Consider the following 70,981-nt stretch of genomic DNA (forward strand, 5'->3'; position numbering starts at 1 on the left):
GAGACACCACTACTGGCAAAAACGATAAAATCTTGGTTTGTTCAAATAATATCATGTTGTATATCATCTAATGTTTAATTTAATGCAGAATGCTATGAAACAGTTAAAATATCTGTATTCTATTAAATGAAGTGACCAGAAAAGTAAACCACAACTGCCTTATGTAACAAAAAGTGGATTTCATTAACTTAAAACTCACCAATGAAATTGATTGTTCCTAGAGCCAATGAGGTGTTATGATACAGCAGAGAACCAATAAGGTGTTAGTAGGAGTTAGCTCTCATTTCCATGTGTCAGAGCTAATAACTCTTATTCAGTTACGCAAGTACCACCAAGTTGGCTACTGGTTTTTTTTGGTTGGTTACTGATTTGTTGAGTGACCTGTATTGTTATAGATTAAAATTAAGTTAATGGGGGTTACACCAACCCTAGTGACTCCATTTAGATTGTGCATATGATATTGTAATTTATTCTGTATGGTCTGGTACGGGAGGAGGTCCATCACAGGGTTGATGCAATGAGCTCTTGTACCAGGTGATGCAAACCCTAGTGAGGCATCTGCTGGATAGTGTAGATGTTCATAGCACAGGGATCTTTAAAATTATGAAATAATATCTCATAACTATTTTACACACATTATCTCAGCAAATTCATATGTCAGCACTGTAAGGTTGACCAGTACTGTTCCAATATTGCAGGTGGGTGGTTGGATGTCACTTATAGATGGTCCAATAAAGCACCAAAAGTCAACCATTTAAATGCAAAACTAAGAAGTCTTGCTTCCACTGATATCAGAAAACAGACAAAAGGTTTACCTTACATTTCCTTTTTATGGTATTGTCCAAAGTGTGCTAGCTATGTAATCAATTATATGTTTTTATCTTCTTTGGGGCTAAGAGGAACATGCTGAAATCAGGATAACTGGAGCATGAAGGGGGAGAGGAAGGAAATATATATCTTGGTAATTATTTTGCTATTCCTCCTATAACTGTCAAACCTAACCTCTGCTGATCAACGTTATCCACTGTCTTTTTAATTACTTCACATACGAATTCTCTCTCCAAATAGTCCAGGCAATATTCATTTGAAATAATCAAAATCGCATTTTCATCTGGCAGCAGCACCATGTTCTTCATGAAGTGCTTATTCTATATAAAAAATACAGTACACTCACCCAGAGAGCCAGAAACACAACAAATAGCAACCTATCCACTAAGCTCAGTTCACAGGGCACTGTCTTCCTCCCTCAGTCTAGCATAGAGTCAGCATTGTCCTCTTAGGGCACTGGGTAGATCAGGGTAAGTATGCAGCATGGAAGTCAGGAGTCCACTTTCTGGGGGATTCTCCCCCCCCACCCCGCTTAACAATTGATCAGCATTGTAATAGCCAATTTATTTATTCTCCTATCAAGGCACTCAAAGGGGTTACAATCATTTTAAAACAATTGAACAATCCCCCCATGGATGAGCACCCAGTTAAACCCCAAATCAAATCATGTCTGAGAATCTGCATTTATCATCAAAAGCTAACCTAATAAAGTCTTAAGGCCTCTCTGAGACATCTTCAAAGAGGGAACATTTCATAACTCCAAGAGAAGGGAGTTCCACTGTCAAAGTGCCACCACTGAAAAAGCCCTATTCCTTGCCACCCAACCTCCTCACCTCTGCCACTGGAAGCAATGCTAAATGAACCCCCTCTTTCTCAGTGGGGCTCGTATGGATTATACAGAAGATTTCAGAGGACAGGAAGATCTCAGAGAATGGGATGGATATGGAAGAAGGCTGTCCCTCAAGTAGCCTGATACCAAGCCATAGAGGTTCTTAAGAGTCAAAACACCTTGAATAGTGCCCAGAAACAAATCACAGCCAGTGCAGCCACTGGAGCGGCAGTCCAGCTAAATTGAACTGACAAGCTCTCACAATCACACAGGTAGGAGTATTCTGCACTAGCTGCATTTCCAAACAGTCTTCAAAGACAGCCCCACATAGAGCAGTACCTCCAAGCCCCAACTCAGCCAACTGACCCAGAAGGGCACCATGGTTAATGGTGTCAAAAGCTGACAAGAGGTCAAGCAGGACTAACAGGGATACACTCCCCCAGTCAGTCTGTGGCACAGTTCATCAACCAAGGCCATCTCAGTGTCAAACCCCTGCCTAAAGCCACATTGAAATGGATCTAGTAATTAGCTTACTTCAGGACCTGGGATACCACCTACTCAATCATCTTGTCCAAAAATAGGATATTTGAGATTATTTTGCTGGCAGATAATAAGATCTGCCAGTGGTACTTGCAGGGTATTTCAGGTACCTCCACACCCAAACTTTATTTTTAATATTCACAGTAGGGCAAGTTGGCAGGAGGAGGAATAATGGAGAGTTAGTGCAGAAGAGAATATGCAACTTAAGTCAATTTATTTTCTTTCCCTCCTTCTCTATACCCAAATTGTCACAACATATCTTTATTCACCCAAATTGTTACTACATGTCTTCAGCTGTTTAGCCACAAAAGACACAAATACTCATTTGCAATTCACCCAGCAGATCAGCTCAATAATGAACTAGCCAAAATGTCATGGACACAAATATAGATTCCCATTATATTTTTCAGTGGGTCACAGTGTGACACAGGATATTAAGCACACTTGCAAAGACCTTATTGAACACAATGGGACCGCCAAGAAAAATTCATAAGTCTGGACTTCAAATTTTACAAGGAAAATCTGAGCCTCTAAGCTTTGTACACAAATATATTTACATGTTGCTGAGAAGCATATTGCATATTCATGAGGGAGTCATGCATTAGACCAGACATTCTAAGCAGGAGACTGTTTTATGTAACTGCTCCATACTGATGCAATTTATTAACACTGCAGTAGTTTTTCATGGTGCAGGTTATCCAGATTAAGCATCCGCAGATCTGGTTCAACAATCCCCTGGACCTGGTGTTGAGCCAGACTCTACTCTACCTCAGCCCTCTGAAAGGGGACTGGAGCTGTGGTCCGGTTCCCTCCAAAGGGCCTTCTGAAGCCCAGAGGGGCAGCGTGTGCCTGCTGTCGCTCCAGGCTTCAGAATAGTCCAGAGAGGTGAAAAAACGCTACTTCTGGTTTCCCATGGGAAACCAAAAGTGACACTTTTATTCCAGATAGGGCGTTCTGGGGCCTAGGGAAGCTTTCCATGGGCTTCCCCTGGTCTTAGAATGCCTTAAAAGGTGAAAAAGTCTTTCCCTTGGAAAATGGGAAATGGTGATTTTATTGCCTCTCCAGGCTATTCTGAAGCCTGGAGAGGCAGTGGGCAGATGCGCACTGCCTCTCTGGACTTAAGAAAGCCCTCCAGAGGGGATCAGAGTACAGCTCCAGTCCCCTCCAGAGGGGTCAATGGGGCAAATTTTGGGGATTTCAAGTATCCACAAAATCTGGTATCAGCGGGGATCTGAGAATGGCTCCCCCGTGGATACAGGGGCCCCAACTAGGGGAGGGCACCAGGATGAGGTCTCTTGTTATCTGGTGTGCTCCCTGGGGCATTTGGTGGGCCGCTGTGAGATACAGGTAGCTGGACTAGATGGGCCTATGGCCTGATCCAGTGGGGCTGTTCTTATGTTCTTAACTGTTATATACCAGAAGAGTCAAACAAAAGGCACACAGGTCAGATATAGTCCACAGAAGGTCTTTATCTGGCCAATGTGATAACTGGGCTATTCCAGCACCACCATCAGCTTCTCTCAGCTGCTGAGCTGTGAAGCAACACCAATGAAAGGATGGCTTGTGTGATAATTGAGCTCTCCTATCTTGAAAATATTATCAATATTTGCAAATGTTGTTTTCTGTCATTTGTAGTTAATAAGTACTTATTTCTGGCCACCACCTGCTTAATGTCATCACTTCCAGCCTTTAGCAGGCATCATGAATGCTATTTGGCCTGCTATATGAAATGAGTTTCACACCCCTGGTATATACTATAAAGATATCACTGTGGGAGATATGCATAACCATGTTACATAACCGTGGGCAGGAACTCTGGTCTAGAGGGTAGAGCCTCCGTTAGCCTGAAGATAACATCAGAAGGTTGCCAGTTCAAGGACACTGGCAGCTCCCTGAAGGGCTGAGAATGGCAAGACCTTGAAGCAGCTGACAAGCCGAGTGATTCCACCTGCTCTTGGTGTGAGCAAGAAGCGTCTTGGCTGCCCTCCATGTGACAGATGGAGCTGCTTGTCAGCCTGCCTGGGAGAACTGGAGGCCAGAAGTGAGACCAAACCAGGAAGATCCATTCTAAATGTTGTTGGTTCTTGAAAGAGAGAACCTCTATGATTGTAAAAATCCCCTGGAGGGGTTTAGAAATGCCTGCCTATGTAAACCGCCTTGAATAAAGTCAGAGGAGTAATCAGATGACCAGAAAGGTGGTATATAAATACCGAGTTATTATTATTATTACTCATAGGGAGGCTACAGTGAATATTTTAGGGACTAACATCCTGTTTCCAACAGAAGTTTCCCCCTTCCACCCTGCCTTGCTTCCTGCCCCCAAAGGCTGGCCGCCTGGCAAAGTACTCACTAGGAAATGACTATTTGATAGCCCCCTGCTATCAAGGGATCATCCTTCTACATAACCTGCAGATCCAACCCCTCAGGTTCTGTTGGCTGTTTTTCCATTAGTGCAATCCTAAGATTGCGCTGAGCCAGTGATGGCCCCCTAACCCCGCTCCTAACCCAGGCAACCTTACACAGGCTGCTTGGATCTGTACCTGCTAAATAGCTGGCACAGTTCCGAGTAGCCCCATAGGACAGGCTAGGGTGTTACACAGTGTCAGGGGAAAAATATTACCCCAAGGTGATCTCCAGCACAGATTAAGAGTTCAGGTCATGCAGCCTGGCTGTTCCAGCACAGGTTAGGAGTGGGCTGCAAGTGTGATGAAATTGTTCTTAGAAGCACTCAGCATGCAGTCACAAACTGGAAAAAGTGTTGTGTATGTAAAGCAAAGACCAAATCTGAATTTAACACATTTCAAAAAAGACTTTATTGAAATTCTTGTGAAATGCATGTCCATATCTGCCCAGTCCACAGGTTCACACATTCGATCCCTGTTGCGTATATGCAACATTGGACAGAAATGGCTTAAATGGGAGTCTGACTCAATATTTTTATAGCAGTCATGGAGTCTTATTGGCATCGAAAAAAGTAAAATATACAGCTAAGAGATATTGCAAAATTAATGGATTTCTTTTCTCAAAGTAACCAATCAAATTTTTTTTCTAGTTTTAGATTTAAAACACAATGAAATATCAGAAGTACATTACAGGGGGAAAATAAGGTGTGGTTCGGTGATATGGAAACATTTTACATATACAGTCTAAAGAAAAGGAAATAACAGGTACCAGCAATATTCTGTTTTTCCATGGGCTTTGCAAAAATGACATAGTTCGCATAGAAGTAATCCCATAAGACTTGCATAAAAAGCACAAGAAAGGGTTTTTGCTTCTAAAAAAAAATCTACCCAAATTTGTTTTCCTCCATCATTTAAAAACAATTGCAAAAAGTTACACTTTGTGTTCTGGTGAATTTTCAAGAAGTGTCTTTGGCACCCGTAACATTAAAGATGCTCTGACAGCTGGAAACTGGTTGCATAACTCTGGTTCTAAGCTGCTACTTGGATTTCCTGCAACAAATGAAATATCACTGTCTGATACAGTAGATGCATGTTCATTGGCTGTTCCCTGCAGCTGCAGAATGCCATTCAGAGTCTCATCCACATCCTCCCTAGTAGTGGTAACACTGCAGTCCTCGTCAATATTGTCCATCTTATCAGTTCTGTCATAACTGCTGTCCTTGTCTATATTTTCTGTCTTATCAGTTCTGTCATTACTGCAGTCATCATCAATATTTTCTGTTTCATCTATTTTGTCATAACTACAGTCCCTGGATTCTATGGGGGATGAAGGCGATTCAGTTTCTCTTTCGTTTTGCTGAACTGTGGAATGCCAAGAAATGTTACTATCACACTCAGTGTTGTTCTGGGTTTCAATGTCTTTATCGCTATCACTGTCAATTGTAATTACAACAGGAGAGGAAAACGGAGAGTAGCCAATATGGCTTTTATGCAATTTCTTCTCTGTTTTCCTTTTCTTTTTATGGCATCTTGATGAGTTTGTGGTTTTTCCTTCATAAATAATCTCCACACTTGGGCTCCTTGATCTTTTCTTTCTTTTTTTGTGTGGGATCTCTGCTTCTGGTTGTCTCTCTAAAAAGCTGGTTGTCTTTTTGTTTGAGTCCATACATTTCGGCAAAGATTTTTGAAGCGTCCACTCTTTCTTTGTAGAAGAGGTTTCTTCATTTCCTCTGTGCACACTCTCCAAATGACGAGTCTTATACTTCCTTTTCCCACTAGGCTTTTCAGATCGCATTCTATCAGACCCTCTAGGAGGAGACCTAGATCTGCTGCTGGACCAGCTTCTTGATCTGTGTCTTTCATCATAATAACACCTGTTGTCACTATGACCTCTTTGATTTCGACTATTTGTCCGTTCAGAAAAGGTCTCTATTCCATAGTCTGGTCTAGTGGATTGCCTTGAATAGCGAGCTCTGGTCTGAGTCCACCTCCTGTACGATGATTCATAACTACCTCGGGCTGTATTCCTACTGTAAATAGTGTATTCCCATCTGTACTTGCTTTGGTAATCGTCCCTTGAGTAATAGTCACTGTGTTTGCTCTCTGATCTCCTTCTGCTATAGTCATTGCTGCGGGATCTTGATCTGCTCGGATCTCTAGACACAACACTCTCACTGCTTAGAGGCAGATCTTGGCCTTTTCTAGACAGGCTCTTGTCTCTGGTTCTTGATCTCTTTTTGTTCCGTTTGTGCTTATGTCTGCTGCCATCTCTTTTCTTTTTTTGTATTTCCATGCTATGATGCTTTCTCTTACTTTTTAGGCCATGGCGCTCTCTGCTGTGAGAATGGTGGGCATAAGGATCAGATTTTCTTTTTCTGGATACTCTATAGTCATAATCATCCCCTCTTTTTGCGGGCGAACTCTGTAACAAAGTCTGGTTATCGTATTCCTGTGTTCTAGCTTTTTTTCTTTCACTTCTCTTGGATTTTATCTTATTTGAGAGTAGCTCGTTGGTCTTAAAACTGGATACATCATCCCTTGATCCTACAGAGAATGGGGAGGAGTATCCACTAAGATCAGTATCACTACAACTAAGACACTGGATGGGCTGTACTTTCTTGACATCTTCAGTTGTTCCCCCTTCAACTGATTCCTCAGAGTCTGAAGACAGCTGAACAAGTTCAGGTGTTCTCTCTGCTAGTGGTTTCACATAGCCAACAATAACACAGTTGTCAGAGGAATCACCACTGTCACCATTTGTCTCCACACTACCCTGTAACTGCCTTTGTAACCCAGCTAAGACTGTATTTGCAGAAGTCTCTTCATCAGAGCTTTCTGAAGAGTCCAAAGCAGCAGAAACAGGAGCATGAACCTGGTCTGAGCTGGAGTAAGATGGGCCTGGTGTTTCATCATCCCAAAGCGCTTGACCAATCCCAGTTGAGAAGGCATTGTGTTCTGATTCCGCCTCATCTGGAGAGATTGTAATAATGGAGGACTCAGAGCGACTTCCTTCCTCATATGATGGAGCAGGACAATCATAGTTTGCATGCTGGTCATATGCCTCTAAGTTAAAAGGACATCTGGCAAAGCTAATAAACTCGTGTAAAAAGTGTTCTGTGCGATGAAGTAAGAAAGGTTTTAAATCTTCGGAAAATGCCTGGCTCTCCAGATCATATCTAGTCACATTACTCATGATGATATGCTGTACAATATTGACAAGTGACCCATGAGCACCAAACAAAACTGTAAGCTCACGCTTAAGCCATGGAACTAGTCTGTGAAGGCAGGCAGGATTCCGGCGAAAAAATTCAGCCGATATGTCTCTATAACGCCCTCCATCTTCAATGCTTCGAACACGGCTACCAGAGCGATACAGAGCTCTTCGGAAGTTAATGATCTCCTGTTCTTGAATCTGTCGCATAGATCTGCCCTCCAAGCTAGCCTGTCGCCTTGACGCAAGACGTCTAATCATTTGGTGCATTTCAGCGTCTCTATGCCTTGCTGGTTGACTTGACAACCCCTCGAACAGTATTCCATTATCTGGAGGAGACACAGTTCTTCTAGAGGATGAAGTTCTTCGGGGACAAGTAGATGTGCGACTTTCCCTCGTTAATGTAGTCCGGTAGCGGAATCGCCTCCCACCAGGATTCGCAAAAGATTCCGTTTCTGACGATCTAATGTTGTACACCTGGAAGTCATCTTTAGACCTCATGCTGTGCCGTATTGAATGAAATGGCTGTTTGCAGAGTGGGCATTCTGCTTTGTTTTTGGACCATTCCTGCACGCACCGGAAGCAGAATCTATGACCACAACGATCCAAGGATGCCACATTTTCAAACCTGTCCAAACAAATTGGACATTTAGAATCGGGAGACGCATCCACAGGCAGGGTCTGATGAGACCTGTTTCGGGGCGATAAGCTGTCCGCTGTGAAGTCATCTGGTGATGCCATATTCTGTAAAGACAGAGAACATTAATGTACATGTGACTTAACACCTGCTGATCAAGACTAGTGCTAAGCTAGCTCTTCTGTAGAGTATCAGCTGATTCATTGGGAGAAATGAGCACATTTTTAACTGACTGAGGGCCAAATCCTATCCAACTTTCCAGTACTGATGCAGCTGTGCCAACAGAGCGTGTGCTGCATTGGGGGGGGCAATCACAGAGGTCTCCTCAAGGTAAGGGAACGTTTGCTCTTACCTTGGGGCTGCACTGCCAAATTGGATAGGATTGGATCCTCTAGTTGCATACTCCATTCTGAACTCCATTATTCCTCCTCCTGCCTTCCCCCCTCCCAATCACTGTAAATGTAGACAATTGCAGGATATTCTTTTAAGATATACAACTGTTAAAATGTCAGTTCTAAGGAGGGCTGCCTTGGTAATCAGTCCCACTGAAATAACAGAAAAGCAGTATATAAATACTGTTAATAACTTCTGAACAACAATGTTAAGCTCTCAGGTCTCAGGACTGAACATGATAGCAATTGTTATATAAACTTACTTGGGAGTAAGTCCTCTTGAGTGCTTGCATAAACATAAAACAAAACTGCAAGTGGTCTTTCAGATTTCAATCAGGCAAACAAAAATCTGTAGCTTTATTATCCTATAGGGCATTTGCAGTTGGTCTCTTATTTTGCAGAGTAAATTCACATACATATATGTGGACTACTACTAGCAAATGTAATGTATTTCTTCCTTTTAAATACCTAGGAAATTATCTTCCCTACTGTAGCAATCCAGTGTAACTTGAATGCTACGTGCAATGTAGCTGTGGAAAGGGTATGAAACCTACCAGAATGAAAACCAGTTAAATTCTTGCCCATTACTACATTTACTTTATTTCACTAACCCAGAGTCAAAGTGCTTTGCTTTGAATTCATGAGTGTGTTACATGAGTGTATGCTATATTCACCTGAACATTTATGTACAGTGTATCCCTACTTGTTAGAACTCAGGATGTTTTTCTTACTCCCAAGTATGGGAGGCAGCTTCTTAGACTTCCAACTTTCATCCAAGTGTACCAGCATTTAATGCTCAAGTCAGATACAAGTCAGGTCTAAGAAGCAGTCCCAAGGAAGTGAGAAGCAAGGAACTCCTGAGCACCAAGAAAAACAAATCTGGGGTTCAGAAAATATGAAGGATGCAAGTGCCTTAAGTTTAGTCAGTCTTTTTTCAGATGCAGTGGTTCCCAAACTTTTTTTGACTGGAGACTCCTTTGATTTAATGCGCCATTAGTTGCAGCTCCCCATTAGGGCTACAGTCTTATACACTGTACAGGGAGACAGGTTTTTCACAAGGATTTCATGGCTCCCCAGGGAGCCACAGCTCAGAGTTTGGGAACCACTGGCAAGACATCTGGGGACTGAAATCAGGTCTGAGAAGACATATCATGAAGCATACATCCTCTGATGTTGATTTCTCATCCAAATTCCCCCATATACTGCAAAGAGAACAAGGTAAATACAACCCCCCCATACTATATGGGCCAGGTCTAGTATTAAACAAGCAAATTCATATGTTGGAGGGTTTCCAATTAGATATCCCACATTTCCTCATGTGTCTCCAGTTTGTTGTCTCCAACAGCAAACTGATGGCTACCTGTCCCCCATTAACAGAGCAGAAAGAAAGCATAAAACTTCAGAAACAGCTGAAAGCTGTAAGTGACAAAAGCAAGAGGATATGAAACCACTGGCAAAAGGGAAGAGACCCCAACCCCATTTTATTGCTCAAATTGGGAAGGCAAACAAACTGTCCTCCCCACTACCATTTTCCTACCCTCAATGAAGTTGAGACCACAGATGCCCTCGCAGACCTGTCGCCATTATTATCACCATCCACAGCTCAGATCAACCCCCAATGTTAAAGTAGGGTATGTGTTGATACAAATAATGATTTGGTCATCCTTTGGCTTTTGAACTGTAGTCTTAAGTGAACCAGCACAGTGACCTACAATTGTCACACCTAATGCAGATGGACTTTTGGCTCGATTCAACAAGACAGCCTTAGCAATCATGTCTTTGAGTCTGTGCAAAGTGTCATTCTGCTCACCACAACCAAATCTTTCCATCAGCAATTTTCAACCAGCTTGCCACAGCACATTGTGGTATGTCAAGAAGGTGTGGGAATGCCATTGATGAATAGGGCCATTGGTAGGTGCAAGTCCCCCACCAGCAGCATGATGCGTCTTGTCAATTGTCTGATGGTGGGCCTTGACAATTTTAGCACTGTATCAGTGTGCCACCAAATGAAAAAGGTTGAAAAGATTTAGATCTAAAGCTTGTTGCTTTCAAGGCAGGGAGGAGGTGGTAAGCAATACCTGTTCCAAGCCAGAGGGCATGGTTTTGAGAGAGATTTGAGCCCAAAATCTTTTCTTTGTAGGAACCTGCTCACTCCATATCATATTTTTCAAACACAGGGCGCATCTGTTTCATAAGAACGTAAGAGCCCTGCTGGACCAGGCCAAAGGCCTGTCTAGTCCAGATTCCTGTACCTCACAGTGGCCCACCAGATGTGCCAGAGAACACACAAGTCAACAAGAGACCTGCATCCTGGTGCCCTCCCTTGCATCTGGCCTTCTGAGGTAGCCTACTTCTAAAACCAGGAGGCTGCACATGCCAATCACGGCTTGTAACCTGTGATGGACTTTTCCTCCAGAAATTTGTCCAGTCCCCTTTTAAAGGCATCCAGGCCAGATGCCATCACCACATCCTGTGGCAAGGAGTGCCACAGACTAATCACACACTGGGTAAAGAAATATTTCCTTTTGTCTGTCCTAACTCCCCCTACACCCAATTTGAGTGATTGTCCCCTGGTTCTGGTGTTGTGTGAGAGGGAAAAGAACACACACACACCCCTTCAAAACACATATTTGGGTGTGTGCCTGTGTTGAAAGGGAAAAGAAAGTCCCACACACACAAAACACAAGAGTGTGTGTTGTGTTTTATGTGTGAGGGAAAGTTCTTTTCCCCCTCAAACAACACACACACGTTTTGTGTGGAGAGAAAGTTCTTTTCTCTTTTCCACACATGTGTGTGTTGTGTGAAAGGGAACAGAATTTCCCACACACACACACACACACACACACAACACGAGTGTATTGTGTGAGAAGGACAAGAACTTGCCCCACATACAAAACACGTGTGTGTTGTGTATGGGGGAAGTTCTTTTCCCTCTCACACAACATACACACATTTTTGTGTGTGAGGGGGAAGTTCTTCCCCCCCCTCTCTCTCACACACACACATGTGTGTGTGTTGTGTGAAAGGAATCAGAATTTCCCCTACACACAAGACATATGTGTGTTGTGCGAGAGGGAAAAGAACTTGCCCCACATACAAAACAGGTGTGCTGTGTATGGGGGAAGTTCTCCTTCTCACACAACACACACGCTCTGTGTGGAGGGGAAGTTCTTTTCCCTCTGACACGTGTGTGTGTGTTGTGCGAAAGGAAATAAACACGTGTGTGTGCCAGCGGCACCGGGCCAGCCCAGCCCAGCCCACACACCAGGATGCTGGAGCAGAGGAGGGCTGCGAAGAGCGAACGGAGGAGCAGGTGGACAAAGAGGACGAGGAGCCAGGCGCAGGCAGTGCGCGAACAGGGCCTCGCGCCCCCTCCCCGAGCAGCGCCCGCGGCAGACTGCAGGTGCGAGGGCGGGACCTGTCGCGACGGCTGCCAGGGGACGAATGCCCGGCAGCGTGCCACGGACGTTGCTCCGGCGCGCGCGCGCATACACGAAGACCAACGGCTCACCTGCTTCGAACGCTGGCGCCGGCGACCACTGGCGCCGGCCGCCCGGCTGCGCAGCTCCCGCGGGTCACACATCTGGCACCGCCACAGCCCGGGCGAGCTCAGGAACAACCTCGGCAGCAGCTCCGCCGCCCTGCCCCGGCACAACCGGATGTGCCGCTGACGGCCGCGAAGGGCTTTCCGGATTAAGAGACCACCCCTCGGCCGGAGAAATGAATAAACAAAAGGCGGGCCGCCATTGGTCAGGGCACCTCCTCCGCCCCCTGACGTCATAGGGGGCGGTACTTGGTGACGTTGCTCTGGAAAGGGACTGTCTTGCCCCTCCCCTTGCTGCCTCCGTCAGGGTGGAGGTTGCAATCCTATCCCCGCTTTCCTGGCAGTAAGCCCCCATTGACTCTAATGGGACTTACTTCTTAGTAGACATGCATAAGAGTGGGGTCTAAATCTGCCTGCCTGCTGCTTATGCAGGGTAACCAGATGCAATGGAGGACAATGAACTCCTGCTGAGTTCATTGGGGCTCGCTCTTAAAAAAAAAAAAAAAGGCTGCGTTGTATCACAATGACGGGGTCCCTCTGGGACACAGTACCATGTACTCCACTTCTGAGTAAGCATGCACAGGATGAGATTAAAAGCCAGTTCTGCTCAACGTTGCATATATGCAACAGGGATCAAATGTGCACACCTGTGGGCTGGGCAGAAATAAAGGCCTGTCACTGAATGGGATAGGTGGGGGGGGTGGCTAGTTCCCTTAACAAAAATGGCGACCGCCTCCACGTTCCCGGGTTTCCCTTCATGCCTAACGCGTGTGCATCACTTCCGTAAGTGTTGTGGTGCGCCCTGCTCCTTGCACCCCCTAGAGAGAGACATCGCAGAAGAGCGAAGAATGGCAGCAGTGAGCACGCAGACGCTGGAGTGGATCTACTCCCTGGTAAGGCGCTGCTGCTGCTTTCTCAGGCTGCGGTCCTATGCTGGACACACTTTCCCTGGGAGTAAACATTGAAATCCAATCTTTCAATGGATCAGTTATCAACTGAGCAATTACTTGCCCTCTTTTGTTGCTACAATCTGCAAATGTGAGAAATCTTTCTTGAATCTCATACTGCATTTCTTTTAAAAGTACATATCTCAAAGGAAATGTTATTTGTTCAGTATGGGAGGAATCTGGTGTGGAATCTACTATTACTGCAAAGTACTTTGCAGATTGCCTCTCAAGCAAAATGTGTTGTTTCACAAGATTTGAGCATTCTGCAATAAACTCATTTTGTGAGTCAGGGGACAGATAATGAACTTGAAGCCACTCACCCCTTTTCTGTGACTCCTCCACACGTAGTACATGTTCCTGAACTATGGGGTCCCACCTGGAGAGCAGTTCAATGAGTCCTAAAAAGTTTCCATTGTCTGGATCACCAATTTGTTGGGATGAACCAGTAAATGGTAGACCACGTTCTCCCAACACGAGTACATCTATTATACGCTTTAAGAGGTTATACCATTTTGCAGCTTCTGTTTTGATTGATGCTTTAAGATTATGTCAGCTCCTGTCCCAGACAGCAGGCGCCTTTCCAGTTTTCGCCAAGCCAGGTATTCTCTGTGGCTATTGCCTTTTTCATGTTTTGGGATCCTGTAGGAAAGTTTCCGCCACTTTCCATTCAGACCCCAGCCTTCAGCAGATACCAGTGCAGACGTCTGTGCAGCAGAAGTGCTAGTCTTGACTGTCTTGTGCCAAAATAATCTACATGGGAAGCAATATAAAGCTTGTTTCTGCTGACTCCAAACAAGCCAGTCGCTTGAATGTACTTCTTCATTAGTGCTTTGATATTTCAGTATGCTTTCTGGGAAAACTGTATTGCAGGTATCTTTTGGGAATGTTTTGGGCATAGGGATGTGACCATTCATAACATACTTTTCTATTTCCTTTTGAGGTGGAAACTCAGTTGTGATATATCCAGTGTCAAGGCCTACATTGTGATCATTCCTCTCCTTCCAAATTCACTTTCACATGCATCTGCATGTCTACTTCTTTCTGTTTTTCATTTTTTGCATCTGCCTGTTTATCAAAACTCTGTGCAGAAGCACCCAAATCAATTTGGGGATAAGGCTTTCAACATCTTTTCTGTTCCAATTCTACAGGTGAGCTCAATGGAGAACTCTGTGAATGCGAAGCTGCACCTAACCCAAACCAAAATAGTGTTTGTTGACCCCTTCTATGAGTTTCATCTCGTTCTTTTTTGTCTTTTCTTTTCTGGGCTCCTGATTACATTCTGGGCTCTTAGAATACATTTTAGAGGCAGACCAGACTGAAGAGAAGAAAAGCCACCCAAAAATTTTTTGGACATTGAAAATGTTGAGGGAATGTTTAGGATGCCAGCAGGCCACAAGAACAGATCTCAGCCCCTCTCTTACAGCTCAGAGCACAGGTCTGCCTCATGTACTAGTGCCCAAGTCCAGTAGATGGCGCTGCTGCTTTGCCTTGTGGGAGTTGGAGGCCAGTTCGTAGCAGTTCATGGAGCTTGCTCCTGTGCAGGCATTGGCTGCAATGAACTTGCCTCTGAGTTCCAGGAGGCAAAGCAGCAGCAGTGAAACCTGCGAGCCACAGCTAAGCTCTGAGGGAAGGGGGCAGGCCCAGTAGGCTGTAGCCTGCTGCTTTGCCTTCTGGGAGTCCAGTTGGTCAGAGCTAGTGTCAGTGTCCTGTCTCCCGTGCAGCAGTCTGCTGAGCTCTCAGGAGACTGTATCGCTCCAGCCCCCCTCCTCTAGCTCCCTGGCTCCCTTTCAGACCCTGGGCCCAGGCACAAATTACCCCTTTACCCCCCTCTCCTAGGCCCTGTGTACAGGTATAAAAACAATCATTTTATGCAATCTTCTTTCAACAGATGCTTCTCACCATTGTATTGCTTTCATGGGGATATGTAATTTATGCAACACGAATAGCAGCCCAGTGGCAGCTGCAGAAGTACTACCCCACAGGAACACAGAAGTTCTGAGACACTGAAGCAGGAAGCCTTTCCACAGCCACACAGTAATGTTGAGGGCATTCAAGATGGTTCCAACAACACCAGTAATATCAATCCTGAACTGTCAGAAGCATGGATTGAGACAAAAATAGAATACCTAAAAGGATGTGATAATCTCAGTCCTGTTAGTGGAAAGGATCTCCTCTCTAACTCTTAACACCCATCTTCACACTGGCTGAAGAACTATCTTCAAGAGAAGCCCCATTCACTTCTGAGGATTATGCTGGTGCAATCCAGAGGACGGCATCCAAAAAGAACCACAATTGACAAAATTTAGTTTTCTACATATAACCTTGTGGCTTGACAGTGTCAAGGTGGAGAGATCATCTAAGCATTTTAAACATGAAATGGATTATATAGTGTGATAATTTTACTATTTAACTGATTTAATTTTACTAACGTTTTTAGGTGAATTCATTACAAGAAAGTTGTGCTAATACATGAAGCATTTCATAGTACAGAAACAGGAGTGTTTGAGAGACTAAATATAAAACTTATGAAAGGGTTTACATTTTACAGAGTATCAGCAAAAGTTGTTTGCGTATTTGTAATCTTTATAGATGGCCAGTTTGATTAGTGTTCATACCATATTGTTACAGAACTCAATAGGAAAGGGGATACTCAAGTTTCTAAAGAATTTAAAGAAAAGTGATTTGCACAAACATTTTATCTCCTTGATTCTGTACAACTGCTTACAACAGTTAGTGAGTGTAGTTCATTCAGTTATGTTTCTACACACAGCTTGAACTCCAACCTAACAAGTTTAATTTTTTAAACTTGCCAATTTGAGTTCCTTAAATCTTAATGTGAACTTAATCCACTTTGTGAACTTTTTTGTTGAAAAGGGGTATATAAATATTAATAGTCTACCATCTGCACTTAGAGAATTCATGGCACAGTACTTCCCCCCCCCCATTCACTCTTCTGGATGGAGTACATGATTAAGGCATATTGACTTTCCAAATCAGTTATTACACACACTACAGTATCAGTAAATACTTGCTACTTAGCAATTCATACAACTATTCACAGTGAGTTAGAGGGTATATTCATTCTAGTCTGAACAGACAGTCTGGGAAGGCTGCAGCAATACAAGTTCAGTTTAAAAAACACACACAACAGTACTCTTTCAGTCATTTTTATTGTTCAATTAAGTTATATTCAGAATGACATAATATATTTTACAGTATGCAAAATAGATGCCTGTAGCCTTGAGTCGCTGAATCTCTTAATGATGACTACTTGGTATTTCTATTGGGGGAATTACTTCACCTGTCTCCAGAATTGTATCACCCTAAGACATTAAAAAAAATAAAATTATAGAAACCATTGTTACAATGCAGTTATTTCAGACACCAATTAAATACACCTTTGTTTCCAACATGGAAGAATTCAAACCCAACTGTTATACTACTGCTACAAAAACACTTATGTACAAAATATTTTCCTATGTGTTAGAAATTTCAGCTATATTACAAAAGCACCAACTTCTCACACTAGATTTACTTATGGTCCAATCCTATCCCCCTCCCCCACCAGCGCAACTTGGGTTGCACCAGCAGAGACAGCTTTAGGGCACTCACAAAGCAGACTCCACTGATGCACACTGCAGAACCACCAACAGGGAGGTTGGAGTGGCCTCCCGTGCACTGATGCACCTAAAGACATGTGCCAGAGCAGGTAAGTCCACACAGGAAGTTGGAGGGAAATGGGAAGAGGGTTGAACAGGGTAGGGGTGGTCAGAACAGGGCAGTGACAAGGTGAGGAGAAGGGTGATCAGGCCCGGGAGGCGGGATCAGCAGCAGTGGTGCACACCAAATGCCAACCCCTTCCCAGGCCTAATCCACCTTCTGGGTCAACGCAAATGTGAGCTGGTGCAGGTCCAAGTTGACCCAGAGAGGCTGCTGGGGCTTGCCCCAGGCAAGGAGACAAATATCCCTTTACCCCAATGCTTCCCAATCTTTGGCTCCCATGATGCTCCCCTGTACTGCTAATGCAGCACATGGCTCCTGGAAGTGACTGATAATGATGCCATCACTAGTTCCTTCTGCGTTCAGAGAGTGGTTTGGACAAACTAAAACTGTAGTGTTCCATGTGCTCTCACTGCCAGCCAGTCGGCCAATGGCCCATGATGCCCCAGGAAGTGCCTTGTGATGCCCTGGGGCGTTGCAACACACAGTTTGGGAAGTCCTGTCTTACCTCGAGGAGACCCCCACCAGCCCAAATCCCCCATGGGATACAGCAGATACTACGCTGGCACTGCTACATCATTCGGGGATTTGGTTAGGATTAGGCTGCCTGATACGTCAAACTTCAAGGCCTTCTTGAAACAGAGGGGTACAAATACACAACAAACCCCGAATTTATAACTGGAATGTAACTCACTTTAAGAGAATGGCTGCTGTCCATCATGTGTGTATGTATTCAAGTCTCAATGAAATAAAAAACACCTTTTTTCAAAGGCACACCACTTAGGGAAAGCACTTGATTTAATATGTGCTACAGGGCTTCAATTTCATCTTGTCCTATATACAGTCTTCTCAATTGATTCTTCATAAATTGTAAATTCTATTTTATGAACTTCTGCCTTTCAGGATGTTGTGACCAGACAGCTAACAGGGTTAAGCTGTCACAAAACTGAAATAAGTTATCAGAAAAAATAAAACACTGACTTACTGGAAAAATCTTGCGCTTTGACTCAACAATACCATATGGCTGTGCCTGTTAATGAAAATAGTAAACATAAGAATTCTTAAGAAAGTAAAAGCTGTATTTACTATAGCTTATGCTTTTGCAATTGAGTGACTCCATTACCTTCTAGTCTGGATCTAGAGGTTGTCACAAGAAAATGTACGCATGCTTTACAGTGTCAAACTTATTATGCTATAATTCACACATATACTGCATATGGTGTACACAGGACCAGTTGCTCGACCCAGTTAATTAGTTAATCAATTAGACTAAGTGCTCAAAATATTCCCCACTGGCGTCTAAACACCACTGACCAAGGGATCTGCAGACATCCACCAACATATCTGTTGGGATGATTCCACATTCTCTTCAACTGCTTCACTTAGGTGTTTGAGTACTGTAGGTTTTCTACAGTTATGTATGACTTGGAGCTGTGTGTACATTTTTCTGAGACACCCTGTATTTCATTGCACCTGAACTTACTGTCTTCTCTCCAAGATTATTAAAGTCCTCCATATCTAAAAGGGTACTCCAAACAAAAATGTTTCATGTCCATAAAGCGGCAGTGTTCTGGTGCTTCTGCAAAGTATCTGTATCATTTACTTACATAATACTGTTGTGATGAATCCCCTACATTTTTTCTTGTCTCCCCCCATGTCTTTTTTTTTTTTTTTTGTATTTTAGGGCAGTTTTTAACTCCTCAGCCGTTCCTATGCCGTTCAGCTGCCAGGATATACTTTGCAAGCAGCCATTGTTCTTTATGTAAAATTATATTACGACACAGAGAGAGAACACATGGGGATGTGTATTGGGCTCATCTTCCCATCTGAGATGGCTAGCTCCCTGCTGAGATTAGTATACACTTAGCAATTGGATAATTGTCTATCCTGGACCAATGGGTTCTGACAGCTGTTTTATCAGAATAACCATGTATGTGAACAATTAGTAAATTAGAAAGTACAATTTCTCAATAGCAAGAACCAAAAAAGTAAACAATCTGTCCCCAATACAGAAGTCTGCATGTACAACAGCAGCTGTATGCACATCCACCCACTAAAGATACAGTTGCTATGGTCAAGTCTGACAGTACTATAAATCTACTGATGGTGTGGGAAAGTATTTGGTCCCCTGCCTACCAAAGCCAGCTATTAAAACTGTCAGAGTTCACCACTGTGACCATTTGTTTGGGAAGTTTACAGATAAAACCAGCATGGTTCATTGCAAGTCTGTCCCTGGCTACTGGATACAAAGTGTTTCATTTGCACACTTTTTAAAGATGCAGCCTCTAATCCAGCAAGCAGATATAAATGCAGAACTTCATATAATCCCCAGCAGGAAGGCAAAGTTCACCTCAAAAGCTGCAATGACACAAAAGGCCTTGTGGATACTTACTGATGCACAGCTTGTGACTGTCTACTAGATCTGACCAGTCAACACGCATAATCGCCTCTGTTTTACATTTCCCCAAATGGGAGGGTACTTTTGATTTCTTAGAAATCAGTCTTTTCTGCCAAACTTGGTGTGGTTGGTCTGTGGAACTTCTTTCCACAGGATGTGGTGATGGTGTCTGGCCTGGACGCCTTTAAAGGGGATTGGACCAATTTCTGGAGGAAAAATCCATCACGGGTTACAAGCCATGATGTGTATGTGCAACCTCCTGATTTTAGAAATGGGCTACGTCAGAATGCCAGATGCAAGGGAGGGCACCAGGATGCAGGTCTCTTGTTATCTGGTGTGCTCCCTGGGGCATTTGGTGGTCCACTGTGAGATACAGAAAGCTGGACTAGATGGACCTATGGCCTGATCCAGTGGGGCTCTTCTTATGATGTTAAACTGTTGGGAGGGGGAAATGGGGCAATAATCTCATGGGTAAGGAGTATCGGGACAAGCCAGTTTCCCACAATAAAAAAGCTGCCCATTCCTATTCTGTAAACCAACTTAAAGGTCTCTGGGGAGCAGCAGGTAGAAGATGTGAAAAGAAAATATAGTATATGCAAAGGCATATTGCCAGAAATGCCGCAAACATACATACCATCAGATGATATTTGACGTAGTAATGGGAAATCCAAAAAGGAATAAGTAGTCGAACTACAACAAATACTCCAGCATTATAGGTTTTGAATACCTATAAAAAAAGGAATGATTTTTTTAATGATTACCCTAAAAACTAGACAGAAAATGTAAAATTTTCTTATGCACACATCAGCTTGTAGTTTTACAATAATTATTTTATATGCAATTAGTAGGGGTTTCCTTGATCTGAATTCAACATTAGAACTACTTCCCCCCCCCCCAAAAAAATTAGTTAAACCCAAAAATAGCTTCCTTTTCAGACCCTGCAACACTGGAACACCATGAAATACATGTAAAAAAGAACTGTAAAGCAGTTTTGGTCACTGAAAAATAATAGTTTGATTTGCTCTCCAAATATAATAATCTCAGGTTGTATTCACACTACATCACCACTTGAATGCCCCATGTGAATAATAGGTGTGCACTGGAATATATCCCTTAATGCTCTGCAATGTATAGAGATTCCATGGCAGATGCTACTAGGTTCTTCAGCAAACAAATCACTGTGATGCAGATCCCAAGAAGGACAGAAAGTTTATAACTCTGTGTACTGGGGAAAAAATTGAGTTAGTTACTTTACAGTGGAAATTGCATAAAAGAATAAGACCACATGCTTCTCCTTGTTCATACCACAAGCTTCTCCTTGCTCTTCTAAACAAAAATAAATCTGAGAAATGTTTTTAAATTCTTTACAAGGAGTAACTCTGAAAGTTGTAAGAGTATGAAAGGATATGCATTTTCATTCACAGTTATGTATCTTGGTAATGGAACTGTGTTAATAACCATACACAATGATGTTCTTGTTTCAATACATTATGATAAAAGATTTTGGTTCCAGTGCATACCAATGCAAACTGGCTGACTTCTTTAAGGGAGGCTTTGAGGACACAGCTTTGGAATACCTGCATCAAACATTTGTGAGAGAACCGTCTCTAAAAATTCAAAACCAGTACACTCAACACACAACCATGTTTAGACTAAAGTTCTGCACAACAGGCCCAGCTTTTCCCATGCAGTGATAAGAAATTTCCACCTGTCATGTACTGCCCTGACAGAACAAACAGTGGCAACTCTTACCAGAGTTTGTCATACTGATGCTGCTTAACAGATATAAAGCAACTTTAAATTTACACAGCCATCTGCCACCTTCATTCCTATGTATCTCCAATGATCAAGGCAAAGAGAGGCACAGAAAAAAGTAACTTGGTCAAAGGCACATCATAAGACCATAAGAAGCACCCTGCTGGATCAGGCCCAGGGCCCAACTAGTCCAGCATCCTGTATCTCACAGCGGCCCACCAAATGCCCCAGGGAGCACACAAGAGAACAAGAGACCTGCATCCCGATGCCCTCCCTTGCACCTGGCCTTCTGAGGCAGCCTACTTCGAAACCAGGAGATTGCACATACCTATCATGTCTTGTCACCCATGATGAACTTTTCCTCCAGAACTTTGTCCAATCCCCCTTTAAAGGCATCTAGGCCAGATGCCATCACCACATCCTGTGGCAAGGAGTTCCACAGGCCAATCACACACTGGGTAAAAAAATACTTGCTTTTGTCTGTCCCAACCCTCCCAACATTCAATTTTGGTGGATGTCCCCTGGTTCTGGTGTTTTGTGAGAGGCGTTGTGTGTGTGTAACCTCCCACGCAGCTCGTTGTAATGTTGTGTGAAAGGTGGTTCGTGTGCACACGTGTGTGTGTGTGTGTGTGTATGTAGCCTGTTATGGTATTGTGTGAGAGGTTGTGTGTGTGTGCTTGTGGGTAACCTCCATTGCAGCTTGTTGTGCGGTGTGCAAAAGGCGCTGTGTGTGTGAGACCTCCCCTGCAGTCCCTGTTGTGCAGAGCGTGAGAGGCATTGTGTGTGACCTCTCTTGCAGCCCGTTGCGGTGTTGTGTGTGTGAGACCTCCCCTGCAGCCCCTGCTGTGCGGAGTGTGCGAGAGGCTCTGTTGGTGAGTGTGTGTGTGCCTGTGTGCAAGGCCAGCCTTCACCACCACCCCCGCCCCGCCCCGGGCTGAGGGGCCACCGAGGAGGCCCAGGCCCTTACCTGCCTCCTCCAGAGTCCCCCCGGCTGCAGGAAGCGCTCCCAGAAGCCCTCGACCAGCCCGGGCTTGCGCGGGGGCAGGACCGGCTCGCGCGGGCTCAGCTCCTGGTCCTTGAGCCAGCGGCGCCGGAGCTCGCGCAGCTGCTGCAACCGCAGCTTCTCGTCCGGGGTGTAGCCCAGCACTGCACGCGGCACCCCGCGCCCCACCTCCGACCCCGGAGCCATCGCCGCGGCCGTCCGCTCGCCTCGCCCCTCCCCCCCGACGGAAGCACGACCTTGCCCGGCAGGGAGGACAGCCGCCGGGAGGCCGGACGTGACGCCACCCCGGCGCCTGGGAGGCCGGAGCGCATAGAGCGAAAGACTAGAGTGGCAGGTGAAACAAAGATGGCGCCGTCGTGGGTTCAAAGAGGACAGTCCCCATTGGATGCCATTGGTTTCTCCACCGGCGCTTTTGACTTCCTTTAGGCCACAATCCTCTCCACACTTACCTGGGAGTGAGCCCCACTGACTGGAATGGGACTTAGGATGGGGCTCTGAGGCTGCAACCCTGTCCACACTGACCTGGGAGTAGTCCCACTGACTAGAATGGAGTTGGGACTGACAAAAGAAAAGTGTGTGATTGGCCTGCGGAACTCCTTGCCACCGGAAAGCGGGGCAGGAGGGGGTTGGAACAGCTCACCAGATCCAGAACTCTTTGTTGGACCTTCTGGCCCAACATGGAGTCTCTCAAGTCAGCGCCAGCAAAACAGCCAGCGCAGACTTGAGAAGCCTCATTGCAGGACTTGGAGCCCTCCCCCAAGGAGACCTCCAGCTGCAGCCCCGCTGCTCCAGTGGGGCAGCTTGGGACTGGGCTGTGAGTGCGGCCTTTGAGGGAATCCAAGCTTCGCAGAACAAGTCCTTTTATGTTCATTAATATGGGTTTGTTCATCATTTATTCTTTTTATTTTAATCTTAGAATCACTGCATTTTAAATATCAAAGAGTAAAAGAAGTCCCAACAGATGGACACAATTAAAACATTATTACGTCTCACAGGCTATGCCAACACATGCTCATGAGTTCGTTCGGATGCAACTCTAGAATGTACTGGTACATCCCTGCCTGATACCACTGGCTAGTTGGCGGGGAGGGGGGGAGTTGTGCAGTGGGGGACATCCTGCAGTTGGGTGTCACTCACAGATGCCTCCTCAAAGTAAGGGAAGGTTCGTTCCCTTACCTTGGAGATGCATTGCCCTTATGTCAGTGCTGGAAAGTGCTGAAAAGCACTGACATAAGGGGTGAGGATTCCACCCTTAGTTAACTATAGAATTAACAGGTTTTTCATTTTTTGAAGTGAATACACAGTAGTTAAATTTTTACAAAATAATGTACAATTTGAAGTATTTTTAACTGAAGTTTCTTGAATGCAGCCTTATTAGATTACAGCTAACTTAATACCGCCTTCCAACATGAAAAGATCCCCCACCTCTGTCCTACACACTTCAGACTGGGTAGAAATTTTTATTTGGCAATCACTAACTTTTTTTTCTCTCTTTAAAAACAGGGGATTGGACCAGATCCAAAATATCCATGTGACTAATATCATGACTCAATATCATGACTTTGTGCTGCTCTAATTGGAACTATACCTCTTTGTCTATTACATGGACACACAGAGGAATTCTTCACACAATCAAAATCTTTAATATTGACAGAATGGTGAATCTTCCCTTCCTCTCCCCCTGCCCCCAGGAAAAATCAGCGCAAGCTGAGCATGATGGGTGTTGGTATTCCTTCTTGCTTTTATTCATCATGGAAGATATTCATCCCTTGCCTTCTTCCACAGAGCTCAGCTGTTTGACCATCTTCCCATGCACTCTGACTCGATAAATGCAGGTGAAGTTTGGGTTGCCCCAGTTGCTCTTCACATGGAACTTTATAAACAGATAGGGTTCCAAACCTTCATTCTGAAATATAAAGAGGAAAAAATTAAATAAGTAAACATTTCTCCATAAGTATCATTTCTCCATGTTCAGTAGCACTTGGTCTTCTAACTGTTTGGTTTCCCAAACTGTGGGTCGCGAGCCACTAGGTAAATTTCAGGTGGGTCCCCAATTCATTTCAGTGTGTCTTTTATTTTTAATATATTAGACTTGATGATACCATGGTATATGACTGCATTTGGGAAATGTTACAGCTCTGTACTTTTAAAAGGCTGCTACATATATGCTTTTAACAATGATACTCAATGGGGCTTACTCCCAGGTAAGTGTGAATAGGACTGCAACCAATAGGATGCTTGGGTAATTTTTTTTAAAACAGATCAGCGACTGCTTGGAAGTGTTAGGAGGAATCTTCTTTACTTTAAAATTTTTACTTAGAGTGCAATCCTAACCAGCTTCTCAGTACTGAGGTAAGGGCAATACAGCTCCAAGGTAAGGGAACAAACATTCCCTTACCTTGAGGAGGCCTCCATGACTGCCACTCAACTGCAAGGGTGCAGCACATGCCCAATTGGCACAGCTATGCCAGTGCTGGAAATTTGGTTAGGATTTGGGCCTTAAATGATTTGATTGATGGGATGTTAAAGATTTTCCTGCTTGATGACATAACTTCCAGTCATGACATCACTTCCAGGTTAATGACATCACTTCTGATGGATCCTGACAGCTTGTCATTCTAAAAAGTGGGTCCCAGTGCTAAAAAGCTTGCGAACCACTGTTCTATCAGACTGAAAACAATTCACTATCCTATATGAGTATGCTGTAGCCTAATGGACCCCATATAGCAGTGATTTTCACACTGTGTTACGCGGAATAATATTGGGGCATCTTGGAAACTTATCAGGGTTTCTTAATAGAAAAGGTCAGTGAGGGTGGATAAGCTTCCCTGGAAGACAATTGTCCTGCCACTTTCAATGTCCTGTAATGTAGACAACCAATGGAGCACTGGATGTGCACTGGAGCACTATGGCCATGTTACAAACTTTTTCACCCTTTCTTCCCTTCTGTCCTTCGTCTTTTGCTCCTATCCTCAGCAACACCAGAAATGTATTTAGATTCTCGCACACAGTTGTACTCTAATCAACCTATAAGGTTCTGTGAACTTAGGGTACTAATCTGACACTGACATTCAAAGAGAACAGAACTTCTCTGAACCCTTATAAACCTACATGCAAAGAACTATCATTAAAGGAAAGGAGAAGGTTTTCCTTGGCTTTCTACTGTCTGAGTTCTTCTGACAAAGGGAGTAGGGACCCTTGGTGCCCTCACCCCTACAAACACAGTGAAATCAGTGAAAGTACTTTACTAAAGGGCACCCAACTTACCCTTGGTTGGGGAGGGAAGCAGGGTCCATCAACATAGAAAGCCTTATCTTTCAGAAAACCACTGTGTTATAGGGATTTACTAAGCCTATTTCAGCAGATATTTCCAGCTTCCCACATGCCGAAATTGCACGCTGCATCTCCACAGAAGAGGCAATACAATTTTCACAATGCAAATTCAAATCATGTTCACTCATCTTATCCAGGTGTATAAAGCAGTCAAAATCACAAGCTCTGTAAGGGCCCAATCCTACCCAATTTTCCAGTACTGATACAGCAGCAATGCAGGTAAGGAAACAGATGTTTCCTCAAGGAGGCCTCTGTGACTGCACCCCCACCGCAGTTTGCAGCACTCTCCCCATTGACACGGCTGCATTGGTACTAGAAAGTTGGATAGCTACTACAAGTTGGAATAGCAATCTGCCCCAACACCTCCACCCCCACTCATAGAGGCTGGCACCTCTTTTGGGACAGGCATCACAGCTATCCCACTGACTTCATTCTTATGGTACCTTTAATGGGAATGTCTGAATAGCTTCTTTCTCGGTATCATACATGAATGTTCCCAACAGAATTTCTTTTTTGTTGTCATCATTTATCCCCTAAAATTGAAGAGGAGAATACCAGAAATCAGTCACAGCATGTGTCACAAAATTCAGGCTGGAATTGCACCCAAGGGCCTAAGTAAGCTTAAGAAGCAGTTCTCTGCCCAGAAAGCAAAAGAGATCACAGCCAATGCACAAAGCCAAGGGGACTGAAATAAGGCTGTAGGGGAGTAGCAAAGATGGATAGTGTAGTGGTTATCTACACAGGCGCTGAGCTTAGCCTTGGTAACATGGCAACCGGTAGGCAGGCAAACCTGCTGCCCCCCCCCCACTGGCACACCAGAGTGGGCCAGTTGCTGAGTCTTCACCCAGAGCCTGTAAACAAAGGATGTTATGAAGAAGCGCATATCTTAGGAATGTGTATTGCGGTCAAGCCAGAGCCAGCAGGTTTCTTAGCAGTGCAGATTTCAGCAACCTTCAGTAATTTTCCCTAGTGTCATCATGTGTTTTGAGAATGAATAAAAGTCTGAGGAAGCTAGCCGGGAGGACGGACATCTCACTCAATCTCATACCGTCCTACTTCCGGCTTAGCTCTCCCTGCATCAACCTTCTGAATGTCTGCTGTGTCTCTCATTGCTCTTACTCCTTGCTGCTCTAGTTCTAACTTTCAAACCCTCAGAGTGCTTCTGCTTTTAGCATTCTTCCTCAGGCACCAAGGTTCTAAACCCTGGGTGCTTCCCAAGTAGCATTGCGCTGCAACAGATAGAGATGCTGGAATTGAGATGCTGGCAAACAGAACATCCTGGCAAGCAAACTTACAAGGATACCTAGGCAGAGCCTAGAGACTCACATACACAAGGTAAGAATCTGGCCGACTGACTCGGGTCCGGCTGGAAGGAACTGTGTATAACCAGGCATCAGAACCAATCAGCCTCCTGGGGATGAAGTAAGGAGCCATGAGACCTGGGAGGACAATACCATCCCTTCTTCTTCCTGTCTGCAAGTTTAAGTGGCTTACCACGAAAGGAAAATAATGTATAATGGAGGCTTCTAATTCTAATCTTAGAGGATCTGTAGGCAAGTCCCATTAACCAGTGGACTATCAGGAGAAGTATCCTATACATCTGGTCTAAGGGGATGATAAGTCTTGGTTCCCTAGATCAGTGGTTCTGAAACTGTGTGTCATGACACCCTTGGGTGTTAAGAGGCACTCACTGGGGCATCACAGGATGCCCACTGCCTGGCAGCTAGGACACGACATGACCCTGCCCACACTGACCCTCTTACTGCTGTTTGTGGGGTTGCTTCCAGTCGCCGAACCTGGAGGCAAGTGACAGTGACAGCATCACATGACACATTTCGCATCATCACCACTCACTTCTAAGTTTCGAGCACTGTGTGTGCAGCACATAAAGGGTGTTGCAAGCCAGGTACATTTGATAAGCACTACCCTAGATAAATGTTCTCTGGATGTACTAATGTACAAGTATAATCCTGAGTTAAAAGTTAATACTGTACTCACATAAACCATGAAGTCCTTCAAGGCACTAGTGATTTCTCCAGAAGGGGAGACTACTTTGGAGATGTGCTGGATTGTAACAGCTGTTGTATGGATTTTTTCCGGCAGTTTAACTACTACTTGGCCCTCACTTCCTTCAAAAGCCCAGCAGTTTCCAGGGTAAACATCTGGCTAAAAAGAAAAAAGGAAAGTAGCAAAATGTAGTTTTGCACACCAGACATATTTAAAATGTCAATATTCTCCTGTGGGTAAGTAGAGATGACTATTCATATCCCACTTAGTGCTTTCTCAGAAGTCTGATCAGGTGTATTGTGAACATGTCATAAAATTCTCATTTGGCAAGATTATATGGAAATGATTGGCTTACTAACAGGGTTTGCATACATGCAAATATACATCAATACATGCTAAGTAGTTGTCTGTATTCACCAGAATTGCTTTCAGATAACTGGAAGACAGCAGATATTTTTGGACTGGTGCCTTCCATGATCCTTTTGTTTTTGCAATGAAAAGGATTGACACAATCCTATCCTGCGCTGGAACAAGCAAGCCAAGAGGCTTGCACTGTATCCAGTGCAGGATAGGGGACATAAGCGGCTCAGCCAGAGGCAAGGGGAAACATTTCCCCTTACTTCCGGGTAAGGGCTGCTGGCCCCTATGGATCTCTTCGGACTTGTGCCACCTCTTGGGATCCGATATAACTGCTGGATCCCAGCCCCACCTCCTGCTCCCCGCCCCTTCAGGGTCGCCCACTGCCTGTCCCCACCCCACCCAGGAACACCTCCCTCCCGCCTCCTCCCCACCCCCCGCCTACCTTGAAGCCTTGTGTCAGTGCAGCCATGCCAACACAAGGCACTTGGAAGAAGCCGGCACGGAGGCTTCCGTCAGCTTCCGCAGGCCATCACTTCTTTGAGCGTCGGCCTGGCTTCCTCCCGAGGAGGCGCAAACGTGCCAACCCTTGCGCTGGCCCAAGTCAAGGGTTGGATTGCACCCAATGTCATGTCAACTACTTATTATGACATTATTCCATTTGACTTATCCCCAAGGAAAGCATCATGCTGCTACACCTCCAGATTGCGGCCAAAACTGAGGCCTGAGAAAACCATCTAAGGAGACCATGCAAGAGAATGAATAGTTGGGGCAATACTCCTTCTGTGCTAAACATTTCTACGTACCTGTTTCATACCTATGAAGACAGAATACAAGTGTTCCACAGTACCTGGAGAATTGTATCTGGGGGCCTTGCTGAAGAGAGGAAAAACCATCCAAACCAGCAACTCGCCGCATTCTCAGGGTCATAAGTTTTGGAGGTTCTGTCTTTATCAATAGTGGCACCTAGATTTGTGTGTATGTGTAAAAATGTTAATTAATAGAGATGTCAAGCTCTACTCATAGAAGGAAATTTCTCAGCAAATCTGTGCAGCATTGTACAAAGTTTCTTAATGTCAAATCAATTTATTGGAAAGTTTATTGCTGAATCTGAGGTCAAGGAAGAAGGCAGTTTCCTTCCCCTGAAGGCCAAGCAAGAGCACTTCAGCCTGTGCTTATCTCCTTGCCATCTCCCATCCCTATGCTCAGGGACCCACTGCTTTCCCAAACATGGTCCCAGCTTTCGGTACGGTGCAGCAACAACATCTTGACCCATTTCTCCCTGTATTTATGCCCCTCCCCTTGGAACAGGGGTGCCCAAACCCCAGCCCTGGGGCCACATGTGGCACTTGAGGTCTCTCAATGCGGCCCTCAGGGAACCCCCATACCCCAATAAGCCTCTGGCCCTCCAGAGATTTGTTGGAGCCCGCACTGGCCCGACACAGCTGCTCTCACCGTGAGGGCGACTGTTTGATCTCTCGCGTGAGCTGTGGGATGAGGGCTTCCTACACTGCTTGCTGCTTCACGTCTGTGATGCAGTAGCGGCAGCAAAGGAAAGGCCAGCCTTGCTTTGTGCAAGGCCTTTTATAGGCCTTGGGCTATTGCAAGACCTTCATTCATTCATATAAGTTCATCTTTAATATATTCATTTATGTAAACTTATGTAAATTTATTCAAATTTTAAATGTAAATTAATTCTTTTTTTCCCCGGCCCCCGACACAGTGTGAGAGATGATGTGGCCCTCCTGCCAAAAACTTTATAGACACCCTGCCTTAGAACACTCCAGGATTCAGAGAGCCCTTAACTAACTGCCCTCCATGGGCACCATCCTATCTCACTGGGGCACAAGAGAGTCACTCTCCCACCACCACAGAAGGCTATGGGCACTGAGGTGTTCTCAGGGATGAGCATTGAGAGCACATGATGTTAGCTTTGTGTTCTGAGGGAAGCAGAACCACAGCTTACAAGTTGGTTCAGGGAGCAGGTGTAGATTGCTGAGTCAGCAGAATCAGCAGGCACCTGGGACTGACACACCCTGGGTGTGACCAAGCCAGCACTGATTGGCAGAGCTGACTACATAAGGTTAGTCTGCTGGCGCTTCCAGTGCAGTAGTAGGGGAGTTGATGGAGATAACTGTGGAACTGCTGCCAGTGACTGAGGAGGCTGGCTATTGTATGTATATGGTATTACTGACTATGGACTGAACCTTTGACTGTGTATTGTTGGAAACTGATTTGGATTTGTTATACTTGGACTGACTGCTCTTCGTGCTGACTTGGCTGTTTAATGACTACTCTGCTTGTGATATCCCTTGCTCAAAATACAACTGCTGAAAGTACTCTGCTGTATTTGCTGTTTCTTGCAACCTGCTCACATTGGGACAAACAGGGACCATACAACATCACTCTGACCTTAACATGGGTTATGGGCCCAGACCCTGCTGACTTGGTCCCTGCAACTGCTGAGTTGATCCTGTGAACTGGTGAGCTACAAGAACTGCTGTTGTTACTGTTAAAGCTACAGGTGACTGAAAAGATTAAGAGCATAGAGATGAGCACAGTTGCAGCCTCAGGGTTCCTGATAAACCCGGTTGAATGGACATAATTATGCCACTTGGTCTCGTAAAGTCTCGTTATTGCTAAAGCGAGAGGCTCTGTAGAATGTGGTGGTTAATCCGCCAGACTTGGCAGTCCTCAATGAGGAGGACGACACAGAACTAATACAAACTTACCAAAGGGAAAATGAAAGAGCATTATGTATAATTGGCTTGACCTTGGAGGACCAGCAGCTAGTCCACATTGACGGACTTATCTCGGCGAAAGAATTTTGGGAGGCACTCAGAGCCATCTATGTGCGAGATAGTGTTGGCGCGCAGATACATCTCATGCAAAAACTGCTACGGACACGCCTCCAGCCAGGAGGGAACATGCTGACTCACCTAGAGTTTATGAAACGGACTCTGGGGGAACTCCAGGAAAAGGAGCTAAATTTTACTGAACTGCAGCAGGTATACATAATTCTCTGCTCCCTTGATGAAAGCTATGACCAGTTTGTGGCAAATTTGGAAGTGGTACCCCAAGCAGAACTGACAATTACCAGCCTGACGAGTCGACTCCTTGATGAGGAAAGGAGGAGAAAAGACAACAAAGCGCTTAGAGATTACAAGGGGAATTCCTCAGCCCTGCAAAAAGGGAAAGCACCTGTGGAAAGCGAGAGTGACCTTGAATCTGCAAAGGCTTACTCTGCTGTGAAAAAATGTTATCACTGCCAGAGCCCTTCCCACTTAATCAAAGACTGTCCCTCCAAAAGGGGAGGAAAGAAACCCCTACGTTATGGCAAAGGAGGAGGGGTAAATTTGACAGTCAATGGAAAAACAAAGGACTGTGAAAACTGCTTTGTTATTGACAGTGGGGCTATGGCAAATATTTGCAAAGATAAGAGACTGTTTCAATCATTTGAGCCTGCAACAAACCAATGTGTCACACTAGCTGATGGAGTCACTGCTAGTGTGTGTGGAAAGGGAAAGGTCTTTTTGCCAGCACTGCACAGAACCCTTGAAATGATATATGTGCCAAACCTGACCTATAACCTCCTATCTGTTGCTGCGTTAACAAGGCAGGGCTACACTCTGCAATTCAATGCGGAGGAGTGTGTAATAATGAAGAATGCTGAGCACGTAGCAACTGCTAAATTACGTGGTGAATTGTATTTGTTATACTCGACTTCAAAAGAAACTGTGGGGTCAGTGTTGACTAACCAAGCAGCACACTCACATTGTATCCATAAGTTACACCGCCAATTGGGACATGCTTGTTTCCCAACCCTTAAAAGGACAGTAGAACAATCAGAAGGGGTTACGTTGAGATCATGCGGATTGTACTTGGATTGTGAAGTATGTAAGGCTATCAAGTCCAAAGCTACACCCACCAGGAAGCCTGGAAATTACATTACCAAAGAGGTGCTAGACCTAATATTCATGGACTTAATTGGGCCATTCTCTCCCAGTATGGAGGAGCTAGGTTTGTGTTGTCCATCGAGGATCACCATTCTAGATTTGGCTTTTGTTATCTGATGGGCACTAAAGCACAGACCAGCCAGACAGTGGAATACTGGCTGAAGTTTGTAAAGAGGAAGACAGGCAGGCTACCCAAATGCATCATAACTGACCAGGGAGGTGAATTTGTGAACCAAAGGTTTGAAAGATTGCTAAAAGAAAATGGCATAGAGCATCGCATGTCAGCACCTTATCGACCTCAACACAATGCCCACTGTGAAAGAAGGGGCCAAACTTTGCAGAATATGGCATTCTGTATGCTTAAAGACAGTGGACTACCATTTAAATATTGGGGCGAGGCAACACCCTCTCTGGACTATGTACATGTGTTTGGTGTCCCTGCATATGTACACATACCTAAGACACAAAGGCGTAAAGGACAACAGAAAAGCAGGAAGATGTATTTCCTTGGGTATGAAGCGAACCACAAGGCGTACAGCTTTGGGTACTTGCACTCAAAGGACATTGTTATAAGTGCAAGTGCAAAATTCTTAGAGGACACTACAGGGTGGGAACGTTTGGGGCCATGTGTTGCCACATCCTACCCGATGGCAGATTACAATGGATTACAATCAAAGAAATCTGTCCCTGTAAAAGTGAAATCGCCTAAAAGACTACCTCCTATACTGAAGGAGGAGCCTAGGGATGAGGAGACATTCCCTGATATGGATGAAAAAGGATTGCAGCCAGAACCTGAGACTGAGATACCAGACCCACAACCAACTGAGGAGGATGTCAGTATACCCCGTAGATCCACCAGAGAACGTAGGGAACCTGATCGGTTCAAACCAGGGACTATCTGTCAAGTATCCATTGAACCTTCCTCATATGACGCTATAAAGGACATGCCTTTAAGTGAACAAACAGCATGGAAGGAAGCTATCAATGCTGAGTTAAAATCTATACATGATTTAAATGTGTATGAGGAGACCTATCTCCCACAAGGGGAAAAGGCAATTGGGTGCAAATGGGTATTCAAGGTGAAGAGGGATGCAAATAATCAGACAAAATGTAAGGCCAGACTAGTCGCACAAGGATTTGGACAGGATGCATCAGATTATGATGAACTGTTTGCACCCACTCTCAGAAATTGTTCCTTGTATAGTGCGCTGGTGTTAGCAGCGAAGGAAGGGTATAAGATTAGGCATTTAGATATTAAGACCGCATATTTACATGCGCCACTTAGACACACTGTTTACATGAGGAAACCTTTGGGGACTGCTGAAACTGATAAAGGATACTGGCTACTTAAAAGGAGCCTATATGGACTAAAGCAATCTGGTTACGAGTGGAACCAATGCCTTTCTACTGCACTAAAGGAGGAGGGATTCCAACAAGGCACAGCTGACCCATGTATTTTTACCAGGGGTAAAGGCCAGCTGAAATGCATTGTACTATGTTTTGTTGATGACCTTGCAATACTATGTAAGAAAGAAGAACAAGCAGATGTTCTTATAGAAGCATTGCGAAAAAGGTTTACATTGCGTGACTTGGAGGAAATACACAATTATGTTGGATTGGATATTACCAAAGTATTAAATGGCTATAAAATCTCACAAAGAGGCAAAATAGCCGCTTTGCTAAGAAAGTTTAACATGGAGCAGTGCAATGGGGTGAAGACGCCTATGGAGACTGACTTCGAGAAGGATGAATCACCCAGTCCCATGTTTGACACCAATATGTATAAATCCTTACTGGGAAGTTTAATGTACATTAGCCAGTGGAGTAGACTGGACATAGCGATGGCTTGTAATTTATTGGCCAGAGCATCAAGCCAACCCAAACAGAAACACTGGCTAGCCGCCAAACGTGTCCTGAGGTATTTAAAACAAACAATAGACTTGTCCTTGTACCTTGAACCTAAGGGTGGTCTGAGTATTACAGCATATGTGGATGCAAATTTTGCCTCAGACACCAAGACAAGGAAGTCAACCTCAGGCATGACACTATTTCTGGCAGGAGCCTTAGTGGGATGGAAGACTGTAAAGCAAAGACATGTGTCGCTATCCACATGTGAATCAGAATTTGCTGCGCTAAGTTTGATGTGTTCGGAGCTTATTTGGTACAACCAGTTAATGTTAGATCTTGGCATACAGGTACCTAAACCAATTACAGTAATGGAGGATAATCAGGCAGCCATCCAGATGGCTATGACACCTGGTGTGAGAGGGAGGTCCAAACACACAGATGCACGCTTCCAAAATGTGAAGCAATGTGTGTCTGATGGTTTAATCAGCCTGACATACTGTGAGTCAAGCCAGAAGGTGGCGGACGCACTGACGAAAGTGCAAGGAACTACTAAGCATCTAGAAAACTGTGAGAAGCTGGGACTAAGGGTCTGAGAATGATAGATGACCTGAACCAAGGAGGAGAATGTTAGCTTTGTGTTCTGAGGGAAGCAGAACCACAGCTTACAAGTTGGTTCAGGGAGCAGGTGTAGATTGCTGAGTCAGCAAAATCAGCAGGCACCTGGGACTGACACACCCTGGGTGTGACCAAGCCAGCACTGATTGGCAAAGCTGACTACATAAGGTTAGTCTGCTGGAGCTTCCAGTGCAGCAGTAGGGGAGTTGATGGAGATAACTGTGGAACTGCTGCCAGTGACTGAGGAGGCTGGCTATTGTATGTATATGGTATTACTGACTGTGGACTGACTATGGACTGAACAGGGACCATACAACATCACTCTAACCTTAACACATGATTCTCATAATTCTTGGCAGCTGCTCGACAATGCTGACCCTCAATGCCAGTCCTTCCTTCACCATGTTGTTTATTCTGTCAGAGAATAGCAGTTGCCTCCAAAGATAACAAGTTATTGTGGGGGGAGGGGCTGCTGGACTATATGGGGTGACAGCAGAGGATCCTTAAGCATGAGTTTGGCAAGGGCCTAAACCTATCCAGTTTTCCTGCGGCAATGCAGCCCCGATGTAAGGGAACAAATATTTCCTTTCCTTGAGGAGACCTCCATGACTGCTCTCCCCACAGAATGCAGCGTGCATCTCATTGGCATGGCTGCATCAGCACTGGAAGGTTGGATAGGATTGGGCCTAAAGTGTTCTCAAGGGATATTGTCTGCTTTGGCTTCCACTGAAAGTGGGTCTTATTCTGGAGGCTGATGGAACCTGAGAGAGCTTTCTGGATGCATGGTACCTTCTAAAAAGACTTGTGTGAACCAAGCTTCACTTTGACCAATGGCCTCTTAAATCTCATGAAAAATTTTGCTTTTTATGGGAGGTTTTTACATTGTTGCCAGGATCAACAGAGGATGGAATACATACTACCTCAGCAAACATATCTTCCCAAATCCGTGTTTGCTAAATTGATGTGAATGTGGGAATGACGGCAGCATTTAACGGGAAGACCAATGAGGGACACTTAACTCTTTCCATGCCCACAAATTCTCCCCCGCTTATGCCCTGCTGAGGGTAGTTTTCCCCTAGCTGGGCTTATTCCTAGCCTTGGAACCCTGATGGAGAACGAAGGAGAGGCTAAATACGACTGAGTGGGGCAGGAAAGAATCAGCAGGTGGTTAAGCATTTCCCTTACACTCAATGATTCTTCCTGAAAACAAAACAAAAAAAATTCTTAGCTCCTTCTATAAGTATCATGAGGCAACCCTGTGCTTGCCTCATAATATGTGGCTCAACCCACAGCCTAGTCAGATACTTGACACTACCTAGATAGTTTGGCCCACAGGAAATCACCTAACTCCTTACGCTTGCACATATTTACTTAGAATTCTGCAAGTTCCTTGATTACAATGAAACTTAATTCTAAGGAAAGTTGACAATCTTAAAGGGTTTAATTTGAGCAGCTGTGAAAGAAAGAAAGAAGCTTTGCCTTATTCAGTCAGGTAAAACACAAGAACAGAGAGTGTATAATTACCTATTGTTTTTTGAGCCCAATCAGCCATTTGTACGTGATCCTCATAAATCTTCTTAAAAGCCAAATTTATCAGTGTGAGCACTTGCTGTTGGAAGGGGAAGAGAAAACCATCAGGCAAATTTAAGGAAACGGTTCTGGCAGATATCCACGACATACATTCTGCACAATGAATTATAAATAGTCTAAGGCAGTGGTACTCAAACTTTTCCGGCCAGTGGCTCCCTTGACCCCCGTGGCTGTTGGCCATGACTCCCCATCATGTTCCTGAGGACTGGAAGTGACATCATTAAACAGGAAGTGGCCAGGAATATTAACTATATTAAATATATTAAATATAATATTATATTTATTATAATATAATATTAAATATATATTAACTATATTAATATAAATTTTAATCATATCATTAATTAAATGCAGATCTTAAAAATATATTATTATTACATAGCAATATACATGTTTTATAAATGATCAGCTGCTGATCACTGTTGGAGACTGGATGCTGGAGTAGGTAGATTTTGTCTGGTTCAAGAGGACTCATTTTTTTAAAACTTTGTAAGCATACCAATATAATTTTTTATCAAATGAACTTTGTGAACAACCAGTCTGATCAACATTACACACACACACTCCTGTCTTTTATCTTCACAATAGCTTTCAGAGATAGGCCAAATTAGGATATGTATGTGGGTTTAATAGGAAGTTGGAGGTTCTCCAAACCCCGGCTGGGGGGCCAGATGCAGCCCGCAGCAAGCCTCTTGTCCCCTGAAAGCCTCTGGCCCACTCGACTGAACATGACCAGAGCTGTGCTCTGATTGCATCTGGAGGGTATTCTGAGGGCCAGAGAGTCTGAGTGAATGAGCCCACTCGTTCATTTATTCATTCATCTAAGTTCCATCTCTAATTTATGTATTTAAATTTTATATTTAAATTTTTTTCTGGCCCTCAGGACTGCGCCAGATATTTCATGCGGCCTCTGGCCAAAAAGTTTGGAGACCTGTGATGTAAACCCAGGACTTTATACAGTGTACCACACTGGCTATTGTGGTCGGCGGCCACAGGTTATGCACCTACTATTTTGGGGTTCTTATCTGCAACTCTATAGCTTTTTTTGCTTCTACACATTTCTTCTAAAGTGACAGAAATGTTTATTTCCTCACTAAGTTCTCCAAATGGAGTTTGTTGTTAGTTGCAAGCCCAAAGCTGCTCTGCTGAAACCAACACCAAGTTCCTGAAAAAATGAACCGAATTGTTCAAGAAATGAATAAACATGTTTTTGTTTAAAGTAAAGCTGTATGTGGCCCTATCCCTTAAAAAAACTCATATTTATTAATGCTTACTGAGCAGAATACAGTGGCTTTACCTTTTAGAACTGATGACAGGAAAGTTTAGGACATGGGAAGAAGCCTAATTGTACCTCTTTGGGATTTTGAATAAGTTGGCTGGTTATGACAACAAGACAACCTATTATATGCAATTAGTAGTATCCACTACTTGGGGGTCTACCTGAACTCACAGCTGCTCTTGGATTCCCAGGAAGCGGCTGTAGTTGGGGGGCCTTTGCTCAGCTTCATATTTGTATTGTGCAGACCTGGCCACGGTGATCCACGCCACAGTGAGATCGAGGTTAGATTATTGTAATACACTGTACATGCATCCCTGCTGAAGTCCTAAAGTGCTGCAAAGAAGACAGCATCCCTGCTGAAGTCCTAAAGTGCTGCAAAGAGATCATCATCACTGAGCTGCATGAAATCCTTTGTCTCTGCTGGAGACAAGGTGGAGTACCTCAAGACATGAGGGATGCAAACATCATCACGCTGTACAAGAACAAAGGCGACAGGGGTGACTGCAACAACTACCGTGGCATCTCTCTCCTTAGCGTTGTAGAAAAGTTGTTTGCCCGAATTGCACTAAAGAGGCTCCAGGTACTTGCAGAGAGCGTTTATCCAGAATCACAGTGTGGATTCCGAGCCAACAGGTCCACTACTGATATGGTATTCTCCCTTAGACAACTGCAGGAGAAATGCAGGGAACAACGACAGCCACTCTTTATAGCCTTCATAGATCTCACAAAGGCTTTCGACCTGGTCAGCAGGGATGGCCTCTTCAAGATTCTCCCCAAGATTGGATGTCCACCCAGGCTCCTCAGCATCATCATATCCTTCCACAAGGACATGAAGGGCACTGTTGTCTTTGATGGCTCCACATCAGACCCCTTTGACATCCGAAGCGGCGTGAAGCAGGGCTGTGTTCTTGCACCAACCTTGTTTGGGATCTTCTTCGCTGTCCTGCTGAAGCAGGCCTTTGGAACTACAACAGAAGGCATCTATCTCCGGACCAGATCAGATGGAAAGCTCTTCAACCTCTCCAGACTGAGAGCAAAGTCCAAAGTCCAGCTGAAATGTCTGCGTGACTTCCTCTTTGCTGACGATGCAGCTATCACTACCCACTCTGCCAAAGATCTCCAGCAGCTCATGGATCGTTCTAGCAAGGCCTGCCAAGATTTTGGACTGACAATCAGCCTGAAGAAAACACAGGTCATGGTTCAGGATGTGGACTCACCTCCCTGCATTACAATCTCTGTGCATGAACTGGAGGTTGTCCATGACTTTGTGTACCTTGGCTCAACGATCTCTGACACTCTTTCTCTTGATACCGAGCTAAACAAACGCATCCGTAAAGCAGCTACCACGTTTTCCAGACTCACAAAGAGAGTCTGGTCCAACAAGAAGCTGACAGAACATACCAAGATCCAGGTCTACAGAGCTTGCGTCCTGAGTACACTTCTGTACTGCAGCGAGTCATGGACTCTTCACTCACAACAGGAGAGGAAACTGAACGCTTTCCACATGCGCTGCCTCCGACGTATTCTCGGCATCACCTGGCAGGACAAAGTTCCAAACAACACAGTCCTGGAACGTGCTGGAATCCCTAGCATGTATGCACTACTGAAACAGAGACACCTGCGTTGGCTCGGTCATGTCGTGAGAATGGATGATGGCCGGATCCCAAAGGATCTCCTCTATGGAGAACTCGTGCAAGGAAAGCGCCCTACAGGTAGACCACAGCTGCGATACAAGGACATCTGCAAGAGGGATCTGAAGGCCTTAGGAGTGGACCTCAACAAGTGGGAAACCCTGGCCTCTGAGCGGCCCGCTTGGAGGCAGGCTGTGCAACATGGCCTTTCCCAGTTTGAAGAGACACTTGGCCAACAGTCTGAGGCTAAGAGGCAAAGAAGGAAGGCCCATAGCCAGGGAGACAGGCCAGGGACAGACTGCACTTGCTCCCGGTGTGGAAGGGATTGTCACTCCTGAATTGGCCTTTTCAGCCACACTTGACGCTGTTCCAGAACCACCTTTCAGAGAGTGATACCATAGTCTTTCGAGACTGAAGGTTGCCAACTACTATGACTGTACATGGGGCTGCCTTTGAAGAGGGTTCGGAAACTGCAATTAATGCAGAATGCGCCTGCCTGTGTGGTCACTGGAGGTAGGCAGTCTGAATATGTCGGGCTGCTTCTCCGATGGCTGTACTGGCTGCCCATTTGTTTTCAGGCCCAATTCAAGGTAATGGTTTTGACCTTTTTAGTCCAATACAGCTCAGGAGCCAGGGTATCTGAGAAACTGCCTGACTTCCATATAACCTGGCTCTTCCCCTCAGGTCATCGGAGAAGGCCCTTTTACAAGTGCCACCGCTCAGGAAGGTGCGTGGGGTGATCGCAAGAAATAGGGCCTTCTCAGTAGCGGCACCAACATTATGGAACTCCCTCCCTCTTGATTTACGAACTGCTCCCTCCCCGGAAACCTTCTGGCAAGGCCTGAAGATATTTCTTTTTAGACAAGCCTTCTGAGTTCCAGGCCTTTTTGACATCTTTTAACATCTGGCTTTTAGGGGCTTGAGGCTTTTGTAAGATTACTGCTGCTCTTTTTACTGTATTAATATTTTATAGGTTGAGACTAATTATTTGCGTGGGTTCCTTCCAAGTAATCACATGGATAAAAAAAACACAAAGTTTCTTTGCTCCAGTGATTGAAAAACAGCCTTGCTGACCTTTTGACTCTATAAGAGTCATTAAGAAGACAATCCATCAGCACTTCTCTCAGCCCCTCCCTTCACCAATGCAAAATGATCACCTTTCTTTCACTGGAGGAAAGGGTGCTGGGGGAAGGGAGGGGTCCGGAGGAGAGAGAAGGATTGATGGATTGTTAGCCTGCTGCCCTCTCTCTCTCATATTAAGGAGGCTGTTGTTAAAGGACTGTTCAGTTTTTAAAACTGATTTTAAAGGGATGCATTTTCCCCTTCTCCAGGGATCAGCAATTTCCTTCTCATTTGTAGGGGCCATTCGTGTTGAGTCAGATCCGTGTATATAAATAGGCTGGACCTGTATTGCTTTTTTATGATGTTCTTAATTGTGAAAGGTTTTTAATGTAATTTGTGTTTTTAAGTAAGTAAGTAAATAAATGAATGAATGAATGAATAAAGCCAGAAGTGATGAGGTGCAGAATAAACAGTTTGCAGCCTCCTACACTTTTGTAATCTCCTGGGATGTCGCTGTCCTCTAGAATTTGCTTTACGGACTGCAGGATGCCTTCATTGAGATTCTTGATCTCCATACGCAGGTGCTCCGCCTCCTTTTTAATGAATTCAATTTCGCTGAATTGTTCTTCTAGCAAAACTTGTGACTGCCTTGGGGAGGGAAAAGAAGAAAGTAAATATGCAAAAATTAAAGCTGGATTCAAGCCTTCTGTGGTGGTAATTGTGAGTGGGAGCCCTCAGGTAAATTACCTTTGGTATGAGAATGGCAGTCTTGTAAGCAGAGGTCACATTTTGAATGGGGAAAGATGTTCAGAAATCCGCTCCTCCAATTCAGAAGATAATGAGCAATTGTGAAGCAAGCCCAAATGCTCCCATTGCTGGAGTATTAGGGCCCAATCTTATCCAAATTTCCAGCATTGGTGCAGTCTCGGTGCAGCCCTGATGTAAGGGAACAAATGTTCCCTTACTTTGAGGAGGTCTTCATGACTGCCCCCCCCACTGCAAGACCAGCACCCACCCGTTAACATGGTTGCGTTAGCGCTAGAAAGTTTGATAGGATTGGGCTCTTAGCCACAACACTTGCCACTACATAATAGCTCTTCCTAATGCTGATCCCCCTCACTTTTCCAAAATTTACCCTGGTTAAGGGGGAGGGAAGGGCATGGTATTAGGAAGACAGGACTGGCATCAGAGGCTGGTAACTAGCTCAGGGTTCACACATATAAAAGGGTCAACCTAGCCAGGCTGACTCCTTGAAACCCCCAGTATCAATCAGCTGCTGCAGACTTTCCCCCATTCACCAGTAGGGAGGGCTGGGAGAAGCCACCACCTGCCATTGTTGTCGGTAAGCTAGGAGGGGGTCCAGTGCAGGGCTGTGTCTCAGGACCTTCAGAAAACTGCTTGCTATCAGTGCAAGAAGGGCTGGTGTAGGAGTCTCACATCATAACAGGAGTCCTCATTCAGCCATACCAGCGGACAGGCCTGGATACTGCTGTGGAGCCTAGAAATGGAATTCCCAATGGCTCTAACTTTGAGACCTCCACTGAGGCGGAAGTTCTCCAGAACAGCCTGCTGACTGCAGAGCTCACCTCTTTCCCCAAGAAAAAGGAGGGGACTAAGGGCCCGATCCTGAGCCCTGCACGCTGGCTTACCGCCAACATTTGCGAGCCCTTACCACAGGTCCAGCGCTGGCATTTGTGAGCCCACGTTTGCGAGCTCTTACCACGGGTTCAGCACTGGAGCTACCTCAACGTGAGCCCGTGCTTGGCCAGCTCCAGCACTGGGCCTGCATTTCACTGCTGGGAACTGGACTGCATTCCGCCACCCTGGAAGGTGGGGAAAGGGTTGGGAAGGAGGCATGGCAGGGGAAGGGAGTGGGGCGGAAAGAGGGAGGGATCAGCGGAGCTCAGCTCCACCAAATCCTGAGCCCTGTGTCAGGTCATGCGACCTGACATGGGACTCTTCAATTCTGCGCCAGCTCAAGAGGTGCCACAGAATGGAGTAGCCCTATTGCAGGGCTACTTCCCTTACTTGGGGGAAGGGGACAATAGTCCCTTTCTTCCAAGGAGATGGTGGTAGCGGATGCCCAGGGCATGCAGGATACCATGGCAACTGCCTTTGGCTCTGCGGCAGCCGCTGCTCCAGGCAGCTCAGGATTGGGCTCCCCTGGACTTGGTCTTTCTAAGGCAGTGGTTCTCACACATTTAGCATCGGGATCCACTTTTTAGAATGAAATTTTGTCAGGGCCCATCAGAAGTGATGTCATGACCAGAAGTGACATCATCAATCAGGAAGATTTTTAACAATCCTAGGCTGCAATCCTACCCACACTTTTAATTATTTATTATTATTATTAACTTTATTTTTACCCCACCTTTCTCTCCGAAGGGACTCAAGGAGGCTTACAAACAAGGTTAAAAAAACAACTTACAAAACAATTTAAAAACAGTTAAAAACATATCGTAAAAACAGTAGTCAGATAAGAAGAAAAAAAAATAATCAGGTAAAAGAGTATAGCGCAGCAAATTAGAAAAGGATCAGGCCTGTAACCAGATGTTAAAAAATATATTAAAAGATGTTAAAAAGGCCAGGAACTCAGAAGGCTTGTCTAAACCGAACGGTCTTCAGGCCTTGCCTGAAGTTTCAAGAGTAAAGAGTATGTGTGAACCCTGAGCTAGTGACCAGCCTCTGATGCCAGTCCTGTCTTCCTAATACCATGCCCTTCCCTCCCCCATAACCAGGGTAAATTTTGGAAAATGTCTTAAATTTCCAAAATTTCATTAAGAGGACAATCCAACAATCAGTGCTTAGAAATGCTTAGAAATGCTTCACTCTGACCCCTCTCTTCACCAATGCAAAGTATCTTTCTTTCATGTGCTCAGGGGGAAGGGAGGGGTCCACTGGAGAGAGAAGGATTGATGGATTGTCAACCAGCTGCCCCCCCTCTCTCATTAAGGAGGCTGTTGTTAAAGGACTGTTCAGTTTTTTAAACTGTGATTTTAAAAGGGTGCATTTTCCCCTTCTCCAGGGATCAGCACATTCCTTCTCATTTGCAGGGGCCATTCGTGTTGAGTCAAATCTGTGTATAAATAGGTTGGACCTGTACTATCATTGTTAAAAGAATATACATAGTACTTATTAAAAGTACAGGTCTGTAACATTTCCCAAATGCAGTCACATACCATGGGAGCATCAAGTCTAATATTTTTAAAAAGAAAATATTGAAATGAATGGGGACCCACCTGAAATTGGCTCGCAACCCACCTAGTGGGTCCTGCCCCACAGTATGAAAAACACTGTTCTAAGATTTCTCAGAGGAATTCTTAGAAAGACCACATCTTTTCCAAGAATGCTTGGAAAACCAAGTTAATTACAAGGGAAGCCAAAAAGGGCTCACCCATCACTAGTTAGAAGGGTTTCCCAACTTTCATCTGGGAAGTGCCAGAGCGGCAATTTTCAACCACTGTGCTATGGCACACTGATGTGCTATGAATGGCCTGCAGGTGTGCCACGGGAGTTTGGGGGAAGGCCATTTATTAGTAGGGCTAATGGGGGTTGTGAGCCCCTCGCTGGCAGCATGGTATGCTTTGTTAATTGTCCAAAAACTGATGGTGTGCCTTGACAATTTTAGTACCTTGTCAGTGTGCTGTGAGATGGAGAGAGTTGAAAATCACTGTGCTAAAGTGTGTATCAAATGAGAAGCAACAGAACATTTGTGGCATGAACAATTGACTAGAAAGGACTTCGCTCTTCCAGACTGGTATAAATTCATTCTGACTAAAGAAAAGAAGCAATCATTCCTGAGATGACTTTAAAGATAACTTGATTTTAAAGATCACATGATTTTAAAGATGATTTTTAAAGATCACTTTAAACTCCACTGCATGAGGGTAACAGTTATCCAATTCTGGCAAGCTAGGGGTTGTTACATGTTCACATCTATTTAGTGAGTGAGGCTAAGAGGCAAAGAAGGAAGGCCCATAGCCAGGGAGACAGACCAGGGACAGACTGCACTTGCTCCCAGTGTGGAAGGGATTGTCACTCCCGGATTGGCCTTTTCAGCCACACTAGACGCTGTTCCAGAACCACCTTTCAGAGCGCGATACCATAGTCTTTCGAGACTGAAGGTTGCCAACTACTACTACAAAAGCCTCTGAATAGCCACAGAGATAAGTCTGTATTGTTGCCTCAACACCTCTGATCCAGAACCTTTTTTGGGTCTTTATGGTGAGTGGGTTCTAAAGTCACTTGTTTGCAATCCAGTGGCCCACCCAGGAGTTTCCTACAAGGAGTTGGGGTCAGCCTAGTGACAGCTGCACTAAAGTAGGATCCCCTATCTAAAAATAGTTCTCTTCTTACCACAAAGATTTCAGTTCTGTTTCGTACTCCTCCTACAAGAGGAAAAACAAACACTCTTTAACACCAATAACATCCATGAGAGAAGTGGTGTCAGGGGTTGACAGGATCAGGCACTTGCTGAGGGCCCCCATTCATCAGAGAAGCCAACCAGCCATGCTATGCCAACAATCCCCGAATCTTCAGTACCAGTGGCAACCAGTAGCAGCCACTGTGCCCTCAGAGATAGGCAGCCATGTCAGGCCTCATGAAAGGCTTTGCTCCAGGGCTCCCATCAACCTGGCATTGGCATCAAACCAAAGGATTTTCAGGGCAAGTTAGAAAAAAGGCTGGTAAAGACCCAAATGGTCAAGTTGCGGTCACGGTCACATTTGTGGATCTGTCCTCTGTCAACTCAGCTAGGAATTGGGAGGTCAACTAGAAGCTCAACTAGCAGCTGGGGACAAAGAGGCACCCTGTAAAGTGGTGTCCTCTTCTATTTGGCAGGGGGAGAGAAATTGTCCCTCTTCACCCCAGATTGGCATATTTTCCAGTGGCTGTTGCTGGTATCCCTTCTGTATCTTTGTTTAGACTGTAAGCCCTTTCGGGCAGGGAACCATTTCTGAATTTATTTTGCTGTATCAACTGCTTTGAAAACCACATTAGGTTGAAAAGTATTATATAAATATTCTTATAATAATAATATTCCCATTGTCTTAGAATAGGGTTACAACTCAACCAAAATCGTCCTGGCAAATTAGAATTTTACCCTCTTGGCCACCTGCCAGAACTGGAGGGTACAAAGACAGAAGAAAATCTAGTAGGACCATTCCAGCTGTTCATGTTCATAGATGTGCATTCTTATAGCACATGCCTGTGCACTAAGGCATCATAAGGGGACAGTGGCTGTGTTTGTAGCCTAATGCACTCTGTGTGGCCACATGACACTCTGGCACTTCATAAGAGGATTGCAGATATAGCTGGCATCATATTGCAGACCATATTTGGTTAAGAGACTATGTGCAATGGCGTTGCTGGGGGGTGTGGGCCACACCGGGTGACACACAGAGGGAGGTGACACCACTACGCACCAAAATTTTTAAAATCTTGGTATTTTTGAATAATACTATCATGTCAATTGATGTAATTTCATGCAGAATGTAATGAAAAAAACTGCACTGAACTATCTCTTATTCTATCAAGAGTCACAGCTAAAAAACCAATGGGGTTGGGCAATGGTACCTCACCATGCCCACCATCTAGTGCAGCCATTTTCAACCACAGTGCCATGGCACACCGGTGTACCGTGAATGGTCCCCAGGTGTGCCGCGGGAGTTTGGTGGAGGGTCATTTATTAATAGGACCATTGGGGATATGAGCCCCCCACCAACAGCAAGGTGTGCCTTGTCAATTGTCCAAAAACTGATGGTGCGCCTTGACAATTTTAGTACCTTGTCAGTGTGCCATGAGTCAAAAAAGGTTGAAAATCACTGATCTAGGGTGTTGCCCTGTCCACTACATGAGAGGAGGTCCATCATGCGTGATACACCGGCCTCCCGTACCGGGTGATGCAAACCCTAGTGATATAACTAACTGGGTGTGCAGGTATGTGTGTGTGCTGGTCTTACAGATGCAAGGTAGATGAATGGGACAGCTCTAAATATTTCCCAAAATCTTTCCCCTTCAGTTAGGTGATTGCCAATCACCATATTCCACATCACCTCTCAGGCAGTACCAAATTTCTGGGGCCACTGCAGAGTCAGGGGTGCAGGAGATCAGAATCCACAACAAACCTAGACAAGTGAGGAACTATTTCCTTCACAAAAGACACTCAGTGCATGCTTCATTGCCATGGTTCTTAAATTCCCTTCAGGGAAAGAAACTTGAAACATGCTCAGAGGCACTTGGCCTTAGGTGCCAGAATGACTGCCACCTATTAGTGCCAACACTTTGCCCTAAGGTATGTCTATAGTGCAGACATAAATCAGTTTAGGCTGAAACCCTAGGCTGCAACCCTATACACACTTTCCTGAGAGTAAGCCCCCATTGGACACAATGAGATTTATTTCGGGTTAGTCATGCATAGGATTGCACTGCTTCGTACCTATCACCCACTTTTCTCCTGCAACCGTCTGGATAAAGTAGTAGAACATGGACTGACCAGGGCAAAAAGGTCTGCTAACCTTGGAGGATGATGTCACATTATCCTAACCCACATGTCAGTAAGTAGGTCTCCTTTTATTGCAGGACACAGTACTCATCTCTGTATCAATTTTTTCCCTAGATCAGTGGCTCCCAACCTTTAGGAGACTGCGGACCACTGAGGTAAAAATTGGAATTGTTGTGGACCAATGGGTCAAATGGGTGTCGTGGACCAATGGGACCAATGAGTGTCGTGGACCAATGTGGGTGGTCTGGTCTCTGCCTTGGCTGGTGGTCTGCTTCCCAAGCACTCCCCTACAGACTATCAGGGAGGACAGAGAATGGACTGCCCACAGCCACAGCTGACAAGTGGTTGTGGCTGCAGGCGGCCTCCACCCTCTTTGGTGGCGACTGCTTGCTCAGCAAGACACCATAAGTGATCCAAGGTGATTCTTTTTTTTCCCTGAGACCTTGCGGACCACTTCTTAGGGTCTCACGGACCACCTGTTGTCCCTGGACCACAGGTTGGGAACCGGTGCCCTAGATGAACAAGTACCTCTTATTCTGACTCACTTCCATGTTCTTTCCAGCCCAGAAAGGAGCTCACCTTTGATGACAGACCATCATATCGCAGGCACTGACAGCCGAAGTAAATGCTGACTGTGAGAAATAAGGAAGTAATTCTTAATTATTTTAATAGTACCAATGGTGTTTACTGTACAAAACACACACTGAAATCTCCTATAAGGCATTACATAACCATAGGACCGGCTTTAACACGATTTGAGTGATTTCACCCAATTGAGCCCTGTGACTGGTGGGGGTTCCACGCTACAGCAGAGAATGGCAGCCTCTCCATTCTCCATTCTCTGAAAGTCTCCATTCAGAGGCTGGCGCAGTGAGTGGAGCTCTTGTGGGGGTCCTCCTGCCAACCTCTGCTTCTGATTGGCCCGAAACCACCAACCACTGCCTCCCATTAGCCCCAAAATTGGGTCACTCTGAAAGCAGCTCCCGCTCACCCCTGCTTCCCATTGCCCCAAAATTGGGTCAATCTGGAAACACTAGGCAGTGACACGCCAACATCAGCACCTCACTGCCAACCTATTTCTGGGTGCTGTGGGGGCACCTGGTGCTGCACCTGGCTTGGGCTGTTCACTGCGAGTAAATGGGGTGAAGCGCTGCAGTGAGGAGGGTCCTGCAAGGACCACGCAGTGAGGGGGCCCCACTAGGACCATATGGAGTTGGACCACACACCTTCTAAGGCCAGCCCTGCATAACCACATCTTATTAGGCATTTTCACATGTGATACTAACTGCCTTTTAACCTCCATTGCTCCAGGTCTAAATAGGTTGCTAATGCTTTTCAGAAAGCAGAAGAGCGTCATTAAAAGCAGCTGTAAGCTGTATTCAGTGTACTCTCACCCTCCATTTGCAAATGCGGGAAATTAAAATATTGACAAAGCATAACCCTCAGATTTCACAGTGGAAAGCACTAGTGCAGAACACAATTTTAAACAACCTCAGTGACTGCCAACATATAATCTCTATTAAGTTTTGTTCTTTCAACTGGTTTCCCAGTACACAAAAAGTCCAAGGTCAATCTGTTCTTTAGGTCCCATTTACTGGAGACTGAAACTTGCAGCTCATTTTAGGGTTTAGGGCACATTACCGTATTTCACAGTCTATGAGAATACCTCTGTTGTCTATCCCCCATCCCCCCGGGTAACTATCTACACATTACATAACCCACCAACCATTCCATTAGTTCTGCCCCCAAAGGAGCTCCCTCTCTTACACCAATAGCCAATCTCATTAAACTAAAATCATCTCCTCCTCTTCCAGTTCACCTTACAAAAATATTCCAAGCTAGCACACTCGAACCCTGTCCAAACTCTGTCCCCAGACGTTGTTGTCAGCCTTCAGTCTCGAGAGACTATGGTATCGCGCTCTGAAAGGTGGTTTTGGAACATCGTCTAGTGTGGCTGAAAAGGCCAATTCAGGAGACACTCAGACACTCATACCTTAAAGCAGGTCATAACACACTGCCGTTCTTACCCTTTCCCAACTCAAAGTATCCCTAGTCACTAAGGTCACCAGCTCCCAGTCCAGATGCTCTTCCTGTTGCTTTAATGACCATCCAGAAATGTGAACCCTGATTCAGAAATTATTTTTTCCCCCTAGTCTTGCAGCAGTCCATTTTTGGGCTCTTCTCCCCACCTGCTTCAGGACTCCAGTGCTATTTCAGAGCAGGTATGTAACCAAAGCTACTGCAGTAACTGGGGCAGAACTCTCTTTCCTGCACAATCTCTCATTGCACCTTAGAATTTAGAGAATTCTAACTCACCACTTAAGACCAAGATTGCTGTTAGGAGACACTTTAAAGTCCTTGAGCATTTCTCCATTGTTATCTGGTCTCTGAAGAAGAAAGAAAGCAGAAGTGTCATAATATTGTCCCTCATTTCTTGGGAGTTAACAATGAATGCAGAAGGTGTTCCAACAGGAATGCAGGGTAACCCTGTGGAGTAATGTGCTGGCTTTGCAGAGCATTGCTGGGAGTTAGCTCATTTCCTAAGGAGCCAAGTAGAAAGAGAAGCTGCACACAGTGCCCTGATCATTCACTAGAGATGGGACAAAAGATGCAGAACTTCTGCTGCTTGGGGTTTCCTTCTAGATACCACCTTCCTTGTAATGTCCTATATAACACAGGGCCCAATCCTATCCAATTTTCCAGTGCCAGCGCAGCCGTGCCAATGGGGTGTGCACTACATGGGAAGGCAGTCAAAAAGGCCTTCTCAAGGTGTGGGAACATTTGTTCCCTTACCTTGGGGCTGTATTGAAGCTGGAAAGTTGGATAGGATTGGGCCCACAGTGAGTTCCAAAGTGCAGGTGTCAACAAAGGGAAGGCCTTTCTATCAATAAACTACCAACTGAACTGCGGGAGATGAAATGGCTCTCAGGAAAATCCTCCTGGAAGATGAGCAGCTTCATATAGGGAAAGGCAGCCCTTTGGTAACCCTGGAAACACACTGTGATTTGTTATACTACATGCTACCTGGAGGGAAGCCTCATACACACAGAGTGGCAGCTGCTCATCTTCCATATGTCTTAGAGCAGAATCCAAAGGTGCTCTTGGGCCTGCGCAAATCCCCTGCGCTGGCCCAGAGGTGTCATAAAAGTGCCATAAGACACTTTTACGCCTCTGGGAGAGTCAGGAGGTCGGTGCACAGAGGTGCACCTGCCTCTGGAAGCCAGAACTGGCCTCTGCTGCACCAGCAGAAGGGTAGGTTTGTGCTGGCCTACCTAGTCTGGTGCAGGGGTCTGGGGAGGGGAGAGGGTGCTCTGGGGGCATTCAGGGCATGAGGAAGGAGATGGTGGGTGGCCAGTAGGTGGACTGGGTCTGGGAGAGGGTGATGCCAGGATCCGGCATTAAGGCAGCCCCCTCTCCCTCCCGGGCAGCCCGGCCTAACACCAGGCTACTCTGCGCCACCTACTTAGCCTGCCTGGTCCAGGGCAGGTTAGGACTGGGCTGCCCATATCTAGTTTATCCCTAAGGGTGAGTTTATACTAAATATTTGCACCACATGTTTGTTGATTTCATTTTTTTTTCTGGTGAAAGTAGCACAGAGGGTGGAGGGGTTAGCTGAAATCGTAACAAAAAAATTAGTAACTAACAAATGGTTTACCTTGGGCATTGCATGTTTGCTGGCATTGTTTCCCTGATTCCCTGATCTACTGCTGCTTTTTAAAACTGGGTCCTTCTTCCACATCACAGCCATCCAGTGAATGGGATGACATCATAATGACTTGAATGGGATGACATCAGGTTTGGCAAGGACATGAAGTCACAAAGCCACTGGATACTGTGGGCAGTGCTTTCCCTATCATCTGCTTTGGGAGCAATCCCTGAAAAGCCATACTAGGGAAGCAGAGGGTTACCCCAAGGTAAGGGATTGAAAATTTTCTTACTTTGAGGAGGCCTCCATGACTGCCCCCCCCCCTCCACTGAAAGATGCAGTGCATGCCTAGTTGGCACAAGAGAATTTAGGACTGGGCTCCAAGTCCACCTGGATCTGAATAAATGGTAAAAGGGTGGCAGCTAGCTTGAGTGAGGTGCCAGGGCAATAATTGTTTAGCCTACTTTAATTTGTATACGTTAAAAATCAGGCTGTCATGCATTACATTGTTTTAAAGTAGGGGTGTTGCAAAAGCAAAGGTCAAAGCAAACTCAGTAAGCAAGAGTGGTGATCGTCTACAAGCTTTATTTTGTTGCCAGCAACGGGCCTCTCAGGGACTTCTTGTCCAAAACGAAGAGAGCAATGAGAGCCATGTGGGAACTCTCAGAGCCCTCAGAGAGAGCGCAATTTTCCAGTGTGAGCCTTTCCTTTATATTGGATTCTGGCTCCTTTGTTTGAGGAGTCTTACACTTCTCATTGGCTGGTGTGTGACATCAGAGATGGAGGCCTTCTCAGAATTGGCCACAGATAACTTTATGTCCTTTGCTCTTATCTTTTGCTACTCTTTACTCATTTATTACTGGCCTTTGGTATGTCTTTGCTTATCTCTGGCCATTCCTCACTGGCCTGACCCTGACATGTTTCAAACAGCTATCTGCTTATCTATTCAACATTCTTTCTGTCTGGTCTCATTAATCACTGTGAGCCTTCTATCATCCTCTGTTAAACCTTTTATCTTTCCTTTATTCCCTTTATGTGATCTGTATAGTGGTATAATTTCATTTATTTAATTCAGAACAAACTAAACTCTTATTGTACAAAAGGATTCTCTTTTAGAACTCTTTTCTTATTTAAAACAAATATAATTTCCCTCTGTGTCAGCTTAGAGGTTCTCATTATGTTTTGCTGGCTTATCAGGGACTCTCTGGCATGTCCCTGCTTATCTCTGCAGATGTCTGTATCTTGGAAAGCTCTATTTTAATTAGCAACAGATTTACTGTCTTTGCCAAGGCTGTCAACTGTCTTATCTAATGTTGCTAGTTTTCCCTCATTAAAAATGTCTCTAACCTATATATAACCTTTGGTTATCTGTTCTTGGTGCCAAGAGATATAATTTATTATTACAAGTGCATCCTGGCTACTCCCTATATGTTGTAAATCTGTCTATGAGCTGTAATCTAATCTCACTTTAACTTGTATATTTCTCAGTTCCAATTAAGCAGGACCTTGAGTCTACAGAGTGCCTAAGATAAGACTCTTGAGGAGTAACTCTATACCACATTCCTCCTTGTTAGACTCATTAACTTTGCTACATCTGCTTCTCCAAGGTTGCAGCTGAATTACAATTTCCAAACTTGTGGCTTTAAGTAAAACTTAATAGTTTTCCCCTTTCTGTGTATTTCATGCTTTGATCAAACTATTTTATCAGCTAAAATTTACTTCTGAAACTGCATCCCTACATACATGTGTTAGTTACACTCTATAACTATTAACTATTAAAATATTGAAGAATATTTGGCACTTCTGTGATATGTTGCTTTGGTGTAATACTCTCTCAGTATTCATAACACTGTCCTGAAATTTAAAAGTTTTAGAAGTCCAAAAAGTTTTTTTTCCTCTCTGATTCAAGGAAGCCTGAATGTAAAAATCCCCTTTTCCTTTTTAATTCTCTGCTCACTTGTTTTGACATTCAAGCTTGGGAGTGTATTTTTGATTTAAAATGAAACTAATCTGTTCGGCTTAGTTTCATTTATCATACTACCAATTAGCCTCAGATGTAAATTCCAGCCTCACACTCCCTTTTTGAACCTCATCTGATGCTTTGACAGCTTTAGCTAGAAACATTCCTTGATTTACAGCCTGTCTCTGTTAAAGCTGCTTGAGGCTGAGAGAAAGCAAAATGGATTTTTGTAAACATTTGAACATTTTCCCTATTAAGCTGCTAAGCATATGAACATTTTCCCCTATTCCTTAAACATTATTTGTTTGTGAAATGCTAAACACATAAACATAACATTTTGTTTTAAACTAATTTAACTATGAACATCCATAAACATAATGGCTTATGGCTTTCATTGCCTTGCCTCAGGGGATGCTGGCAGAGGGAATGCCAGGTTTGCAATGCGAAGTTGATTTCCTTCGGAAAGCAGAACTTCATATACATACTTACTTCCCATAAATATAGGCTCTTGAGAGGGACTGTGGGAGGCACATAATAGACTCTATCATAAAGCAGAAAATGTTGCATATTCTTCCTAGGGGAAAAAAATCATACCACAAATGTATTAATGCATTTCTATCCCATCATGAAATGCACAATGGCGTAAGTAGAGTCTCAAGCCACCCTTCCAGACACTGTCTAAACCTAGACCTGCTTAGCTTCAGCAAGGTGATTGTGAACACAGTTCTATACATGTTTAGACAGAAGCAAGTTGATTGAGTTCTTAGATGGGATTTACTCCCAGATAAGTGTGCACAGATTCCAGTGTATATCATGTGCCCTCAGGCCATGCCTTGGGATGAGACATTTAAGGAGTTCTTCTCATAGGTCTCTGAATAATGGGGAATGCATTTCTTTGCTCCGGATGAGCTCTGGGGTGAGTGTGGGCTTATTCTTTCATTTGAAAATACACTTTTTTGGTAGAAAATACACTGAAGATCACACAAATAGTCCTTGCTCTATACATGCTTGCGACTGTGTCATTGCTGGTGGATTTGCCATCTCGTGTCTAGGTAAGTATTAATTAAATGTAGGGCCCAGTTCATCATGCCAAATGATGGTTTAATTGTGATTCCATTTGATATCTTGGGTATAAATGTTTACACATGAGTAGAGAAATTCTAGTTCTAATCTGGATTCAGAACAAGCCAGGATTTGCCATGACATCCCAACTCTGGCTGGGATCCCCAGCTTCAAATCCTGACTTTTTTTTTGCAAATTCTGTTTACTGTAGAATGAACCAGAATTTGCTGGGTTCAGTCTACATGGCAAATCCTGCCTTATTCTAAACAGAATTGAAAGGAGAATCCTCTCTTCCCTATGCATGGGGTGTACCTCAGGCTCAGGGATATCATGTGAAAACTATGGTTGTGTATGGTCTGAAAAAGACCATGCATTCATGCCATCATTTTCCCCTGACTGCTAGGGTTTTTGCTTCTACAAGACAGAATGCTCATCTGCATCAGGGGCAGAGAGAGAATCTGAAACTCTCATTTTCAATGAACTCTGTAAATTCAGGAATATCTGATTGAATCACTATGGCAATTGTTGACTATGGGTTCAGTGCATAAAAAGATACCTACTAAAACCACATTTATATTCATAGCACATAAGAAGAGAGTTAAACATGTTGATTGTCATTAATTTCACAGAAATTTGTGTGCCTAATTTCTATACTCTCATGTGGGTTGAAGATTAATCATACAGATTAATAATTGTGAAGTCCACATATTATTTGGGTTAGATGGTGAATGTGGCTCTGCCCATTCAACAAGAGTTTAGCAAATGAACATATATTTTTTAAAGCACGTTAGGGTGCAATCCTACCCTGTGCTGGAACAGGCAAGCCAGGAAGTTTGCACTGTATCCAGCCAGGAAAGTGGCTAAGCCAGAGGCAAGGGGAAACTTTTCCCCTTACCTGTGGGAAAGGTGCCCTTGCCCTTATGGGTCTCCTCGGACTTGCGCAACCTCTTGAGGTGGCACAAGTCGGAGGAGAGTGGAGTGGCTTGAAGCCGCTCTGATCTCCCTGGGAATGGGGGTTGGGATCTGGCATAACTGCCAGATCCCAGCCCCACCTCCCGCTCCCCTCCCATCCACCCCTGGGGCCACCCACCCTCCCCCCGCCCAGGAACGCCTCCCTCCTCCCCGCCTACCTCAGAGCTTTGCGTCAGCCCAGCTCGGCCGATGCAAAGTTTGGTGCCTCCGTCGGCACTGAGACTTGTTCCAGCCTCTGCAGGCTAGCGCGCCTCTGAGCACCGGCCTAGCCAACTCCTGAGGAGGTGCAAGCATGCCTTACAGCACATTTGCAACCCTCCTGGGCTGGCGCAAGGGACTTGCTCTAGCCAATGAAGGGCAGGATTGCGCCTTCAATTCTGCAAACATTATAGTCTAAAAATAAAGGTGTAAACTGGTATAGATTATGAATTTGGAGCTGTCATATTTTTTTTTGTAATGCTGACTCCCAAAAATCCAATTAGGATGGTTGAAGCACTAATATGGAATTCCACTGACCACATATACAGTGATGGTCCTGCCAAACTCACCAGGATAGCTTCCTTCCTTCCTCCCTTGCCAGCACAACTGGCTCTTTGCGCACTTTCCATGCGTGCTTTTGTCAACTAGCTGCCTTCTTCCCATTTTTCTGGACCTGCAAGACATTCTGGTGTGTTACAGGGCTGCCACATGACATTCAGGGGCATGACCCAGCTGCCATTAGCTGATGGATGTGTCTAATGACGGAGGTTTTCAGAACATATCCCTGTTAAGCATACCAATTTAGGAACTTGGCTGAATGGAGTTGAGAATCTCTGCTGCAGCAGCTCTGTACTCTGCCACTGGGACTTAAAGGCAGGCAGGCAGGCAGGCAGGCAGACAGAGGTTTCTCTGCTAATGCCTCAGATACCATGCTGAACATAGTGTCCCAAACTGGACACGTGCAAAAATATACAATGTAGTCCCATGTGTGTGGGGTAAGGAACTTTTTTTTTCTTTTATGGGTGAGCCACAACTATGGTGGGGATAGGTGGCATTAGTGCTTGGCTCCATTGTGGTTTTGATCCTGATTGTGGGCCCCCTTGCACATTAATTTTAATTAAGAATTTCTTATCCCTGAAAGCCATTGAAGGTTATTGAAAACTAATAATAGCATGAGGACCATTAGGACCAAATTTATACAGGCAAAATACTAATGTTCTCTACAGTTTCTGCAGTTTCACTGCTGCAGTTTCACTAACTTTTGCGGCCCTTCTGCACATTATTAATTTTTTTAAAAATATCTCCCTCCCTTCCCTCCTACTAGTTGAGAATCTGGGCACCTGTTTAGTCCTCAGGAAGCAAAGTTACAACATACACACCTAGCAAGCTGTTTTGTGCTGGCAGACATGAGCTTTCGAGTGACAAACTGGTTGTGCTGCAGCTGGACCCATCTGCAGTTTCTCCTCGGTTCATAACATGCCCTCCTCCTGCCAAAGACATGTCATCTCATTACCCAAAGATCAGCAATACCCAGTTTCATGAGTTTCTGTCTGGATTTCTAATGTGCCTTGTCTGTGAAATGTACCAGCTTCTTCTGCTTCAACCGTCCCTTTGCTCCTTCTTCTTTGTTGTTACGCCTGTGACCAAAGGCACCTTGACTGAGTGAACTCTTAGGAAGGGGGCAGACGTTGTGCTCTAGTACTATTATACTTTAAAATTGGGCTCTAGTACTATTCATTTGCTTAGCAACAATTAATTGTGCACTTTCTGATGAAAGTGTGAAACTTGGTACTTATACCTAAGAAGCTCAACTTCTGCTAGGGGAGGCATTCCTTATATTCTCAGAAGTAAATCTCACTGAGTTCAATGGTGCTTACTGCTAAGTAGGTAAACTTTTCATATATGGCCAATCCACTGGTGGAATGTGCATTCTGCCAGTGGAGACTGCCTTATGGCAGTTGTAAAATAATCTCCAGCAGCACAAGAAGTCACATGTTGCCAGAGTGCTGGTGGAGAGGCCGCAGCAGCCCCATGCATAGCAAAGACTCAGGATCAGTCCACCGACTCGGGTAAGTTGGCAGGGGATGGTGGAATGGGGTGGTGATGGGGACAGGGAGGAGAGTAGATTAGGTCCAGGAAAGGAGCAGATTTGCCAGCAGCAGTAGCCACCCAAAAAAACCTCCTTTCTGAACCAAATCCTGCAGCCTGGATTCACATGGAACTGGGTCCACATGGGTGCCAGCAATTTTAATGGTACAGGTCCAAGCAGAGTCCTCCGCACCTCAAAGGCTTAATCCTGGGCAAGGGAACAAATGTTCAAACAAACAAGCATGTTTAATCAGAAGTAGATTCCACTGGATTCAATGGGACTTACTCCCAAATAAGTGTGTTTAGGATTGCAACTATATACACACACAATTATAAGGATGGATGGCATATGTATGCAAATATAAAATACTAATTTTTTTTATATAGAAACAGCAGCAGAAAGGAAAGGATTCGGTATTTTAAAGGAAGTAGTTATACTCATGTGTTTTCCTTAAGTGATGTGATAGGTAGGTATTTTCTACCTGGGTATCTGTACTGTTCAAAGCATATATTAGGAAACTGCTAAATGAACAGGTCTGAGGAGCCATGATAAAACTGGAACACTGCCTAGTTCTTACACAACAAGCTGCCTAGTTCTTACACAACCATTCATCTATAGTAGTGGTTCCCAAACTGTGGGTCGAGACCCACCAGTGGGCTGCGACCTGATCTTTTGTGGATCATGAATCAGACAAGCTGATAGCAGACAGAAAACATATTGAGCCCTATGAAAACCAAAACAGAGAAGCATGTGCTCATTTACTCATGAGTAGGTGATGCTACTTGGTGCAAGGGGGACTGCAAAGGCCACCAGAATGGTCCAGATCCAATGAACATGGAGCTCAACAATGAGCTCTCCTCCTCCCCCCCCCCCCAATAGTAAAAAGAATTTAAAACAGGCATGAGTGGCTGGTAATGTAAAACTTTTTTTTTAAGTCTCATAAAGCAAAGTGGGTCCTGATAGAGTATGGTAGGGGTGTCCAAACCCCGGCCCTGGGGCCACTTGCAGCCCTCAAGGCCTCTCCATCCAGCCCTCAGGGAGTGCCCAGTCTCCAATGAGCCTCTGGCCCTCCGGAGATTTGTTGGAGCCCGCACTGGCACAATGCAACTGCTCTCAGTGTGAGGGCGACTGATTGACCTCTCATGTGAGCTGTGGGATGAGGGCTTCCTCCACTGCTTGCTGTTTCACGACTGTGATGCAGTAGCGGCAGCAAAGGAAAGGCTAGCCTTGCTTTGTGCAAGGCCTTTTATAGGCCTTGAGCTATTGCAAGACCTTCATTCAATCATATAAGTTCATCTTTAATATATTCATTTATGTAAATCTATGTAAATCTATTCAAATTTTAAATGTAAATTAATTCTTTTTTTCCCTGGCCCCCGACACAGCATCAGAGAGATGATGTGGCCCTCCTGCCAAAAACTTTGGACACCCCTGGAGTATGGTTTTGAAAAGTGGTCTCAGTGCTAAAAAGTTTTGAGAACCACTGATCTACGGGGTAAGCTGACTCTTTCATTGAATCTGTATTGTATCATGACAAACCTTTGAAAAATGCGTTTGACCAGGACATGAGCTTCATGTATTGCATTTTATCCTCCCCCCCCCCACACACACACTTAACAAAAGAAACTAAAGGCTACATATTTCTTAAACTTACTCTTGTTTTGTTGTCCCTCTTCAGTACTTGAAGTCATATTGCTGGATGAGCTACTTTGGATTCCACAGCCTTGTGTCACATTTGGCAAGGGCCACCTGAAAGATGGAATGATGTGAATGATCTCAGTGATCTTCCAAGATATTTTTATGGAAGACTTCCTTCAACAATCTTCAACAAAGACTTCCTTCCTTAAACAGCAGAACTTCAAGTATGGTAGATAATATCTTCCACAGCTTTCTGGCTTTCCACTGCACTTCTGTGATGTGTGGAGTTTATTTGGCATGTGATGTCATAATAGAACCCTACTATGAGCAAAACATGATGACTTTGTGATGTCATAATGAATAGCAGGCAAATTAGATCTGCTGGATGTACTCCATCAATAATTGTCCCTTGGTCAGTTAAAACTCATATACAATATCTAGAGATGTGAAGCACTTGGTAGAAGAAACCCCATTCCTGTTCACAATATCTGAACCGACGTGCACATTCTGCTGCACAGTTAAGTACACATTATTGTGTACCAAGGTTTGGCAGAGGCATCCTGATGGAGATGCTACCTGGTACACAATTTTCTGAAGCTTAGCGATCCAGAAGTTCAGGAGTGACGTAATTATGTCATAATGTCACCCCCCAACCTTCTGGGCTAGCAGACTGCATTAAATACAATAGCCTGCCTCTGGATCGCCTCCATTTGGTGATCTCCCTCACCTGTTGGCAAGTGGCAAAAATATGATTGCCAGCGGGTGTGGGAGATGGGTGGGCCCAAAGATCACCAAATGGCAAGTGATCCAGCTCCACAGCACCTCCTTCTGGCTGGTACTCAGAGCAACCCACAAGAGCCATCCCAGACTTGCTATGCTACTGGGGTATGGTTTGGATTATAGATCCTGCTCTTCACAGCATCTCCACAGCTTTTTGATCAAGTTGTTTAGGGTGAATCAGACAACTAGTTTCCTTGCATGGACACTAACCGAGGCACAAACTGAGGAAGCTGGTCTTGCAAAAAAGTGCAGCATTAGGACAAGGCTGACATGTATGCCTTATGCATCTCTAGAAGCAGCCTCTGGAGAGAGAGAGAGATGTGTGTGTGGTGATGCTGTTCTTGAAGGCCAAAAGAGAGTTTTGAAAATCTGAGAGCCTGTGTTGTCTGGGAAGAATTTTTCTGAGACAAGGCTTGTGAGGTGAGCTAAAGAGAGAGTGGTCTGTTTACTGGTCAGTAAAGCAATTATGTGTTGTTCCCTAGCTGGATCACTGTCACTTCTAAGAAATGATCGGCCCACTGAGAAACTGCTCAGTGTAGGCTGCAAAGCTACATAATATGATATTTGCTTCAAGCCTCTTGCCTAACAGAGCTTTTTCTTGTGTTCTGTGCAGACACATTGGTATACAGTATATGACAGTGGGTGCATGCCTGGAGAGCATGAGTCAGGCATTGTGGCATTTCAATTGATCCAATGGCAAGAGGCCTCAGGTCCCACAGGTCTCAAGGAAGGCCACAATTTTAGCTCATTAGACACACGCGCACACACACATACTCACACACCCATTTTAGCAGGCATGTTTAGAAGAAACCTTTCCTTTCTTTTCATGGGAAAAGTCCATAACTGACTACACCTTGCTTGCATAGCACATTTGTGCTCCCCCCTCCCACACACAGCATGCCATATTCCGAGAACTTTCTGACTCAAACAGGGTCAATAGTGACGCAAAACAAGGGTCCCCAACCATAGCTATCCTCACAAACTCCCTGGTCAAATCTAATGCACAATGCTACCACAGGTCCATGGCTGCTGCTTCTGTGTAAAAACCCCTATCTTGTTTCTGTTGCAGCTGATTTAATGGGACTGTGTGATTACAGTCAGTTCTCATTATTCTCTAGGTTAGGTTCCTGGAAAACCTATTGGATACCAAATTAGCAGATATTGAATCATTGAGCCTATGGGAGAAATGAGGTTAGGTTCCAGGAGACCCTCTTCACCATACACTCTATGAGCTTTATGAACCTAAATCTTAACTTGAAGTCTATGGGGCTGGGTGATAGAGAAGGCTCATCAACATCTCCAGCACCTGATCCTCCTCCATGCTGGCTATCCCTCAACTTGTTGAAGGTTGCTGACTCAACAACAAGGCCTCATACTTCACCAGTGGGGACAAGGTTGCTTCAGCCATCCTCCTCCTCCACCTGTCTCTTGGCTCCTTCCCTGGCTTGCCTTACCCCAGAGCTACCCTCAGGTAGCCTTCAAAGCCTCTAATCATATGCCTCTCATCATCACCAGGGTTGTGAAGGTTCAGTTGGAGTCCCCAAGATGGTGCTCAAGATCGCAGGGCAAGTCTGGAAATGGACGCAAATGTGTCTGACTATTCTCCATGGACCAATACCAATGTCCATTTGATGTGGGAAATTAACCCAGTCCAGACAACTTTCTAAAAAACAAGTACAATTGATCCCTTTTGGCCATATACTGTACAGGCGTCTCTTCCTCTCCCCTCTGCATGGCGCTGGTACTACCTTCTGCTCACAAGGGGGCCACTGTCTCTTTTCTTCCCTCCTCACACAACCTCTCTCACACCCACCTGCCTGCCAAGTCCCCCTGCCCCAAGTACTACAGCACAGTATTAGTAGATAATGAGAAGAGAGTCAAAGATCATGAGAGTAGGTGGCAATTCTGCCCTCGCATATAAAGACTGTATCTGTTTTCTGGTCATTTTGATCAAACACCCAAGGACCACCATGCTAGCTGGCACCCAGGATCAGTAACACCTTGCGCCTCATTTCCTTCTCGGCCTCTCTCTCTTCTTTTCTCCCTGAGTGCAACCAAGTTGCTGAGACAGGGCAGACCAGTCAGTTAACCTTCATGGGCTGCCTCTCTACATGCCCTCTTCCCTCCAGGAAAGCAGAATGGCTCCCTAGCTCAGCTTCCCTCACAGAAGACAACTGCCTGATTGCATGCAAGGGCTTGCGCACCTCGCTCTTTCTTCAGCTTTGCAGCTCCCAGCACCCTCCTGTCCCCCATCTCGCTCCAGAGCGAGCTGCTGCAGATGGGATGGCAATGGACAAGAATTGGGGAGTGAAGCAGGCTGGCTATGCACTGTACCACTAAAGGTACAGGAGTCCTATCCACCTGCACAGAAGTAACAGATTTTTTTTTTCTTGATCTGACTCCATTCAAGCTAAGAGCTAAAAAAAAAAAAAAATTAGTAGAGGGAGCCCACAACATAAGAGTGGGTTCCACAAAAGTGTTTCCAGTTGGACCCTACAGCTCCTAAGGCCGGCCCTGTTCACCCCCATTCACTTTATTTAAATATATAACAGTACAGGTCACCCAATAAATCTAACAAGAAACCAGTGGCCAACTTGATGATACATAACAGAATAAGAGTTCTAGTATTAGTTCTAATGCATGGAAATGAGAGCTGACTAGCAACCCAATCCTATGCATGTTTACTCAGAAGTAAGTCTCATTAGAGTCAATGGGGCTTGCTCCCAGGAAAGAGTGGGTAGGATTGGGCTGTTATACTAGCATTGGTTCCCTGATGTGTCATTATAACACCTCATCGGCTCCTGGAACAATCAGTCTTATTGGTCAGTTTTGAGTTGAGAAAATCCACTTTTTGTTACATAAGGCAGTTGTGTTTTCCTTTTCAGGTTATTTGGCTATAACTTTTGATAGATTACAGATACTTCAACATTGTTTGTTTCATTACATTTTGCACTAAATTACCTATCAACTGATATATGACACAATGGTATTATTTGAAAATACCAAGATTTGCACAACTTTGGCCACTAGTGGTCTGTCTGTCTGTCTGTCTGTCTGTCTGTCTCTCACACACACACACACACCCACACACACCCCAAGGGTGTCACCCAGTGCGGTCCGCATCCCCCTAGTGATGCCACTGGACATAAGGGCTCTGTGGTGAGTAAATGGTAGACATAGCTGCTCCTGTTTAGATTAAAGTGTGAGCAAGCAAGTTCACCTCAGCCTCACTTTACCTTCCTTTTTAAAACAGAACACTCATGATGTATCTACTCACATTGTGCAAGTTTCCAGATATAGGGGGTGATAGTACCAGACAGGCATGTCTGTCTGTCTATCTAACCTAATCAATCTGGTGCATATGCAAAAACTTGCACATACTATTAACAAGCATTGCTTAACCACAGCAGAGTACTACATGGGATCAAAGGAAAGAAGAATTTGACAAAACAAAAAGTTCTGGGGCTAACAGAACTCAGTTGAAATGCCAACTTTCTCCACTAGAGGTCACGAATAGATCATGTTGTGGCCACATCCCATTAGAAAGCAAGAGAATGTTTCTGGACAGCCTGGAAAATAAAATATTAGTGTTTGTCTTTTTTGACCTCTGCTCCTACATTGCCCAGCAACTCCATCACTTACAGCACAATTTTATACATATTTACTTGGAAGTAAGGACCACTGTGTTCAATAGCATTTACTACCAGGGAAGTGTGTGCAAGATTGTAGCCTTAACCTTGAGCAGCAATGATCAGCAATTTGCCCAGCAAGTCTGAAAGATATTACACATCATATGCATCATAAAGATGGTCAGGTGTGGTTTGATTTGCTTTGCACAATGGACTGCAGAAAATGAAACCAAGAAAAAGAAATAACAGCCCACCAATGTTTACATGTACCAAGTGGGTGAAATTGTTTGGGAAAGGAAGGTCAGAACTATCTGCAGTGGTTCCCAAACTGATGGGTCACGACCCACCAACCTGGGAAGCACTTAGCTCTTGCCTCTTAAGGGGTGGGGAGGGGGAAGGCACCACCAGGATCCCCAGGATGGTAGTGGTGCTGCTGCTGGGGGGAGGGGGAGTTTTTTCCACTCACCTGTGCCAGCCTCCAGGTGGGTGCAGGGAGCTCTGCAGACACCTCTGCAGAACTCCCTAAGCCTCTGTAATAGTAAAAAAAAAAAAACTTGATTGCAAGCCACTTCCTGTTTATGATGGTAAACAGGAAGTGGCTTTACTCCCAAGCAGCAGCATGATCCTGGGGGTTGCAGTGCTGCCTTCTTCCTCCCCTGCAATACTTACAGCGCTCTCAACACCTTTGTAGGAGTTTGGGAAGCACTAACCTAGAGAGAGGGGAAATTTGGGGATCATAAGAGTGGGAGTATAGTGGCCTTTTGCCGTATTTAGATTTGTTCTGATAGCATGATAACATGTGCAATTGTCTTCCAAAAATAGTGGGTGGTTAGATGAAAAAGAGTCATGAGAGAATAATTGTGCTGCAGCTTAGTATCTGAGAAAGTAGAGAACTAGCAAGCTGCATACAAAACTAGTCCATATGTCACCATGGAACTGGCCCAAATACATGGAATTGCACCACAGACAATGAAATCAGAACCATTCAATGCTCTAGAAAAATAAAACCTATTGCTTGTCTCCAGCCTGTCTACAGCTTCCTCATGAGGAAGCCTACACCATGGCTTTCTCATGAGGAAGCTGCTTGAGCCATTCACTAAAGAGGCTATGCCGTGTCTCCAAAACTAGACGTGATAGGGCAAAACGGATGCCATTTTTGGAATCCCAAGTTCATATCAAACCACCATAAAGTTTGGGAAAAACTTTTCCGACCCTCAGTTTTGTAAGCCTGTGTTATTGCATGATCTTTTTTCTTGTTCTGTGATCAGCTACATGGAACAGCTACATTTTTTACTTTTGGCCCAAAGCAAATAATCTACTATCTGTTTGTCCAGATGTTGTCCTCCTTGGCATGTGGATTACAAGAATTAGAAGCACTGCACAACAGTCTCATATGCCTCTAAAAAGGGGAGGGAAAGTAGTCACAAGGTCACAATGTTTTTTTTATATTTTGTATGTCAAAAATTGACAATCAGATCCTCTACATTAGGATCATATTTCATGACATACAACAATATCCCAGGAATTTGTCTGTGAATGTCTCAAAATCAGCAACTGGGTGCATGGCCTGTGCTGCATGCAGTGAAGTTTAGGAGGTGGCTGGAGGTATCCATGGGGTAAGGGGATATACGTATTTCTCCTTATCCCAAATAAAGCTTCAGCCACCCCGGGGGACTTCTCTGATCTGAATCAGCTATATAGCTGGAGCAAATCCAGGAAGCCCAGGGGGTTAGGATGCAGCCTGCATCATTGCCTGTCCAACCCCCTCCCTGTTTTGACACTCCCCCACCCAGAAGCACCCCCTCCTGGCCTCCAAAATGCTCTCCCGCCAGTGGCGGACCTCCCCAGCCCCACACCCTGGGCAAAGGTCCACGATGGCTCCCTGCCTCCACAGCTCTCCCAGACTTGGTATGTGCTAATGAGCCCCCTTGGTTGCAGCTGGTCCTTGTAACTCGGGCCTAGCAACATGGCCAAAGGCAGAGAGTTTCCTTGCTCTGGTTTTTACCTTGCCAACCCAATCACCAGGAGGATCTCTCCCTGGGCACAGCATCTATTGCTGTACAAACACTGCACTCATGATCAGTGGGATGGGTGGTGGGGTGGGTCCACAGGTAGTTTCCCAGTGTGCTCTTACTATCTCTTGCCATGCACTCTTCACCCTCTTTATTATTGCATCTGCCTGGGGCTTATGAACCAGCTTGCATGCACAACCCCTGATGAAGATTGTCATGCTCGTTCCTTTCTGAGCAAAGGAAAGCAACATACCAAGACTTATGGAATTCAAAACAAATCTATTGTAATGTGTTAGGGATGTTAATGCCTGAAAATTCAGCTGCATTCTATATACATAAAGATTTTACTATATACTTTACTATATACATAAGGATAAATGTGACTTATAAACATAGATTTCCTCTTCGTCGTAATTTTTGGTTAATGCTCAAATTAAAATGCATTAATTTTTAAAAATTTATAGGAGAAGATGCAGTGTTTTTGCTTTGTTTTTAAAATCTGATCATACAATTGTTCTCCATGAAAGACTAATCAACAGAACACCACTAAGGAAAGGGTGGAAATTGCAGAGTGGTTGAATTGGTGCCTGGCCTGTCTTTAGTAAAAGGTAATGAATGTTGTAAGCTCATCATGCTTATCAATTGCTGAAATCCAATTTTGTTTTCTTGTTGCTTATTCCTTTTATTCTTTGTTCTCTCTGCAGTTGCTTTGAAGGGTGTGTGGATTTCCATTACATTTTTAGAAATAAAACTAATGAGATGGGTAAAGGATGGAAGCTTTTCAAAACCTTTCTTTCATATTGAATATGAATTTCATCTGCATAAATGAACAAGTCTTAGTGGAATGAACCATGTAACTGACATTTCAGGGGTTATTCCCCCCTGTGTCTGTCTTTGCTACCCAGTCAGGTACTATCAGGGCTGCCATTTCAAATAGTGGAGCAGGACAGGAGGGAACAAAACATTTGGGGGGAGGGGATGTTCACATCTAGGTTCAGAGGCCTGCTCATAGTTCCAGGGTTAAAAGGCAAAAAAAAAAAAAAAAAAAAAAAAAAAGGCAGCAGAAATGAAAAAAGAGACATCTTTCTGGCAAAGGGACAGTTCACTCCACAGATGCTGATATTTTGCACATAAGCATCTCAAAATCCATATCTAAAAATTCCTGCAAAGGTCACTTTTAGGGGTCACAGTTGTGCTCATTTGATGCAAAAATGCACACTTGTCAAAATTCTGGAAGTGGTTCAGTTAATGTGACACAGCCAACCATGCTACCCAGAGACTGAGAGAGACTACTCAGAACTGTGGATGAGCAAAAGCAACATGCCACAGAGAGAGAGAGAGAGAGAGAGAGAGAGCCCTTTTCAGTTAAACAGCATGACGGGTCTGAGAATATTGAGAAGAGAAAAAATGTGCCTATAGATTTGGGTGGCTATGCACTAACAGTGAACCTGCCAGTTTTTGTGCAACTAAGGATGCAGTCCTAAGCCCTTATGTCAGTACTTTCCAGCACTGGCACAGCGGTGCCAATGGGACATGTGCTGCATCCTGCAGTTGGGTGTCACTCACGGAGCCCTCCTCAAAGTCAGGGAATGTTTGTTCCTTACCTCAGAGCTGCATTGCCCTGATGTCAGTGCTGGAAAGGGTTGTGCCTGAAAGGGTTGGGATTGTGCCCTAACATGGCAGGGAAAGGTAAAGGTGTCTTTGAACTCCTCTGGCTTTATACTGTGTATAGAGCAGGGCTTTAGTAAATGCTTAAGAGACGCTGTGCATCAAATCCAATGCTGTCAAAATAGCGCTCTTTCTAGGCAAGGAAACTGTCTCCTGAGGGGAGTGCTGAGGGGCAGCAACTAAATGCTGGTGCTCCCTGTGGACTGCAAAGAATGCTAACGAGCTTCAGAGCTCAAAGGAAAGATGAGCCAGAAGATGCTTCATAGAAGGGAAAGGGGAAAAGGCCACCTGAAAGCCACTGCACAGCAAGAGCCTGAGAGTTAAGTTGAAAGGGAGGAAGCAAAAGGCCATGGAGAGAGAGCAAAAAAGCCCATGCCAGGAGTCAAGGAGGCTGAAAGAGTCTGAAGCTAAAATTAAAGGGGCAAGTGCCAAATCAGGATAGAAAGGAACAAAGGTGGTCCAAGTCATTATAACTGAGATAAGAGCAGGTAAGATATGAGCAGATTCCATGATTGAGGTAACTTCTGTTAATCACATCCTCAGCCTAAGAGTGGAGACAGCTTTAGCATGATTTTTTTTTTTACGCAGGTAGACACAGCAAAAAAATTTTTTCCCACTTGTATCACTGAAATATAGTCTTATCATACATATGGTGGCAAATACACATTTTGCTACTATATAATGAGTGACATTTTATTAGAGAACGTGTGGGTGTCTGTTTTATAAAATCATTACTTTGTAAGACAGCTTGAGTCCTGAATCGCAGAAAGGCAGCCCCAAGAACTTACAAAAGAATACATAACCACCCTTCGGGGCTGAATTGCACATATTGAGGCGGGGAGGTGATGCGTGGCTGGTGCCAAGCTGCAACTCCACACAAGTCTCCCTGGTGCTGTTCAGTTCAACAAGGGGCTAGTGAAGTGACACAGCTGTGCTTCAGTGTCCCCACTTGCACGCTGCTACGCTGGTGTCACCTGAGTGTGACAGGGAAATAATGTCCGCAGTGTACAATCCACACTCCTAATCTAACTGTGGGCCAAACTAAATGTCACATTAATAATAAGCAACACTTGGTTTTTCTGTGGCAGCTGTGGGGAGGGGGGCTCAAATCTGGATTGGGACCATAGTGGGGGGGTAGGGAACTTTAATCATTTGCCTCTCCTTGGGTCCTAATCCTAATCATCCCTGCCTTGGCTGCTATTTTGACTAAGGAGTATAGCTTCCATTGCTGCCAAGCAGTCGCTGTCCATACGAGTTCCCAATTCTGATTAGGACAGTGGTGGGGCAAAGGGTTAAAGCAAAGGGTTAAAGGTTAAATTTTTTAAAGGGTTAAAGGGGTAAAATCCAGATGGTCCCAATCTGGATTAAAATTCATTATGGATACTATTTGGCAGCAATGGGAAATTTTCTCCCAGTTTTGCCCCTTCCCTGCACCCTCTTCACCCACCCCATGACCCCACTGCTACCTTACCTGGTTCAACAGGCACAGCAGCAGATCTGCAGTATATCATGCAGCAGCACACAGAAAATAGCTGCCAACAGTGTGCTGCAGACTCCATTGACAGTCATTTTTACAACAGCCTTCCACTGTCATTAGATGCTCCATATGGCAGCCCAATCCTCAAAAGGATTGGGCTGTTAGTCTGGATTCTCAGCAAGGCCTGTCTGGTATGGGTGGCCCTGTCCAGCTTAGCTCTCTGCTTCACTGGAGTATGCAAGCCCCACCACCACTACAAGGAGGTGTCCCATGGGGGGGGGGGGGCTTGATGATGATGATGATGATGATGAATATGCTGCTTTTCAACAAACAAGTTCACAAAGCAGTTTAAAGTCTCAAAAGTGCTCACAATCTTTAAAAATAAACAGAAGAACACCAACAAACAGCCACTAGAAAAGACATTGCACTGGGATGAAGAGGAGCATTACTCTCCCCCTGCCAAATATAAGATTAGCACCACTTGAAAAAGTGCCTATTTGCCCAGGTAACATTCCTAACACTTCCAGTGTCTTTCCTCCATGAACATAAATCTCCTTCTGTGAACAGAAGAACTTCCATTGAATCCTAACCTAACAAGGTTAGGATTCAACCCACTAAACAACATCTGTTCTTTCTACAACTTGTTCATGTTTTATGATACTACAGAAAGTATCAGCACTCAGTGAATGTTGCTTATGAAGTTGGTTACTTGACTAGGAACAATTCTATGAGTATTGGGTGCTCAAAATTATTTTATCTCTACAGTAATCATCCACAAGAGGGCAGGACACATCCATGTTTTCCCTTCTGTTTTGCTAATTGTGTTCCAAACTCCTCAGGGATTTTGAACATCTGCCTGCCTGCCACACAGGTGGCATTTTAAAGATAGCTCCCCGGTAGAATGGTTCACCCATGGCACCAATTCTGAGTACCAGCAACACAGTCAAGTTGTGGGAGCAGTTTTGCCTGGTTTCACCTACTGAAAATAGAAGATCTGTCTCTCATCTATCCACCTGAAGCATATATGCATGAAATTTTAAATTACTGCCATTTTTATGTGTTACTTGCTACATAGTTTTGCAATTTGAATTTGTATTGCCAACTAAGATGAAGGTGGGGATGGATTTCCATGTCTGATGGTTTGCATGTGTAAAGGGGCCATCAGAGATGTAATTTCACAGATGGAACTTCTATATCACCCAATGTTGTCTCCATACAGTCCTTTCCTGTATTGACCAGAGTGCTCTGGTGCAAGGACAGAGGTAGTGGGGCCTTTCTCAGTTGATCACAATTATGGGAACACAACTCTCATTGATAACCGTGGCAGTGAGAAAAGAATTGGGATTCATTCAAGTAGGTATCAATGATGATTTAAACTGGAGGACAGAGTCTGAAGAAAAACACCTGAAAGCGGGGCATTGGAAGAGGGGAGTGCAGGAAAGTTCATTGTACCTGGGCCTGGGGTCAAAAAGGGGGCATAGGAGTCAAAAAGAGCCAAAAAAAGGGGGGCAGGAGCCAAGTCAACTTTTGAAGTGAGAAGGAAAGGGGCCCCAAAGAAACTTTGTATCCCCTGATAAAATTCCTCTCAGTGGCTCCGCCTGAAAGAATGCACTACACTGAGCAAAGGAAACTGAATTCTCACACAGAGTCAGCATGTAACTCAGTCATCATGACTAGACTAATTGGCAGCTGCTTTCCAGTGCTTCAGACAAGGGTCATTCCTAGCCCTCGCTGCAGATGCCGGGGTACAGACAAATCCAATAACTGGAAAGAGAGAGCTGTATAGGACCAACCCAGGATGTTTTGATGCTTGAGGCAGAAAATACAAACACTGCCCAAGACCAAGATATAAAAAATGAATCAAATGTTATGGAGGGGGGGCCCGTATCTGCAAATCCCATATCTGCAGATTCACTTATCCGCACATAAGGTCCACACACATCCCTGTGCACACCCCCAGCACATGACCCCTCCGGAGGTGAGGGGAACTCTGCCTCTGGAGGGTGGGAGTAGGTGTCCCCTTCTGGTTTCAGGTATCCATGGGGGGTTCTGGAAGAAAACCCCTGCAGACACAGGAGCACACCTGTACTGTACTCTTTGCCACCCTGTAACGGTAGCCATAAACTTCACCTAAAAGAGGTTATTGTAACAGCCTGAAGGTGACAGGGATGAGGAAGAGGGCAGATCATGTAGGGGGCAGGATTGGGCAGTGGTGGGGCATGCCAAATCCAGAGCTCCTTCCTGATTCACCCGCACAGAGCGATACAGACTTGTGCCAACCCATATATCCCCTTACCCCAAAGATACCTCCTGCAGGCAAGTCCCCCACAGGATGCATTGGAAGCTGGGCCCATGCTGTTCTGGTGTTTAGTTAGGATTGGGCTATCAATTAATCCTACTTCATTTACTCTGAACTACCTTTCATTTTGGGTGATCTCTTTTAAGGATGTTGTGTCCATTTTTGATGGGTGTGCTGCATCCATCTTTTTGAGGTCCCAGCAAAACATGCATATTTTAGTATACATATGTATGAAGTGCACCATAGGTGTCCCGGGGCATCCATAGTAACAGTTTGTTCTGAGTTTTCAGGATACAGTGAGCTGCATGTTGAACAAAACAAATGCAAATCCAGGTGAATGAACCTGAAGCAACAAATCTGAGATTTTGTAAATGGCTCCTTATATTGCAGACAATTCTCCCAGCTCCTTAAAAGAGTCAACCAGCAGGTGACTGTGTGTAACAAATGAACCATGTTGGGAAAGAGGACAAGAATGGCATTCACTTGAAAATTAATGCAAAAAATAGGTCTGCATGCATTATTTTGTTAATGACAGATATCACCCTTCTCAGCTAGCTGAGCAGCGAATTTACTTAATTCGGCTCATTTATCTTAATCCTTGCATTATTTCTAGTGACTGGTTACTACTGCCAACTCCAGCAAGCCTTGCAATTTTGCCATTGTGCTCCACTGGCTGCATTTGAGAGGAATTGCCAAAGGAGATGCAGCTACACATGGGAATGGGGCCATGCAGCTCCCACGAATCCCAGAGATGCTTAGAGAAGTCATTCCCTGTGCACTGTACTGAAAAGTCACCTTTGCTTAATCAGGACTAATCTGTTACATCTGTGGACCTTGGCACAGATGGTAGGTAACAGTACATACCTTGGGGGGGACTTTGTGACAGCTGGGTACACATTCCTTGCCAGAGGAAAGTGCAGGTCACTGTGGAATTTCTCCCCAGACGCAGCTTGCTGGGTTCTACCACTTTGCTTTTCGTTCAAGTCAGTGCATTCAAGGAACAGACACTGTGTTCCTTAACATTGATATGGCTTAGTTATGAGGAGTGGCTCATTTACCTGGTGATCCCACGCAATGGCTCCTGGGAGGCTGTGGGACCGTCATTGTGCTCACCACCCAGTTTGGATCATATAGAGGTATGGGGCGAATACATCGGTGTCTCCATATGTGTGTGGAAATAAGGCTGCTATAATTTGTGAAAAAGGGCTACAGCACAATGGCACAAAATGGTAGGAACTTATACTGAGTTAAGTGTCCAATCCTAAACAGTGCACACTGGCTCACCACCAGTGCACACTGTCGCAAATGTGCCCTAAAGCACGTTTACGAGTCCTTAGCATGACCTAGCGAAAAAGGAAAGCCTCCTACTTCCTCCCCCGGCAAG

The 70,981-nt window shown here is 44.7% G+C and overlaps 4 protein-coding genes across 4 annotated transcripts; 1 reads left to right on the forward strand and 3 right to left on the reverse strand.

The window, feature by feature from the left end:
* Positions 1-5,025: 5,025 nt before the first annotated feature.
* Positions 5,026-12,479, reverse strand: TOPORS (TOP1 binding arginine/serine rich protein, E3 ubiquitin ligase). Its single transcript, XM_066613276.1, has 2 exons — positions 12,351-12,479; positions 5,026-8,554 (listed from the first exon to the last, which is right to left on the reverse strand). The coding sequence occupies exons 1-2, from the start codon at positions 12,420-12,422 to the stop codon at positions 5,531-5,533; spliced, it is 3,096 nt and encodes a 1,031-aa protein (XP_066469373.1). The 5' UTR covers positions 12,423-12,479; the 3' UTR covers positions 5,026-5,530.
* A 705-nt stretch (positions 12,480-13,184) lies between these two features.
* On the forward strand, positions 13,185-16,100 carry SMIM27 (small integral membrane protein 27). The gene is made up of 2 exons (XM_066613283.1): positions 13,185-13,276; positions 15,219-16,100. The coding sequence occupies exons 1-2, from the start codon at positions 13,232-13,234 to the stop codon at positions 15,327-15,329; spliced, it is 156 nt and encodes a 51-aa protein (XP_066469380.1). The 5' UTR covers positions 13,185-13,231; the 3' UTR covers positions 15,330-16,100.
* Positions 16,101-16,481: 381 nt separating this feature from the next.
* On the reverse strand, positions 16,482-22,502 carry NDUFB6 (NADH:ubiquinone oxidoreductase subunit B6). The gene is made up of 4 exons (XM_066613282.1): positions 22,171-22,502; positions 20,083-20,175; positions 18,036-18,080; positions 16,482-16,653 (listed from the first exon to the last, which is right to left on the reverse strand). Exons 1-4 carry the CDS (start codon positions 22,390-22,392, stop codon positions 16,588-16,590), a joined length of 426 nt encoding a protein of 141 aa, XP_066469379.1. The 5' UTR covers positions 22,393-22,502; the 3' UTR covers positions 16,482-16,587.
* Positions 22,503-23,968: 1,466 nt separating this feature from the next.
* On the reverse strand, positions 23,969-47,593 carry LOC136638568 (SUN domain-containing protein 3-like). Its single transcript, XM_066612607.1, has 9 exons — positions 47,497-47,593; positions 46,966-47,018; positions 44,241-44,272; positions 40,373-40,532; positions 35,847-35,931; positions 28,754-28,869; positions 27,538-27,705; positions 25,983-26,072; positions 23,969-24,112 (listed from the first exon to the last, which is right to left on the reverse strand). The coding sequence occupies exons 1-9, from the start codon at positions 47,591-47,593 to the stop codon at positions 23,969-23,971; spliced, it is 945 nt and encodes a 314-aa protein (XP_066468704.1).
* Between the last annotated feature and the right edge of the window lie 23,388 nt (positions 47,594-70,981).

The sequence above is a fragment of the Tiliqua scincoides genome, chromosome 2 (genome assembly GCF_035046505.1).
Source record: "Tiliqua scincoides isolate rTilSci1 chromosome 2, rTilSci1.hap2, whole genome shotgun sequence".
Lineage (NCBI taxonomy): Eukaryota > Metazoa > Chordata > Lepidosauria > Squamata > Scincidae > Tiliqua > Tiliqua scincoides.

Excerpts from the sequence above, each read along its gene's own strand:
- SMIM27 (XM_066613283.1), top strand. The coding sequence starts at position 13,232 with ATGGCAGCAGTGAGCACGCAGACGCTGGAGTGGATCTACTCCCTG. Across the intron at positions 13,277-15,218 it reads TGGAGTGGATCTACTCCCTG|ATGCTTCTCACCATTGTATT; the intron begins GTAAGGCGCTGC and ends TTCTTTCAACAG.
- NDUFB6 (XM_066613282.1), bottom strand. The coding sequence starts at position 22,392 with ATGGCTCCGGGGTCGGAGGTGGGGCGCGGGGTGCCGCGTGCAGTGCTG. Across the intron at positions 20,176-22,170 it reads GGGGACTCTGGAGGAGGCAG|GTATTCAAAACCTATAATGC; the intron begins GTAAGGGCCTGG and ends CTTTTTTTATAG. Across the intron at positions 16,654-18,035 it reads CAAAGCGCAAGATTTTTCCA|GGTGATACAATTCTGGAGAC; the intron begins GTAAGTCAGTGT and ends TTAATGTCTTAG.
- LOC136638568 (XM_066612607.1), bottom strand. The coding sequence starts at position 47,593 with ATGGTCCTAGTGGGGCCCCCTCACTGCGTGGTCCTTGCAGGACCCTCC. Across the intron at positions 47,019-47,496 it reads CAGTGAACAGCCCAAGCCAG|TCAGCATTTACTTCGGCTGT; the intron begins GTGCAGCACCAG and ends TATTTCTCACAG. Across the intron at positions 24,113-25,982 it reads TTCAGACATTCCCATTAAAG|AATGAAGGTTTGGAACCCTA; the intron begins GTACCATAAGAA and ends TTTATATTTCAG.
- TOPORS (XM_066613276.1), bottom strand. The coding sequence starts at position 12,422 with ATGTGTGACCCGCGGGAGCTGCGCAGCCGGGCGGCCGGCGCCAGTGGT. Across the intron at positions 8,555-12,350 it reads GGCGCCAGCGTTCGAAGCAG|AATATGGCATCACCAGATGA; the intron begins GTGAGCCGTTGG and ends CTGTCTTTACAG.